The sequence below is a fragment of the Cryptomeria japonica genome, chromosome 4, assembly GCF_030272615.1.
Source record: "Cryptomeria japonica chromosome 4, Sugi_1.0, whole genome shotgun sequence".
In the NCBI taxonomy this organism is placed as follows: domain Eukaryota; kingdom Viridiplantae; phylum Streptophyta; class Pinopsida; order Cupressales; family Cupressaceae; genus Cryptomeria; species Cryptomeria japonica.
Window position 1 is genome coordinate 246,040,819 of NC_081408.1, and position 72,089 is coordinate 246,112,907.

At 35.1% G+C, this 72,089-nt stretch overlaps 1 protein-coding gene across 1 annotated transcript; it reads right to left on the reverse strand.

The window, feature by feature from the left end:
- Positions 1 to 35,100: 35,100 nt before the first annotated feature.
- LOC131875060 (LRR receptor-like serine/threonine-protein kinase FLS2) lies at positions 35,101 to 37,257 on the reverse strand. The gene has a single exon (XM_059219073.1). It carries the CDS (start codon positions 37,255 to 37,257, stop codon positions 35,101 to 35,103), a length of 2,157 nt encoding a protein of 718 aa, XP_059075056.1.
- Between the last annotated feature and the right edge of the window lie 34,832 nt (positions 37,258 to 72,089).

Genomic DNA, 72,089 nt, shown 5'->3' on the forward strand with positions numbered 1-72,089 from the left:
TCTGTGGCACTTGCGAATGATCTATTTGAACCTACAGAGCCATAAGAGGGGTCCCTACAAAATCCTATCTCAGTTTTTCAAGTTGCCCTACGGTTTTATTAGGGCAGCAATTTTTCGGTTGGTGAAAAAATCGTCAGTCTCACTCAATGGAATGTTGTCGCATGGCCGATTTCTCGTTCTGCTCATCGCGATGATGAACCTTTGACTCTGACATGTCTAGTTAGGCATTATTACCCTACGCATGCTCCTATTTTTCCCCCCCACTCGATCCAATGCTCAGGGTCATACCCTACCGGCATCGTCCCTTGAGCGCCCTAAGTGCTCAAAATTGTCAAACTTTGATGGGCCCTAACTTGGAATCCGTGGCACCTATGAACATTCCGTTTGAACCTACGAGGCCATGAGAGAGGTCCCTACAAAATCCTATCTCAATTTTTCAAGTTTCCCTACAGTTTTATTACAGTAGCAATTTTTTTATTGGTAAAAAAATCGTCAGTCTCACTCAATCGAATGTTGTCGCATGGTCGATTTCTCATTCTACTTGTCGCGATGATGAACCATCAGCTCCAACATGTCTGGTTAGGCATTATTACCCTAGGCATGCTCCTATTCCCCCCCCCACTCAATCCAATGCTCGGGGTCATACCCTACTGGCGTCATCCCTTGAGCGCCCTAAGTGCTCAAAATTGTCAAACTTTGACGGGCCCTAACTCAGAATTCGTGGCACCTGCGAACATTCCATTTGAACCTATGAGGCCACAAGAGGGGTCCCTACAAAATCCTATCTTGGTTTTTCAAGTTGCCCTATGATTTTATTAGGGTAGCAATTTTTTGTTTGGCAAAAAAATCATCAGTCTCACTCAATGGAATGTTGTCACGTGGCTGATTTCTCATTCTGCTCATTGCAATGATGAACCCTCAACTCTGACATGTCCATTTAGGTATTATTACCCTATGCATGCTCCTATTTTTCCCCCCCACTCAATCCAACACTCGGGGTCATACCCTACCGGCATTGTCCCTTGAGCACCCTAAGTACTCAAAATTGTCAAACTTTGATGGGCCCTAACTCAGAATCTGTGGCACCTGTAAACATTCTGTTTGAACCTACAGGGCAATGAGAGGGGTCCCTACAAAAGCCTATCTCAGTTTTTCAAGTTTCCCTACGGTTTTATTAGGGCAGCAATTTTTCTGTTGGCAAAAAAATCCTCCGTCTCACTCAATGGAATGTTGTCGCGTGACCAATTTCTCGTTCTGCTCGTCGCGATGACAAACCGTCGGCTCCGACATGTCTAGTTAGGCATTATTACCCTACACATTCTCCTATTTCCCCCCCCCCCCACACGATCCAATGCTTGGGATCATACCCTACCAGCATCGTCCCTTGAGCACTAAAATTATATATAAACAAGCATTACACTATAGACACATAATGATCATGAATATTTCCATGTATTGTATACACATAATTACCATTACACTTGCATGTGACATCCATGAAGGGATATGCAAACATGATTTTTTTTTTCATTATCAATACAACTACACCAATGTACTCATGTACAGATACATGGACATCATCATCAATATAACTAAACCAATTTGCTCATGGACATTGTATATCATCATAACAATGTTACATCAATTCACATCCATATACAAATACAACATCCCACTTCATCTGCATCAGACATACTCATGTCCTAAGAGAAAAGCTTGCGTACAACAATGTCTGCATATAAATGAAGACCAAAATAAGTAACCTTTTTATGTGGAATGAATGTGCTACAAGAAACAAATTATAACACTTAATACAAATCAGTTTGGCAAATTATAAATAGATCATTTCAAACATTTTTAAGACGCACAAGATTGTATAATTATGAAACTTACCAGTTTCTCTGCAAAGTATACAAGCATAACTTTGAAGAAAGACGCATGTTGATTAAAGCCCTTCTCACTACATTTCTCTGCATGGTTGAAGATATGGTCATTTCTAAATAGCAATACATTCACTTGACTTAATGTTTATGCATAAAATTTTATCTCATTAATGCACAAAAGAATATGTACCATCACCAAGAGAGGGTCTTGTCAATGGGGAATGATCTAGCATGAACCTGTATATCATCAAAAATCATAATGTGATGTACTATTGTATATCATCAATAAAGACCTGCATGAGCATAAAGGTTTTGCGATAGTTATATCATCAAAAATTGTCAAATAGTGTTCTCTAATAACAAAAATTGTAAAGCTCATCAAATGCACGATAATAAGTCATGTTACAAAAATACGTCCCTTCCGATTATATCGTGTACCCACTATGTGCATGCAAAAATCGTGTTGCCAAAAAAAAACGTTCATCAATAGACCTGCATTTTCAACACATCCTTAATATACACATAACAAACTTGATCATTAAGGTTTAATGATCATTGTTCGAAATGAAATGCATGATAAAAAAAATAAGGCACCATTAAAGACCTACAACTCAAGTGTTCCTAAAGGGTCATCTCTTTGTTTAAGAGTATCCAGTATTGCTTCATGATCAACACTAGTCACTGTCGATAGCTCTTTGGTCTTCGGTTTTGCTTGATGCTTCCACAACTTGACATTTGTAGCTATAATAAGGTGTGAATACATTATAATGGTTTTGTGTCCCTCATAGTCTTAAAATGCAGGTATGCCATTCTTTCTAATCATGTATGTTCACAACCAAGTTCCCACAACAACAACTTAACCTATAGGATATGTGAACCCGCCATCATTTGTCACTGGTTGTGTTAGCTTTTGTTTTCCCTGTACACATCGTGCCAACCAATATTTTGATCTCTCTTCATTCCCTTGCAGTGCAACAACTGCAAAAACATGTCCTGGTTGTACAAGATCTGAAAGCCAATCATACTCAAGTGAACTTTCCATGTCATCGTTTGACAAGGATATTGTTTGAGATAAAGGAGTTAGATAGTGGGGAACCCATGTATCAACCCACTCACTTGACTCGCACTGATCCCAAACACACCGAACATAACTCTTACAAAAACAAGCCAACACTCGTGTCCAAATGGTCCATGTACTTGCATCGGAGCTGAGAAATGAATGCATCTTTGAAGAATCTTTAATTGTTTGGCAATCCAATCTATCTCCCATTGTTCCCTCCTCAACCAACCAAAAGAATCTGCTCACTGTTGAATGAAGAGTACCTCCATGTGACAATGCTGAACTACACCAATCAACAATAGAATGTGCATCAGAGAAATTTTCACCTGAAATCCTCAATTGCTCCTTAACTAGAGCTCTCTTCAAACATACACCTTCTCCATCATGTTCTCCCTTCCCATGCCTTGCCTCAAAAAAACACCAAATATGAGGTATACGCCTCTCCACATGCATTCTACTCAACCAATAAAACATACGGACATTCTTGAATTGACCCATACAGTTATCTGACCATATTATATGTCGGTCAATTGCAATATCTTCTCATGCAAGAACTCAAAAAAATTCTTGAAAGAATGTTGCACATACTCGGAGGAGTGTGATCTATCATCACTCATATAAAAATGATACTCCCTAATTATCTTCCTGTCCTCTTCTGTACTATCAGGAGCATGTCTATATGTAATGTGAATAAAAATAGCAATCTAGACTGAATTGTAGTACTGAGATTGTACCTCATTCTGTTGTTTCAATGTATAGTTCTATGTAAAATCAACCACCGATACAATAGTTCCAATCGGGAAAGAGTTCTTACAAATCTTGAACTGTTGATCCAACCACTGAGACCTATGGGTGTGCCTTGCATACTTGCAGAAAAGATTTTCCTTAAAATCCAAAATAAAATCAGCAATACTCACTTCTCTTAAGACTAATTCGCATCTAGAACCTTCACCTCCACTCTTCAAAGTATATTTCACTATCTCGTATCTTTTTTTCTCAATATAATTATTTTTAAAATCGTGTTCGCTGCCCTCATGAAAACATGAAACAAACTTTGACAACCCACCACATTCTGAGCACTTCTCATTCAAACAATCATTTCTATAGAAATAGCAGCCATCATCTCTAGGGCATAAAAATAGATCTTGCAAGTCTCTTGATGATCTCAGAAATAGCATTGCACCACACTCCTGCAACATCTCATTAGTATGCATCGTAGAACGAATATGACACAAAAGTTCATGGTACATTGAAAACTCCACATGGTACTTGCAACAATAGGTATTGCAAATCTTAAGAGGAACACAATAAAATGGTTTCAAAGATTCAAAGGCCCTTTGTGATATTTGCAAAGTTGGATGTAATTCACAAAAAAAATTGTACAACATTGTTTGGCTTGATTCCAAGAAATGTTTGGGATGCGATGCGTGGTCTCGGTTGTCGATTCTTAATTTCAAAACATCCTTTACATTGGGTGACACTCTAGAATTAGAGTGCCAAAATTGTTGAATCTCTTCCTTCACATTGTCAGTCAACTTTCTATTAACATGTGGAAGCCTCCCACCAAATGCCCATGTATCTTGTTGAAGTGGATCATCAAGTCTTTGTCTTCGTGCAAGTGCTCTATCCAAAGTTTTATGGTTTATGTTAAAATCAACACAAGTTTGTCTCATTTGACGAGCCTTCCTCAATTGATGGCTTACTAAGGAGGTTGTAATCACTCTTCGAGTGGCTCTCTTATCTCTTTCTTTGGTATTATTTCCAATAGAATTGAGAGCATCAAATAGATTTTTTTAATAGAATTTCTCTCCATCTTCTTGTTCATACGAATCTTCAATTTGCTTAGCAATGGTCTCATCTTTATCATCTTTAGAAATTGAACAAAGAGTTGGCATTGCTCGGTCAATGTCTTATTGCTAAAATTTTAGTTGAAAAGTTGTGTAGCCCACAACCGAACGGTTCTTGTTGACCTCTTGCCTTCAAGATTCACAATAATGTTCTCATTGATTTCAAATAACCATTTTGGGGTTCTTGAAGGTCTTGGATTTGGAATTTGGCTTTCATCCATGAGAGGGTCTTCATTTCTAAAGTAATTAGGTGTTACATATGGTTCACTTGGTTGAGAAATTCCACCTTCAATGTTAAAGTTTTCCACATTTTCACCTCCTATGTCAAAATTTTCCACATGTTGAGCATTTTCATTATCACTTTCAACATTTTCAAAATTTTCAATATTTTCACTTTCAAAATCTACATTTTCAATTTCAATAACTTGTGGCACATTTTAAAATTCAATTTCCTCTTCAGTTGAAGTAACATTAGCAATATTTAACATACCTTGTCTTCTCCTCCTATGACATTCTCTATCTCTTTCTCTATACACTTCAATTTGGTCATTTCAAAGTTTTCTTTTGCGTTTAGACTTCCGACGACTACTACTCCCCATTTCCCTCCACACATATGCTCCTTGGTGATTGACAATGTAAGTTTTCACTTTAAGAATCTCCCAAAAGCACAAATTTGTCTCTAGCTGTCTGAAAACCCGTGATCCTTGACAAAAAATAAAATATACAAATTGTGGGCCATTGAAATCTACAAAATGGCCAACAAACCTTTTTTTCTTGGTTTTTTGTACTAAAATCGGACATCCAATTTTATTACAAAAATTTGTGGTCCCCAAAAATTTTCCTGTTGCCGCCATTTATTGAGTAAATTGCCACATGGCAGAAATCCGATATCCGATTAAATCGGATATCGGATTTTATTAGTCATATTTTAGACAGAAAGAAGGAGAGGGAGAGATGGAGAGAGAGAGAGAGGAGGAGGAGGAGGAGGAGGAGAGAGAGAGAGAGAGAGAGAGAGAGAGAGAGAGAGAGAGAGAGCCATATGACCCCTAATGACACAATTTGGTGTCTTAAGGGGTCCTATGGTGTCGTTAGGGGTCATATGGTGTCTTGGGATACCATAGGACCCCTTAAGACACCAAATCATGTCATTAGGGGTCATATGGTGTCCCATGAACCCTTAGGACATAATATGACCCCTTAGGACACAATATGACCCAAAGCAACCCAATATGGTGTCATTAGGGGTCATATGGTGTCCTAAGAAGTCATAAGGGTTCATGATGTCTTAATCTCTCTCTCTCTCCCCTAATCTCATAAGGTTTCATGATGTCTTAATGTCATAAGGGTTCATGATATCCTATGATGTCTTAATCTCTCTCTCTCCACCTCTCCCCTAATCTCTCTCTCTCTCTCTCCCCTAATCTCTCTCTCCCTCACCTTCTCTCTCTCTCCCTTCCCCCTCCTCATCTCTCTCCCTCTGTCTCTCTGTCTCTGTCTCTGTCTTTGTCTCTCCCCTAATCTCTCCACTAATCTCTCTCTTTTTATCTCTCTCTCTCTCCCTCTCTACTAATCTCTTTATCTCTCTCTACCTTCCCTCCCCTCCCTCCCTCTCTCTCCATCTCTCTCTCCCTTCCCCCTCCCCACCTCTCTCTCTCTCTCTCTCTCTCTCTCTCTCTCTATCCCTCTCCCTCTCTCTCTCTCTCTCTCTCTCTCTCTCTCTCTCTCTCTCTCTCTCTCTCTCTCTCTCTCTCTCTCTCTCTCCTACCCATCTCTAAGGGGTCATATTGTGTCTTTCGACTTCTTAGGACAACATATGACCCATAACAACACAATTTGTGTCTCTCTCCCTCTCTCTCTCTCTCTCTCTCTCTCTCTCTAAAATATGACTAACAAAATCTGATATTAGATTTCTGCCATCACCATTAATGTGGCAGTTCAGTAAATAAAAGGCGGCAACGAGAAAATTTTTGGGGACCACAAATTTATATATTAAAATCAGATATCCGATTTGTGTAGTCAAATTTTCAAATTTCAAATTTCGGCTCAAGAATGCTTTGTTATTTGGCTTGAAAGTGACAAGCCTGGAAAGTCAACTGAAAAAACGTGTTTTTCAGTATTCCTTGATTTTCTAGACTTTACACTAGTGGCTGACGACTTTTTTTGTAGCCAAAATTGATAAAACAAAAAGGGTTTTTTAAGGATGTTCCCAACTTTCCAACAATATAAGGCTTGTCTTATTTTCACTTTAATAAATAATTATTATTTATTTTCTAATTGAATTCTAATAATAGTCCTAATTGATATACTGATTGAAAAACACTCATAACTTTCAAACGGTATAACATTTTTTGAATCTGAAACATGAGTCACATCCTATGCTTCGTCTACTATAGGGAAAAATTTTAAAAAATAAAATTTCATAAGGTTTTGACCAAGTTAAGGTGGTCAGACGTAGGAGTTTCTAAATTTCTGAAAAGTTGTAGTAAAAAATTCATAAATAATTATTTAATTTATAAAAAATTAAAAAAAAATGTGTCACATCCGGACATGAGTCTAATACTTATATTATAAATATTGTAAAAAAATATTATGATTTGATTGTGATTAGGGTGGTCAGACATACGTCTACTTTTTTTTTTCCTGAAATTTTAGTACCACTGCATTGAAATTTAAAATTTTCATCAAATAGGAATTTTTTTTTCCAAAAAACAACTAGTAGCTTAGAAACTGCATTCAATTTTCTATATATTCTCTTCTTACATATTTTTAAAATAATGTTCACAACTTATTCAAATTTTCATGTCAAGTTGCATAACTCCTATTTTCTGAAATTTCATTGCCACTTAAGGGCCTATTTTGGCACACCATGATCCTGCACATACCCATACAAATCAATTTCATACAAGATATGAGAAAAATAGCCTTATAGCTACATAATGCTTCTCAATACCTTTCCAACAACTATTCATTTTTGAAAAACAAAGTTGTGAGGTAAAAGATATGACCTGTTCAAGGAAAAATATGCAACCTGCAATATCTAATGAGAAAAGGTAGATTTTTTCAATGAAACCTACATGTATGGAAACTTTTTGTTTCCAGCTTTCTGTCAAGTACTCATTTGCAAAACTCTGACACCTGAGGCAAAAGTTATTTAACTTTTAAGAGAGGTTGCTAAATCTTCCAGCTAGAAAAATGGCTAATGCCTTGTTTGAACTTGATTTCTACAAAAATCATTAATTTTTTGGGAACAACACCCAAAACCCAAAAGTTTTTCAATATTGGGAAGAAAACCTAGAAATATTTTTTTCTGCAAATAAGAAGAAGCTGGAACTCTAAAGCCAAAATGAAAATAGCTCTAGTAAATAATAATTCACTCTAGTTTTTTTTACTATGTCCTCAAAACTCTAATTTTGGTGAACTAAAAGTCACTTTGACTTTCTAAAGCCTTCTGGATACTCTGGAAATGCTAAAGAAGATACCAAAAAATTAAAATCATCCAAATCTCACAACACATATATATAAAACCAAATCTAACTAGAAGCTTATTTTCCTTTGAATTGTTTTGATTCTCCAAGTCACACAAGAATGTAGGAGAAGAGCATACTTGGTTTTTTAGGAAAATTTTAGCTATCTAATAGTCTCAAATCTCTCAAGTAAATTAGAAAAAGAATGAGCTATACCAGACAACACAGCTCTGATACCATGTTAGATTCTACGAGAAGCAAGAACTGAGCCAGGATCTAATGTCAGTCGTAGATCACATTCAACTCCAAGCAACAAATGATCAAAGATCAAAATAGATGAATGAAGATAAATTTGATATGAGAGAAAAAATAGAGACATAAGAGAATTTTGGAGAAGACTCTCACCGAGTTATCCTAAACTGAACTAGTGAATGTGAGAGTATAGTGCTTATTATATAGAAAAATAATAGCATATACATCCAAGGGGTGCACTAACTCCTATTCCCAATAAAAAAGTGGGAGGTTTTACCTTCTTGTTAATGTCAAAATATGTGGCATAACCTCCTTACATGAAGACAGGAAAGGAGTTGAGAAAGTTGGCACATAAGGCCAAAAGAGGGTGAGAAAACCAACTACCCCATAACCCACTTAGGAAATGACAAAATAGTGGTTATGAGAGGTGGCACAACAAGCCAAAAGAGGGTATGTAACTCAACTACCCATGTGAGGTGGAGAGTTACACGTGTAGTTGAATTATTTTGCCACGTGTCCTCATATTAACCACTCTTAATAACCTAATCAAGCTTAATAATATATATGTAGGAAAAATAAATACCCCCTAACATAAGAAAAAATAAAAACCTACACTAACGATATTTAAATCAATAATTTAAATAATAATAAATTTAAACAAACAATAATGACAATAATTTGAAAATTCATAGGAACCCATTTATGAGACCTTCACCATTTCAGAAAATAGAAATTGGAGGCCATGAAACATGGTAGAGAGGAAAAGTGAATAATACTAACATTCATTATTATATTTTTTACAACATACCAAACCAATCCTTATGACACCTATTGGAAGTTGGGTCCCTTGTTGGTCTAACTTGAAAAAAAAAAAAAAAATTATATCAAAACTCTTCTTCATTTATTAATGTTTTATTATATCTCAAAATTCTTGAAAGATGTTCCAAAATCCTTTAATGGAGTTGTTTGTGACTTCATTTCTCCTAATCTGCCAAGTTTTCATGTCAAAATGCCCTCAAGCTTGAGATATTCTAAAACTTCATTTTTTTATTTAGCGATTTACAAAAAAAAAAATTGTCTATGTGGGTTGATGCAAAATCATCTAGCAAGGAAGTTTATAATATCATTATTGGTATTTTGGAAAGTTTTATGATAAAAAATTTATATGAAAGGAAGTTATGTATAGATATTTACTTACAATGCTTATGGATTTATCCAATACTTTATTAAGTCAGTTCATGAATTTAAATAATTTATCAAAATATTCATATTCTTCTTTGAGGTATTTACTTACCTTAAAAGTTGAATATTAGAAATAATGGAATGGATTGAATTACAAAATCTTTTAAAAATTCCACATTATCAAAATTGTTGGTATAAATAATTATTCATCATGGATATTATTACATCTTACTTAAGTTTACTTAGGAAATGCATTTCATAGTAGTTTGGGTATGAGACACTTGGGTGTTTGTGCCACATTGGGATAGTGTGTGTAGGAGAATTTCCACCTTTTGTGGACTTATCTTGTTGTTACATTCCACATTCAATGGGTGATCCACCTCATGTGGAATATTATATTGTTTCTCCTACCTACCCACACCTATTTTCTACCTACCCTTGTTTCTTATTGAGCCACATGTCATGTTTGTGTGCTCACATATCCATATAGCCTTGCCCATATAAGCATGATCATATCCATTGTATTAAAGATTGATGATCCAATTGATCAGTATTTTCATCTTGATAGAATACAGTTTATTCCTATCAATATTTTGTCTCTCTATTGTATTTTTCATTGAGCCCTTGATCTTGGCAAAATCTTACATGGTATCAAAGCCTATATGGCTTCATTGATCAGTCTTTTGGAGACATTTTGGAGGCTTCAATTTTCAGATTTGGGGATCTTCATTTTTGGGGGGCGTCATACAGTGATTTGGACATCACAGTTGCATCCGGGAGGCCGTTTCCATGAATTTTGGCTATAAAGTCGACCTATTTTGGTGAGAGAAAATTTTTCACCAATTATGCTATATTTGTATGAATTTTGAAATTATTGTTACAAATATTTATTTTTTCTGCAAAAAAAGGTTGTTATTTTCTGCAGAAAATTTTGAATTTTTCAAAGAAAAAAAAAACACACAAAGTGTAAGAGATTTTTGAAAAAAAAAAAAAAATTAAAAATAAAATCAAAAACATTATTATTTTTATGGGGGCTATAACCCCCCCTGTCTCCTCGTACTATATTGTGCCGAGTTGCAGGTTTTTTGGGCCTCCCACCCACTTCTCCTCCCGGAGATCTCTCGTCCGGGCCCCACCCCTACTCTGCACAACCCAACTCGCCTCCCACTGGGTCTTCAAAGTTGCACTCTTCCTCCCATCAGCAGCCTCTGCTCGGCCTTCGTGATCATTGCTGCCAGCCCCCGCTGCCCATACTCTCCACCGGTGGCCATGCCATCTCTTTCGGCCCCTCGGTAGCTGCATCGTGTACTTGCCTCACCATGACGTCACTGCCTTGCGGCACCCACCTGTGTGCTTCAGCCTCCATGCCTGACCCCCACCTATGTGCTCTTGGCATCATGCTTGACCCCCACTACCTTCGATCACCCAGTCACCTTGACACTCCAGCATACCGTACGACTTGTCAAACTGCCACGTCACACTAGTCCACCTCAACTTTTGTGTACGGTACAGACAACCATGTACAGGGAGGCGAAATGTTTTTGATGCCCAGATGGGCATCAAATTTAAGCTTGTCATTTGCTGATGTCAGCAGTATTTCAGAAATTTTTTGACCCCCTCTTCATTGAGCTTTTCAGTTTTGCAAATCAACTTTGGAAGGCCATATCTTGCTCATTTTTGCTCCTTTTTTGGTGCAAATTTTTTTGAAATGGGCTAGAATTTCGTTCTCTTCACATTGGTGGAATAATTTTCTGATTTTGATGGATAGATTTTTCATAAATCACATATCTTCATGATTGTACCTGTCTAATCCTTGATTTTGCAACCTTAGAGGCTTCGTTTGGGGTCATACGACCTCCTTTTCAAGTGCTTTTTTTTTTAAAGTGCATAACTTTTTGTCTACTTTAATAATATGCCATTTGTTTGTGGTGATTTTGAATAGAAATTGTACTTTCAATATTTAGCCATTCTTGGCACATTTGATACTTGTATTTCTCTTGGATCTAAGTTTAGATCACTAGTAGTATTTATTGAAGTTTCTTATATCTCATTTTCAGAAGTTATAAATTGAAATCATAAGCCCACTTTTCCTTGTTTTGCAAGTGGCCCATTGTATACACACTAAGTATAAAGTGCCAAATCACCATTTTTTGGGGGAGGGGGTTTCTTGATTGAGTATTTTGGGGGGGGTGTCTTGTGTGATTGTGCCTCTCTCTATCTTGTGTTTTTTCATTTTGGTGCTATGGGTTCTCCTAAATTTCCACTTTTAACTCCTCATAATTATGCATCATGGAAGATTAAGGCATGGAGTAAACTAATGGAAAAAAGACTTATTGATTATGTAAATGGAACTATTACAGCACCACCTGATCCTAAGGCTAATCCTAATGTTCAAATTGAATGGCTTACTAAGAATGCTATGGCACTTGGAACTCTTAGAAAGTATGTATCAGATGACCTCATTTTTCACATTGATAAGTGTACCACAATTAAAGAGGCTTGGGATATTTTTAAGAAATTGTATGATCAAGTTGATGAGATTAAGGGCTACAAGCTTGATAGTGAACTCACAACTTTAGATCCCAAGGATTTTGATACAATCCAGGATTATGTCACAAAAGAAAATGAGCTAAGAGCAAAGCTAAAGGATTATGGAATTGACAAAAAGGATGCTCAATTGGTTTACAACTTGTTGGACAATCTTTCTTCAGAGTATGCAACCTTTGTATCTAGCTTTCACACCCATAGGTTAGCTCAAGGTTCCTCATACACTTCTCCCTTATTTGATTCATTCACAGACATGTTTATACTTGAGCAATCTAAGTTGACCACGATGGGGATTATCAAATCTTCAAAGTCACAAGCTTTGGTGGCTAATAAAGGGAATCAAAGCAATCAAGGAAAATGAAAGAATCAAAAGCAACCTAAGTCAAAACCACAACAAGATGGAGCACAATCTTCCTCTTCACAACAAGGTGATTCACCATTCTCACCTAAGAGGAAATCATATAAGGACAATCTTTTTTGTGGATATTGCAAGAAGTCAAGACATGATGAACATCATTGTTATAAGAAGGATATTGATAAGTTGAAGAATCTTCTTGAGAAGAACAAAATCAATCTACCTTCTAGAATGTCTACATCGGCTTCTTCTTTCAAGGATAAAGGAAAGGATCACTCTTTTGGATAGATAAAGGAAAGGGACAAGCTCTTTGTGCTACTACAAGTCATGATTCAGGGAGATGGCTTCTAGATTCAGGGGCTTCTCATCATATGGCATCTTCACAGTCTATGTTTTCTACATTTGAGCCTTGCCACATGCCACAAATTTTGATGGGAAATCATACATACATGGATGTGATTGGGAAATGATCTATTGTCATTAGGGATAACTCCTTCAATGATGTGTTGTGTGTACCCCACTTGACAAACAATCTTCTTTCCATCTATCAAATCACACATGGGGAAACTAGGAAAACTATGGAGTTCACACCTGATTCAGTTATCATTAGAGACTTGGAGAGTGGATCCATCATTGCGACTCAGGTGGTTGATCATGCATCTCAGTTGTACTCTTTTTCACAGTTTGGTCCTATTGATGAGGTTGATTCTTCTTATGTTGATGATTCAGATTTTGAGGAGAACATTGGGCATTTGAACTTGGGGATTCTCACATGTGACCCCATTCTTGAGCCTTACATTTCATCTCCTTCTCTTGATATCACACCACCTATTGCACCTAATGATGCAGTTGGTGCGGTAGTTTTTCCTTCTTATGATTCAGTGCAGCAGGATATTTCATGTCTTCCAACTTCAGTTGATTGGGATGCCTACTTGACAGACATTGCAAGTTTGTTTGTGGAGTCCTACATTGCAGATTTGGGAGACATCATTGATGACATTCATCTTCTCTTTGATGAAGATTATCCTTCTTCGATTGTTGCAAGGGATCACTTTGACCCTCTTGTGCATTCTCTACATGATCAATCTTTAGAGGTTGACATGATTGTGGATACTTTTGTCCAGCAATTGGAGGAGGTCTCTTTATTTTTTGAGGAGACATATGAGTCTTTGGATATTGTTCTACATTCTTCTCCACTAGAGCTTGGAGTGCCTTTTTCAGTAGTGTGGCACAGTTTACCACCTTTGGAGGGGGTAACTTTCAGCATCAACATGGGGACACGAGCAATTTTCAGAGATTCCTTTCATCATGAGTATTTTTCCTACATCTTCCCTTCATGGTTGGGGAGACTTCATGGATACACCTTTGGTTTTGTTTCTTCCTAAGGGGAGGAACGTGGTTTGACGTTCATGGAGCAGTTTCTTCATTCATCATCGAGCTTCTATCATTGGTGTACATTCCACATTGAGGGGGGCTTCTTAGTCTCTCTTCTTCTTATCTCATATGAGGGGGACTTATTCCTCACATGGGGTTTTGTCCTTCACATACTTCTATGAGAGTTCTTTGTATCTAGTTTTCATCTCTCTTTTGGGAGAGGGTTTTTTTCCCATTGGGTTTTTCTCTCTTTCCTCATTTATGGGAGATTTCATTTGCATTTGCACATGGGTACCTAACATGGCCTCATAGTCGGGACCCATCTTGCATTTCTTAGTTTCATTGTAGACTTTAGTGCATTCCCCTATGTTGCACTTAAGGGGGGGGTGTTGGTGTAAATAATTATTCATCATTGATATTATTACACCTTACTTAAGTTTACTTAGGAAATTTATTTCATAGTAGTTTGGGTATTAGACACTCAGGTGTTTGTGCCACATTGGGATAGTGTGTGTAGGAGAATTTCCACCTTTTATGGACTTATCTTGTTGTTACATTCCACATTCAGTGGGTGATCTACCTCATGTGGAATATTATATTGTTTCTCCTACCTACCCACACTTATTTCCTACCTACCCACACCTATTTCCTACCTACCCTTGTTTCTTATTGAGCCAAATGTCATGTTTGTGTGCTCACGTATCCATATAGCCTTGCCTATATAAGCAGGCTCATATTCATTGTATGTAACAATTGATGATCCAGTTGATCAGTATTTTGATCTTGATAGAATACGGTTTATTCCTATCAATATTTTGTCTTTGTATTGTATTTTTCATTGAGCCCTTGATCTTGGCAAAATCTCACAAAAATACCTTATGATAATACCCTTTGTCGATATTTTAAAGACAAACAAATTTATTAAAATTCTAAAACTCTATTAAAATATTTAATTTTCTTCATAATTCCTAAACCCTCCTTTATGCCTCATTCCTAACCCATCTATTAATCTTGACCATTTCGAATTACCTTCAAACCCCTAACACCACTTTAAAAGGGGTGTTTTTAATTACTTATCGACACTTTGGAGTGGAAAGAGAACTTGTTAAAGGTTCCTATAGTATGAGGAAGCTCCCCAAGCTCTGATATTTAAAGTGGACATATAGTAAAAGTACCCTAATTTACTAGCATCTTCCCAATTTGTGCCCTAACAACGCTCTATAATAGCATATGAACATCAATTCGAGGTTAAAAGAATGATTTTGGGATTTCACTGTTATAGTCACCTTGGTATAGTGTATGCAAAATGCAAAAGCATGGACATGGCTATAAATATACATCTATTCAGGGATAAAAGAAACTCGAACTAGCCAAGGTTATATCAATTGTTTATTTAACGTAAAATAAATGAAACATGCAATCAAATCCATTTCCAAGAGCATTGTTTGAAAGAAGCCCTCCATTGTTTTCTTACAACACGCAAACCTATAGAGTCCTCGACATATTGTGATGAAAATCGTGATGGACATGTATGCAAAATGAGGAAGAGTAGAGAAGGCGCGTAAACTTTTCAACAAAAAAGTCCTTAATGAAATGTGATCTCATGGGCAACAATTATTGGTGGATATGCACACAATAGGCTTGTCAAGAAAACCTTTGACACTTATATGAAAATGCATCTAGCAGGCGTAAAACCAAATGTAATCTTTGACAGTATCCTTCTACACTAAAATGGAGTGCTAGAAGGTGCTGTGGATATCCATCAAAGCCTTATAGGAAGGGGATTTTTGTCAGATGTTGTAGTTACAACTATCATGATAAAAAAGTTTTCAAAATGATGAAAGTAGAAGAGGTTTTGATTGAAATGACTGAATCCAGATGAATTTGTTTATAATATTCTAATAGAAGGGCATAGTGAAATTGACAATGTCAAGGAAGTTATTGGTTTATATTAGAAAATAGGAACTAGAGTACTTATATTTTGAAAAATTTAAGTGAAGTATGTCAAGAGATATCAAATTTGAAAATATTTAACACTTATAATAATAGTAAAGAACTGATTGTAATAAAATTGATGTGAAATGGTTCAAAAAATCACTTAGACTACTTGAAGGAAAATTCAAAATATACACATTTAACATTTGATTTATAATGATATACTTATATATAAATATTAGATTTAATATATGTGATATTTATTGAACCCTATCCCTAATCATATTTGTAATTCTAAGTTTAACCCTAACCTTAACCCTTATCTAATATTAAATCTAACCCTAATGGAATCTAGAGACTAACCCTATTTAAACCCTAATGTAACATTAATCCTAATGCTAATTCATCTGTAACTCTAATACTATCTTTAATTCTAGCCTTAAACCTAATCTAACGCTCATTGACACCTAATGTTAAACCTATTTAAACCCTAATCTAACATTAACCCTAACCATGATTAATCTTTAACCTTAACCCTATTTAAGCATTAACCATAATTTAACCCCTGCTCAAATATTTTTCTTATAACCATAATTTTACCCTACCCCTAATTGATCCCTAGCATTAAGTCTAATTGAACCCTACCCTAACATTAACCCTACCCTTAACCTTTGACGCAGCCACAACACAAGGGTCCTCAAAGAGAATTGTTTGGACCATGCAACATGTTTAACACATTGGAAACAACAACACATAATAGAGAGAATGTCAAATCAAGCTTCAATTAGATTATGAATTCAAATACATCTGGTTGGCAACATCCGGGCTACAAGCAGGCTAACAAGATTGATTATAGAATACACATTCAATCTGAAACCAAAGAGAGGGTCAAAATCAAACTATATCTATCTGATCATCATCCACTGTCCACTAACTACTCAACTAGGATCTAATACATCAATTTATATCATCCAGAACACATCCGAGTTGGCCAAGAAATATTACAATCCCCAAGGCAGGAAATTGTAATGTGCAAATAGGTTGGCCCTAAGCATAAATAAAATCCTCTAGAAAAGAACCGAAATGAGGTGCAAACCAAAAGGAAAGTTGACCAAACATATGGAAACATTGCATGAAGTACCAATTAGCTCCGCAATCCAAGGAAATGCTTCGCAAGATAAGGAAACACTATCTAACCATTAAGGTTCTGTAGCATCCTAAAATTGCACCCTCTGTAATTTTGATCGCATTTTGGGCCCTCACCTTATCGGTCTCTTGATTAGGACATGTTTATGTCTCTTTTATGCAACCAAACTTCATTTTACACATTTCACCTTGCATAGCCACCTTGAGCATGGTGCCCTTGGATCCCCTAAAAGAGACCTATCTTGGCCCCTCTCTCTTGGACCTATCTCAAATGTGAGCAGGAAATGAATCCCCTATGTCAGCCTTTGTCGAAAAATTAAGATATTTGACAATAGGTAAGTATATAAGGACATTTTCTCTCTTGTTTCTCATCCATCATCATCATAAGGCGAGAACGCGATAGTGATCATAAGGCAAGGAGACTTCATCAAGCATTCTTCATTCCTTAAGGCTACATACTTTTCATTTATTCATTGGAGCAACATTGCATCATTTATTTCCAAGCATGTGTGTGTGTTAGAATTTTGTCATGTTCATGTCATTTCATACAACATATGTGATTACATTCAAGAAGAAAAGCATCATCACCATCTATTGAAAATCTAAAGGTTTACCGAGATACATCATTTATTTCAAGCATTTGCAGTATTTCATTCAAGGTTGATTCCAAACTAGGGTTTGACTTAGGAAAACCCCCATTCCCAACCCCTTTCTTCTTCTTTATGTGTGTAGGAAACAGGTGCATAGTTGTACTTTTGAAATTAAGATTTATTCATAGAGACAGAAAAACCCTTTTTGACGTGCAGAAAGTTCAAAGGACCGATAGGAATACGCCCCTGTCCAGACATAGTTCTTGCAACTTTTGCTGGATTTCGCAGAGCAGCTCTGAATCATCTCAAATTTCTCAAATCCAGGTGCATGGCTAAATCTTGAATCTGTAGCTCGCTGTTTTTGCATACTTTGTCTTCATGTTCAACATTTTATCTTAATTCAATCAATCAACTTACAAAAGAGGGTTAATTTGACTCCAATCTACTTAGTATTCAATCCTTGAATCCTTTGGGATTGGATCTAGTAGATTCATCCCCCTCTTTTGAATGTAAAGTCTCCCCAAGTGAAAATTGATCTTAGTGAATCTCCCCTTCCAAGTGGCGAATTTTTATTTTTGTTTTCAAATCTGAGTGTATGCAAATTAAAATTAGAATTTCTATTTACAAATTTGATTTCCTTTCAAATAAATTAAAAATTTAGAGGTAAATTTCATTAAAACCCTAATTTTTAAATTCAAAATTGAACTTGTGATTTGCATAATTTGGATTCATTATTTCATATTTGAGCATTCATTTAATTTGTGAATTCAAATTTTCATCTACAAGTCAAATTTTACAATTAATTTTTAAATTAAGTGGTTAATATCAAAAACCCTAATTTTAAAATTTTAAAATTGAGCTTGTGGGTTATTTAAATTTTGAATTTTCCTCTTCAAATTTGGGTGCTAATTTAAAATTCAAATTCAAAATTGCAACCTTGGATCAAATTTCAATTTTAAATTTAAATTTTAAAATTAAGTGGTAAACTAAAACAAACCCTAATTTCTAAATTTAATTTAATCTTGTGCTTTTTCCAATTTTTCAATTTCCAAATAATTAAGTGGTTATTTTTACAAGACCCTAATTTTACATTTAATTCTCTTGTGGACAATTTCAAATTTAAATTTAAAACAAATTAAGAGCTTAATTAAAAGAACCCTAATTTTTAATTAAATTAATTCTTTCAATTCTCAAATTTAAACATTACAAATTTCAAATTTTAAAATTAAGAGGCTATTTAGAAAAGGCCTAATTTTAAAATTAAATTGCATAAATTCAAATCCTCTAGTGGGTACTTTTAAATTTAAACTAAGAGGTTATTTTCAAGGCCCTAATTATAAATTTAAATTTCCTAAGAGGTTGCATAATTTTTCAAAAATTGAATAATCATTTTTCTAAAATTTTGAAAATCTTCAATTTCCAAATCTCAACTTTCAAATTCTCATTTTCAAATTTTCATATCACATTTTTCAAAATTAAAAAATAAAAAATATTAAATTTGAATTTCATTAATTTAAATAAATTAAGTGGTTTTTATTTAAAAATCCTAATTTACTTTCAAATAATTTGCTTGAACTTAAATTTCATGGAAAATAATGGACTTGACCTATTTGTTATTTCACATATGATTACATTACTTTTTGCATACATTTATTATAATCATGTGTTGGATAATGGCTTCTTTCACTTCATGTTACTTATTTTCATTCATACCACTTGGACATGTATTGCATTTTTTGAATGTCCAAGTTGATTCCTTTTCATAGAATAGATAAGCTTTCATTTTTCATATATGTTGTGTTATGGTGATGTTTTTGCACAAATACATTTCATACATGGATCACCTAAAAGATTTTTTAGATCGTAATCCTAGACATGACAATGAGAAACCTATTAATTGTACCACCCCTAGGGTATCTAGTGTGAATGAAGAAAGAACTAATACTCCTTTTAATCATCTCTCTAATGGGGAGAAAGCATTGAAAAGAAACATGGACCCCATATTCTTCTTATATACATATCCTCGTGCATGGGGGGCAAGGTCAAAATATTGGTGTTTCTATCTCTATAGATCCTCCTTATCATCCTAGAGTCTATCTTAAACATCAAAGAATTTTTAAAGAAGATGATGTCATTCATGATCTCTCTCCCCATATAACATTAAGAAAAGATGAGGCATTAGATGACAAGGATCTTCCTTCCCAATCTACCAAAGAGGATATGCATGATAAAAGAAAGGAAAACCCTCCTTTACAAAATATTCCCTCTTATACTAATCCTTTCATTCCTTCTAAATATCCTTACACTAGAAACTTCAAATAAATTTATTATAATGTTCCCCCGCCTTCCCAATTAAAAGACTCTTATAGGAGTGGATTTAGTATATTATCAAAACAAGGTTTTAGAGGACAAGGACTTGGAAAATTTGAACAAGGAATTTGAATCCCTATAAACCCTCTCGCATAAATAACCACAAAAGTCCTTGGAAATGATAATAAATCTCCTATGGATGAACTCCGTAGGATTCAAGACTTCAAAAATCATATTGCAAAACAACAAGCCATTAGTGCTCATAAAAGACCTTCTTCTTGAAAAGCTTCTTTTTGTTCATTCCATCAAACTCATAATCACCATGTAGATGATTGTCCCGATTTTCAAAATTTAATAAAATAACTTATTGATAGTGGTAAAGTTAAAATCATGGATGACAATCCTTCCTCTTCTAATAACAACTATTGTCCTCAATCTCCAAAGGATGAAGCTACATCTATTAATGATCAAGAAAGCTTAGCAACTAAAATCTTTTGGAAATTAAAGTATGATAAGAATGTTGTCTTTCCTTTAGTGAAGTTTAGCAATAAACATAAAGAAGGAAATGGATATTGTGTTTTTCATCATGGGGGTTCTCATTCTCTTAGAAAGTGTAAAGCATTTGAGGAATTTATTAAAGAACAATATGATCGTGCTCATATATGTCTTTCAACAGATCTTTCTCTCTTTCTAGGTGAAAAGGTGGTGCCTTAGCATTCCTTTCCCCTCACGTTTCTCCTCACCTTATGACATAAGTAGTGAACTTAATTGGGGGCTCTTTTTCGTTAGAGGTGGTGTTTTTTCAAAATTAAATATCTTGGGGTAGCAATATGATTTCCCCTACTTCTCTCCTCTCTTTAAGGTTTCACTATTTCCTTTGTGATTGCATTATTCATAAATTGATTTCCAGGTTCTTGCATGGAATTATCCTTCATGCAACCACATGTTTGTTCCTTGATCGGAACCTATTTATTGCTTGAGATGGTGCATCTTCTATTAATAATCTCTCCCTGGAGAACTTTTGCAAACCTTCCTTCTTCTTGCTCTTCTTTTCTCTTTGAAAATTATTTCTTCTTTTGTATTGTGTTATTCATCACTTGATGCCATTTCTTGCATAGAGTTATCCTTCATGCGAGCACATGTTTGTTCCTTGGTTAGGACCTATTCTTTGTTTGAAACGGTCTCTCTCTTATGAGTAAACTCTCTCTAGAAGATGCATAATTTTCCTCTTTTTCCTCTTCCTTGGAGGGTAAGGATGGCTTTTTCTATCTCCCTCTTTTCATCTAATATATCTTTATTCCGATTAGTGGTTGCATTTTTCATGTGTGTATATCCTTTCTTTCAATGGTATGTCTCTTATGATTAATCCTTCTTTAAGGGAATATGTGATCTTTATTTTTTTCTCTCTCCCTTTAAGGATTACCACTTCTTTTGAGATGTATTGTACATAAACTAATGTCTTTTCTTGCATTGGATATCCATTCATGTGAGCATATTTTGCATTTCCTTATGCTGAATCTCTCCTTCTAAGATTGTGTAATTATTCTCATTATTCTTACACTTGGGGGGCAATTATTTATTTCTCCTTCTCTCTCTCTCCTCTCTAAGGATCTACTTTTTCTTTGTGGAGTGGTGTTTGTTCATGATTTGGTGTTATTCTTTATGTGAATTTATTATTTCCTCAAGGATTCTCTCTTATACAAGAGGTTTAACTCCTTGGCTACAACCTCTTCTTCACTTGGCAATGTGCATCTATCATAAACTTACCCCTCACATTGGGTCAACATTGTGTCATCCTTCATAAAGAATCCCTTTGACCTAGCAATAGGAGGAAGGTATGAATTCTTTTTCTCCTTCCTTTATTTTGGTAGAAGATGTTAAGATAGCTCCTCCTTGAGGTAGATGTCTTTTGAGAAAATATCTCTTCTCCTCCAAGGATCCCCTTTACACTTATTACAAGATATCTCTTTTTCAACTATCTTATCCTTGCTTGAAGAGTATTCCCTCTCTAGCTTGTATTTATGACATTGTTGCTTAATGGATATCTCCTTGGTGTTGAAGGTAAGGTATCCTTGTCTCTATCTTCCTTATGAAATTAACATAAAACTATGTTGACATCTTAAGGGAGGGGCACCCACATTGTACCATATTGTACTATGCTTGTGCATATCATTTTTGCATTTCTTAAATGGGGTTTTCATTCTCAAACATAGAGTAAAAACTCTTTGAGAAAGATGCTTCACACTTGAAACCCTACGCAACATTTGATATGTCTTAGACGGTTTTAAAACATCACTGAAAACAACAAAGTCTTAAACGGGATGGCCTCGAAACCAAACATGTATCTTCGCAACTTGGCATTTACACATTTGCACAAACAATCGCCCCTTGGAATTTGCATTGCCATTACATGTCTTAAACAGGTTGAAGTACACTCAAAAAAAGAGAAAAGTCTCTTACATGGGGTTCTACACATTTGAAACCATACATTTCCTGCACACATGCATGCGGATGGGTGGAACTGGCTAAAAATAGCTAGACTGTTCTTACTCTCCTCCCCACATGGATCACCTAGATAAAAACATCTAGGGGCAAGTAGTCCATGTCCTCCTCCTCAAATGGATCTCCTAGATAAAAATTTCTAGGGGTGAGTATTCCATCCTATCTCTCATTATTCTTCTCATTGATCACCCGGATAAACACATCTAGCATTTTTTCATGCTCTCTCTTCTTCCTCTAATGAACTCATAGTTTTTCTATTGATAGTTCATGGATGATGCTTTCTTTTATCTTTTATTTGATCATTTGTTTTTGTGAAATGGCATTTTCAAGAATGATATTAGTTGATGAGATATTTTGATATCGAGGGACTCTCTTCGGCTAGTTGACTTGAGGTCTTGTTTTTGGTCTTTAGCTTTTGGGTCTTATGTGCCTTTGTGTCTTTTCTCTTTGTTTGAGTTTTTGTCTTTGTTTGTTTTTGTCTTATTTGTGTGCCCTTGCATATATTTGAGTGACTTAAGATCCTAAGATTGGGGGCTTAGTTCCTCAAAAATAGTGATCGTATACTCTTTGTGATTTTGCGCCACCTTCCTCATCTTCATCTCCCTTTCTTCTACTTTATCAAAATTATTTGTGTAAGATCATACTCCTACTAAAGTGGGGGCTAAATGTAGCATCCTAAAATTGCACCCTTTGCAATTTTGACCACATTTTGGGCACTCGCCTTATCGGTCTCATTCCCATGCTTGATCAAGACCTGTTTATGACTCTTTTATGCAAAAAAAACTTCATTTTTCACCTTGCTCCTTGCATGGCCACCTTGATCCTATCCCAAAATAAGGCAGGACCAAGGTGTGGCACCTTGAGATCCCCTAAAGGGGACCTATCTTTCCCTCTCTCCCTTGGACCTATCTCAAATGTGAGTGGGAAATTAATCCCCTATGTCGACCTTTGTCGAAAAATTAAGATATTTGATAATAGGCAAGTATATAAGGATATTTTCCTCTCATTTCCCATCCATCATCATCATAAGGTGAGAAAACAATAGCAATTATATTCAAGGAGACTACATCAATCATTTTTCAGTCCTTAAGGTTGCATACTCTTCATTCATTCATTGGAGCAACATTATATCATTCATTTGCAAGAATGTGTGTGTGTTAGGATTTTTTTATGTTCATTCCATTTCATGCAACATATGTGATTACATTCAAGAACCAAAGCATCATCATCATCTATTGCAGATCTCAAGGTATACCTCTCCATCATTTATTTCAAGCATTTGTAGCATTTCATTCAAGGTTGATTCCAAACCGAGGTTTGACTTAGGCAAACCCCTAATCCCAACCCCTTTCTTCTTCTTTCTATGTGCAGGAAATAGGTGTGCAGTTGTACTTATGGAATTAATCTTTATTCACAGAGACGAAAAAACCATTTTTGATGCATGTAAAGTTCGGAGGACCGATAGGAGGGCGCCCCTGTCTGGACACACAATCCCTGCAACTTCTGCCGAATTTTGCAAAGTAGCTCTAAATCATCTCAAACTCCTCAGATCCAGGTGCACAGCTAAATCCCAAATCTGTAGCTAACTTTTTTTGCATACTTTGTCTTCATATTCAGCATTTTGTCTTAATTCAATTAATCAACTTACAAAAGAGGGTTGATTCCACTCCAATATACTTAGTATTCAATCCTTGCATCCTTTGGGATCAGATCTAGTAGATTCATCCCCCTCTGAATGTAAACTCTCCCCAAGTAAAAATTGAGCTTAGTAAATATCCCCTTCCAAGTGGCGAATTTGTTAAGCTCCCAATTTTCCACTTTACAGGTTCAAACTGGTCCGGAAATTGAGAACTGTCAGACAATCTGGAAGCTAAATCCTATTGAAAAAGATTCAAATGAGATGCAGACCTAGGAAAGGGTACAAGAACATGTCTACAATATAAATCTAGCTTCACATGGAAAATGAGCAACTTAGAGGGCTCCGCAATGAAACACAAAACTGAACAAACTAAAAGCAAATATGTTTTTGGTTGATGCAAGATTGCTAATGAACCAAGGATTCTCTTGCATAAGACATCCAGGGTTATTTGAAAATTGAGTCTCTCACTTTGATGAGGGTAGAGGAAAACCAAGACGACCTACCTCTACCTAAGAAATCCAAGAAGAATCTTCAACTGGTCTATCCTTCCACTTCACAAGATATTCTCTATACTTCCTTCTTCACATGCACTTACCAACTCTACTATCCAAAATCTCCTCAATCTCATCCGGTTTCTTCTTAGCAAACAGCCTCTCTAAATCTGGTCCATTGTCATCACTGAATTTTTCCTCATGATACTGATAGAGATCTACAATGTTGAATATAAGTGATATACCCAAGGTATCTGGTAACTCAACTTTATATGCATTACTTGAATCAAACTTCTTCAAGATCCTACAAGCTCCAAATTTTCTCATCTTCAACTTATTGTACGTTCCAACTAGAAATCTTCCCTTTCTTAGATACACCATTACCTCATCTCCAGCTTCAAATTCCTTATGTCTTCTCTTTTCATTCGCCTTCTCCTTATACTTTTGGTTCATAACTTCTAAATGTTTTTTCACCTGATTATGCAATGATTTCATGTGGTCTGCAAACTCCTCTACTTCAACACTTCTTTTATCCTCATGAATAATGTCTCTCGACTCTGATATACCTTTAAGATTTAGGGTCAGTGCAAGAAGATGAGTCCACTTTTTGGCCAAAAAGTGGAAGTGTTTTCCTTGATTTTCAGATTTTGTCTCATTTGAGCTTAAATTTTGAAATACTTAGAGATTGAATCTTGGAAAAAATCAATAATATAAAAGATAGCCCTCTAAGTGTACTTTCCAAATATGTAATTTATTTTAATACCCACATAATAAAAAATAACTTTTTGAATGGAGTTCTGAAAAACTATGTTTTAAAAATGCCCGTTTCAAGACCATACCATGCATGTGTACGACCCACACTTTTTGACACAATTAAAATTATTTTCTCAAACCATTTTTGGAAATGGTTTGTAACACACTGAAGATTGATGAGCATATTTTTCTGTATTTTTTTTTAATTAATTTTTTAATGGTCATAATTATCTTTTTAAAAATTTGACGTGTACGACCCACATAATTTGGTGTAAACTTAACATTTTTTGATTTTTTTTTTTAAATACAAAATAATTTTGTGTAGATTGATGACATATAATTTTTTTTCTAAAATTCATTAAAATAAAAAAGTTATTAAATTAACAAAATTAGTTAATATTTCAAATTTATGGACCCGATTTAGTATAAATTAAATCAAAAATAGTTAAAATAATCAATTTTTAAATAAATTTACATATTTAGAATCTAGACAGTATAATCTGAAATGGGTTTTAATTTCGTATTAAAATTCTGTGATTAGACGCACGTAACTATTTCAGAAGTTCATATTTGTGCTTTCATTCATGGAGATTTGAATTTGCAGGTCCATGTCTCAGGTGTGACCATCCCAGGGCTATCCCGAGCCTAATCCCGAGCCAAGTGGCAGGTTGTGGAATCAACTTCCACAGAACGGGCCCCCGTTTTCAAACAAGGGCGGCTTGTGGAAAAAAAAGGAAAAATACGAATTAGAAACGAGAGCCCGTTTTTTTAAAACGGGCCCCCATTTTTTAGAAACAGGCCCCTATTTCTAAAAAATGGGCCCCCATTTTGTTTAAAACCAAACCAGTTTATTTTTGCTTCGAGCCCCCGTTACCTTTCGGCTCGGAAGCCCGAAGCATAAACGGGCCCCCGTTTATAAGAGCACATTTTCCATTGTGTAGACTTCCATGAACTTGTGACTCATTACCTTGCACTTGCCCTTTATTTCGATAACAATCTCAAATGGTGTTTTTCTAGTACTCTGGTTCACTGAATTGTTGTATGCAAATACTTCTTGTGCAAGAATCAGGTCCCATCCTCTAGGTTTATCTCCAACCAAACATCTCAACAAATTTCCTAAACTCGTGTTCACTACCTCTATCTATCTATCTATCTCTGTAGGTGAAATGTAGAGTTGAACTTCAATTCAGTCTTTATTTTCCTCCAAAAGTAACCAACAAACTTGGTATCCCGGTCTAAAATTGTAGCATCCTAAAATTGCACCCCTTGCAATTTTGATCGCATTTTGGGCCCCCGCCTTACTAATGTCATCCCCATGCTTGATCGGGATCTATTTATGCTTCTCCTATGCAACCAAATCTCATTTTTTTCATCTTACACCTTGCATAGCCCTTGTTCCTACCCTAAATTAGGGTAGGACTAGGGTGCCATGCCCTAGTCCCCACCAAGACCAGGGCATCATGCCTTGGTCCTCCCTAATGAGGACCCATTTTGGCCCCTAGGCCCTATCTCAAATTTGAGCAAGAAATAAATTCCCCATGTCGGCCTATGTTGGAAAATTAAATAATTGACGACAAGAAAGTATATAAGGAGATCTTCCCTTCTTATTTGGAATAACATACAATCATAAGGTGGTAGCATGACAAGGTGCAGAAGGCAAGGAGACAATATTCAAGAATCAAGCATTCATCATCTAGCATTCCTCAAGATTTCATACTCTCCATTGAAGAAACATTACGTCATTCATTTGCAAGCATGTGTGTGTGTGTTAGGGATTTTTTCATGTTCATGCCATTTCATACAACATATGTAATTACATCTAAGAAGCAAAGCATCATCATCATCATCATCTATTGTAGATTTGAAGGTATACCTTTCATCATTTATTTCAAGCATTTGTAGTATTTCTTTCAAGGTTGATTCCAAACCAAGGTTTGACTTAGGCAAACCCCTATTCCCAACCCATTTCTTCTTCTTTCTGTGTGTAGGAAGCGGGTGCATAGCACGAGGGCTTCACTAAGTGAACCTAGATTATAGCATATGCATTCATGGCATACCAAAGAATCCCCCTATTTTCAAAAAATATTACCCTAAACTCCTTTTTTGTCACCCCCTCCTAATACACAACCTAAATTAAAAGCCCCCCTATTTTCAATAGATATTGTATTTTTCATAGCCCAAATTAAAAAAGCCCCCTATTTTAACTGATAGGAAATATATTGTACCCTTATTTTTTTGATATTAAATCCCCCAATATGAATGCATGTGATGTAATATTTCCTAGCCAATTAAGCCCCTGTGGTGCGCAATTGTTCTTCCGAAATTAAGCTTTATTTGCTGAGACGGAAAAACCCTTTTTGACAAGCGAAAAGTTTAGAGGACCAATAGGAGGGCGACCTGGTCCAAACACCTCCCTGCAAATTTTGGCAAATTTTGCAAAGTAGCTCTGAATGATCTCAAACTTCTCATATCTAGGTGCACGACTGAATCTTGAATTTGTAGCTCATTGTTTCTGCCTATTTTGTCTTCAATTCCAACACTTTACCTATTCAACTTACAAAAGAGGATCAAACACATTCCAAACACAATCAATCTACTTAGTATTCAGTCTTTGCATCATTTACGATTGGATCTAGTGGATTCATCCCCCTCTTTTGAATATAAAGTTCTCTAAGTGAAAATCAACTTAGTGATTTCCCCTTTCCAAGTGGTGAATTTACAAAGTGCTGAATTTTCCACTTTACATTTTGGTGAACCCAACTCCTTACACCATTAATTATGATTTTTTTTTTTAGATCTGAGTGTATGCAATTTAAAATTCAAATTTTGAATTACAAATTTGATTTCCTTGCAAATTTAAAAATTTAGAGGTTAATTTCACTAAAACCCTTATTTTTAAATTCAAATTTGAGCTTGTGATTTGTATAATTTAGCTTATCTATTTCAGATCTGAGCATTCAATCAATTTACAAATTCAAATTTCTATCTACAAGTCAAATTTCATAAATAAATTTTTAAAAATTAAGTGGTTAACTTCAAAAACATTAATTTTTATTTTTTTTAAATTGAGCTTGTGGGTTGTTTAAATTTTGAATTTCCCTCTTCAATTTTGGTTGCTAATTTAAAATTCAAATTCAAAATTACAACCTTGGATCAAATTTTAATCTCAAATTTGAATTTTAAAATTAAGTGGTCAATAAACAAACCCTAATTTCTAAATTTAAATTAATCTTGTGCATTTTCCAAATTTTCCAAATTCCAAATTCCAATCTTAAATCTATTTTCAAACTTAAATTTTAAAGTAAGTGGTTCTTTCTACAAGCCCTAATTTTAAATTCAATTCTCCTGTGGACAATTTCAAATTTAAATTTTAAAAAACTTAAGAGGTTAATTAAAAGAGTCCTAATTTTTAAAATTAAATTAATTCTTTCAATTCTCAAATTTTAAAATTAAGAGTTTATTTAACAAAGCCCTAATTTTAAAATTAAATTTTTATTGGATAAATTAAAATATTCTAGTGGGTAATTTTAAATTTAAATTAAGAGGTTATTTTCAAGGCCCTGAGTATAAATTTAAATTTCATAGGAGGTTGCATAATTGAATAATCATTTTTTTAAAATTTTGAATTATTGAAATTCCAATTCCCGAATATCAACTCTCAAATTTTCATTTAAGATTTTTCAAAGTTTAAAAAAAAAAATTAAATTTGAATCTCATCACTTAAGTGGTTTTATTTATAACATCCCAATTTATTTTCAAATAATTTGCTTTGACTTAAATTTCAATATTAATCATGGCAATTAAATGACTTGACCTATTTTCTATTTCACATATGATTACATTTCATTTTACATACATTTATTATAATCATTTGTTGGATAACAGCTTCTTTCACTTCATGTTACTTCTTTTCATTCATAGCACTTGGACATATTGCATTTTTCAGATTTCCAAGTTGATTCATTTTCATAGATTAGATCTCAAAGATTTCATTTTTTAAATATTTTGTGCTATGGTGATATTTTTGGACAAATGTAATTCATACATAGATCACCTAAAAGATTTTGTAGATCCTAATCCTAGAGATGACAATGAGAAACCTAATACTTGTACCTCCCCTAGGGCATCTAATGTGAATGAAGAAAGAGCTAATACTCCTATCAATTATCTCTCTAATGGAGACCAAAAATTGAAGAGAAACATGGCCCCATCTTCTTCTCATACATGTACCCTTGCGCAAGGGGGGAAAAGTCAAAATACTAGTGTTCCTATCTCTCTAGATCCTCCTTATTCTCCTAGAGCCTATCTTAAACATCAAAACATTTGTAGAGAAAATGATGCCATGCATTTCATTCATGATCTCTCTCCCCATATAACATTAAGCAAATATGAGGCCTTACATGATAAGGATCTTCCTTCCCAATCTACCAAAGAGGATATGCATGATGAAAGAATGAAAAATCCTCCTCTACAAGATATTCCTTCTTCATCTACTAATCCTTTCATTTGTTCTAAACATCCTTGCACTACAAAATTCAAATACATTTATTTTAATGTTCCCTCACCTTCTCAATTAAAGGATTCTTATAGGAGTGGCTTTAACATAATATTAAAACAAGGTTTTAGAGGAAAGGGACTTGAAAAATTTTAACAAAGAATTCAAGTCCCTATAAACCCTCCCACACAAATCACCACTAAAGGCCTAGGAAATGATAATAAATCTCCTATGGATGGAATCCTTAGGATTCAAGACTTCAAAAATAATATTTCAAGACAAAAAACCATTAGTGCTCGCAAAAGAGCTTCTTCTTCAAAAACTCTTTTTTCATTTCATCAAACCTATGATCACCATGTCAATGATTGTCCTGATTTTCAAAACTCAATAAAAGAACTTATCGATAGTGGTAAAGTTAAAATCATGGATGAAAATTCTTCCTCTTCTAATAACAACTCTTGTCCTTAATATCAAAAGAATAAACCTACATCTATTAATGATCAAGAAAGGTTAGCAACTAGAATCTTTTGGAGATTGAAGTGTGATAAGAATATTTATTTTCCTTTCATTAGACCTAATTACAATTATAAGAATGAGAAAGGTTATTTACATTTTCTTTTTCATAATTGTTATTCTCATTCTCTTGGTAAGTGTAAAGCATTTAAGTAATTTGTTCAAGAGCAATATGATCGTGCTCATATATGTCTTTCAATGGATCTTGCTCTCTTTCTAGGTGAAAAGGTAGTGCCTTAACACTCCTTTCATCCTCATGTTGCTCCTCACCCTATGACATAAGAAGTTAACTTAATTGGGGGCTCTTTGTCATTAGAGGTGGTTCTTCTTCAATTTTAAATATCTTGGGATAGCAACATGATTTCCCCTCTTTCTCTCCTCCTTCTAGGGTCTCACTATTTTCTTTGTGATTGCAATATTCATAATTTCATGTCCCTTCTTGCATGGAATTATCCTTCATGCGAGCACATGCTTGTTCCTTGGATGGAACCTAATCTTTTCTTGAAATGGTGTATCTATTAAGAATAATCTCTCCTTAGAGAACTTGTGTGAACCTTCTTCTCCCTCTTTCTTTCTCTTTGAAAATTTACCTCGTCTTTTATGTTGTGTTATTCATCACTTGATGTCCTTTCTTTCATACAGTTATCTTTTGTGTGAGCACATGTTTGTTCCTTGGTTAGGACCTATTCTTTGTTTGAAACGGTTTGTCTTGTATGAATAACTTCTCTCTAGAAGATGTTCATCTTTATGTACAAGATTTAAAGGAAAACATCCATACCACATTAAAATAGAAAGTTGCCTAATATTACACAGATGGGTACCAATTTTAATCATAGAGAGTTTTTATTGACTGATATTCTTCAATCCATTATGTGAGTATAATACTCCTCTTGGCATAATTAAATATAATATCTTTATGCATGTCCTAATTAAATTAGATAATATAATTTTTTAAGTTCATTTTTTTATTTTTTTTAAAATCTATTTTTAAAGAAATATATATTAATTGAATAGTATAATGAATAACTACCTAATGTGTACTCAATGATTTTTTATTTTATTTTAAAGAAAAATTAATTTCCTTTATAGAAGTTATTAAAGAAAACTATGAAACATAAAATTTAAACTTACATTAAAGATTTTTTTTTTTAAATATGTAAGATTAAATATAATATCTCTATGCATGTTCCAATTAAATTAGATAGCATAATTTTAAAGTTTAGCAAAATTATTTTTGAAGGCAATTTCCATTAATTTAATTTCATTGACACTCACAAGGAGGTCAAAATAAATGTCTTTAGTTTTTATTAACACATGTTTTAGCATCCATATGTGAGTGTAATACACCTCTTGATGTAATAAGGGGCATTTAACCTAATTTTGTAAATTATAATAAAGAGGTTTTACACAAAAAAAATGATTAAAGAGGTTTTAAATCTTCTAAAAAATAAATATGCAAAGTGTTTTTTCTTCTTGATACAAGTCACATATAATATTGATGAGTATGCCAAAGTTGGTGATATATTTAGAAAGGCTTAAACCTCCTTGAAAAGAGGCAAGTGAAAAGCCTTGCACCTATTATTGTGACATATGTTGCATCAATAAATGGATTGTGTAAAGAAGACAAGGTGGATAGAATTATAGGCATATTAGTAGTTCATATCCCAAGACCACGAATAGTTTTTTACAAAAACCGGACAATGTTGTGCCACTAGATAAGGGTGTGCTAGGAAAGATGAATCCCATTTTGCTTGGCAATTTTAAGAATGTATATGGTCAATATGAAGCTATCAAGGCAAGTATTAGTGGTAGTAATATTGATCCATGGTCTCCTACGAATATGCCTTGAATTTTCTAATATGAAATTATTCATAGCTCTCATATAGAAACAATCTAAGATGAGAAACTTGCCACTAACTCTCAGGAATATGTTTAACATATTAAAATGTATTCTTCCAGAGGTGGTGGAGATAATGATATAGATGAAACCTCATATGAACTTTGTAGGTAAGAATGAAATCATTGAGGCTATTCTATAAGCAATAAAACTAAAGAGAATTTGGTGCCTTCATTTTCCCACGAGAAATCTTAAGTAATTTGTAGGTAGACAAAAATAAATTTTGCATCCAACTTTACGAAGGAACCAAAGTCAAGAGGAACCTTAATTAGTTTATGGGCAGTTGAAGAAAGGTTTCATATGCCAAATCTCACTTTTATAGCAAAAAAAAATTTGACAGACATGCTAAACCAAAGCCTCAAGGCCTAATATAAGATCTATTCATAGCAATACATGATATCAAGTAGAAACGTCAATTTATGGTCATTTTAAAGGGATCCAAGTTAGATGAAAGTATTTATCTAAACTCAAATTTATATCAGTGAAGATGCTACATCGATGACGGTAGTATCAATGGCTTAAAATATCATTTGTACATGATGATGGTCATATGGTAATTAGGGAATGTACTAGAATTGAAGGGATAAACCTTGGCTATGAGAAATTGATTGCTAATGAAGTTTTTGTTGCAAGGTGTGTGTCCTTGGTCTCCTTATGTTGTGCAGCGCAGCGCTCAGGTTTGTGGCATGGCTTAACTGCCTCCTATGGATTCTATAAGTCTAGTGGTTATATCAGGAATTAGCAAGTTGATCTTTTGGTGCCATGGCAACCACACTTATAACAAGTGGTATCAGAGCTTGGTCACAGGTTCAAACCCCTTTCTTGCACCGGGGAGGGGGGATTGTTTCAAGGTGTGTGCCCTTGGTCTCCTTGTGATGTGCAGCGCAACGCTCAACTTTGTGACATGGCTTAACCATCTCCTATGGATTCTATTAGTCTAGTGGTTATATTAGGCATTAACAGGTCAATCTTTTGGTGCAATAGTAGACACACTTCTAATAATTGTTTGGTCCCTTCGCATTCCTTGTAGTCTATAGGATGTAAATTTGATGGTCCAACTAACAAAGGTACTTTGAGCATATAATAAGTTTGTGAACTTGATGGTGAATGGAATGAAGCTTATCAGGGGCTTTAATATATCTAGGTAGGAAATGAAATCTTGTTCTAGTAGAAACAAATGTTCAGCCAATGACAAGATTTTAAGGAATCAATCACTTGGATTAGAAAGTTAAAACTATATCTTTAATAATTGTAATTTATAAAAAGTAATGAAATGATCAAGATTAAATTATTAACCACATGTTATCTCAAAAAAAATCTTTACTTAAAATTTCAAAGGAACAATGCATTTCTAAATGATTTTTATGAATAATTGTGAGAAAAATAATGTAACTTCAACAACTTTTCATCGTTCAAAAATTTATGTAAAATAAAAAGGTTTAAATATTATTTATAACTCCAAAGATATAAATATAATTGTACAAAACTTTCATATTTCATAATAATAAAAAATATATTTTGTTTGTGAAATTTTCCTTTCTATTAAGATATATATGTAACCATATATCCAAATGATTGGTATGGCCTAAAATACATCACATCCACATCTCCTTTCCACTCACAATTTCAAATGTAGGCCATAAATAATGTCACAATGTACTATACCTTATAGGTAGCACAATTTGAATATTATTTCATCTACTCACAATATACTATGCTATCTAAAATAATATATATTAGGACAACATTATAATTTGGATTGACCAAGAAATAAAACAAAAACAATTCTTTAGGCTTAGGATGTAGATGTAGACCAACTTCCTCTATTTCCCGATCTAGTCGTATGTATATCTTTTTCATTATTAATAAAAGGTGAGATATCTATTGGTAATTGAAGAGCTTCAGGGGTACCAAGAAATGCACCTCTGGTTGTATTTATTCTATCAACTATCTCATTCATATTTGGGCGTTCTTGAGGTGACTCCCTTGTGCAAAACAACCCAATTTGTATAAATTGAGTAAGGCATTCCATTGTTGTTGATGTCTCTAGTTCATGAGCATCTATAAGCAAGTAATTATCCACCACCTCTGATATTCTATCTGGAAAATGCATTTGTATCCATTTTTGTAGATTGATTCCTTCTGTGAACATGTCATCTATTGGTCTCTTCCTTGTCAACAACTCTAAAATTAAAATTCCATAACTATATACATCTCCTTTTGTAGATAGCTTTCCACCTATTCTATACTCTATAATAACAAATAAACAAGGATTAATGACTCCTAAGTCATTAGAAGCACTCAATGGTTTAAAGATAAGCAAAGAAACCAAGGAAATGCATAATGAAATAATGAGAAAAGTGTACCTGGTACAATGTAGTCAATGGATCCTTTAAGTGCATCTGTAGAAGTCAAAGGATCCATGGAATTTCCAAAAATAAGATTGGAAAGGCCAAAATCTGCAATGTATGATGTCATCTCCTAATAACACATTGTTGGGCTTGAGGTCACAGTGAATCACTTGAACAAAGCAATAATGGTGAAGATATGCCATTCCTTGTGCTATCTCCATTGCTATCCTTATTCGATCACTCAAATTCAATTTGCATCCACCCCCTTCATGAGGATACAACCATCTCTCTAGGCTTCCATTTGACATGAATGGTAGAATTAAGGCTTTAAAATCAAGGTTGGAGCATGCTGAAATTATTTTAATTACATTGCGGTGTTGAAGTCTCTTTAATGCATTGCATTCTCTGATAGAAGTTTGGTGAGCATGTTCATCTTGCAACTTGAGAACTTTAACAGCAATATTTCTACCATTTTTTAGAATCCCTTTATAAACCGACCCAAAACTACCAGTTCCTAAAAGATTTTCATCAGTAACTCACCAGTTGCATCTACAAGTTCTTCATATGAAATTTTTGGAGGCCATACTTCGAGAGCAGGGGTACTGGAACGTTTGCATCTATATGAAAATGCTACCAATATAAGAGACACAAACAAAACTGTAATGGCAACAACAACCAGGATTATTACCTTTTTGGAGACAAATGGATGTTTGTGTTTGGAATGAGAGCATGGTGGCAAGTTTATCCATCCACCACAAAGGCCAAGATTTCCCATAATTTCTGAGGCATCAAGTGTTGCGAAAGCTCCACCCTCTGGGACCTCTCCACTTAACCTGTTTGAAGAGAGATTGAGATGCTGGAGCATTTTCATCTTTTTGAAAGCCACCGGTATTGTACCTGACAAATTATTACAAGAAAGATCCATGTACTCAAGATTTTTTAGATCTGCCAGTGATGCTGCGATTGGCCCCTCAAATGCATTCCCAGCAAGGTTTAGATATTCCAACCCCTTGCAGCTTGATAGTGCACTAGGAATGCCACCAGAGAAATTGTTTTGAGAAACATCTATAGCTAAAACCATAACCATTTTGCTCAGTTCCAAAATAGAACCTTGTAGTGAATTCCTAGAAACGTTGAAATAGAACTGTAGATTTTGAAGACCTGCAACTTCAGAAGGTATATTTCCTGTTACTTTGTTGTGCGCCATGTCCACCGTCTCCAAAGTCTTGCATCTTCCTAAACTGGCAGGTATTTTCCCTGATAGTTGATTGTGACTAAGGTTAAGCTCTCTTAACTGTGGAAGGTCACCAAGACCTTCTGGAATTTGTCCTGAAAGCATGATCTGGCTGAGAGACAACAATCCAAGCCTTTTTAATTGACCAAAACAATCTGGAATTCTTCCGTGCAAATTGTTTGTGCCCAGATACAATCTTTCCAGATTTAGAAATCTGCAGGGTACAGATGGAATGGTCCCATTGAATCGGTTTTCTTTTAGGCTTAGTAATGACAAATTTGTAAGGTTACCGATCGCATCTGGAATGTTTCCCCCAATTTCGTTTGAACCTAACATTAAAATTGATAATGAACTTGAAAGGTGGCCAATTGAATTGGGCAAGACGCCAGTGAGATGATTAAGTCCCAACTCAAGATCTTCCAAGTTGGAGCAATTTGTTAACGCTATTAGAATAGACAACTCACTGCTTCCACTCACAAAATGATTTACCGACAAAAGAAGTCTTCTCAGCTGCTGCATTTTCCCAAATACTGGTGGCAATCTGCCGCTGAGTTGGTTTCTACTCAAATCCAGCACTTGCAACTGAGTCCAATTACCCACTGAGCTGGGTATTTCTCCACTGAGTTGGTTTCCCCACGAATTCAATTGTTGCAACTCTGACAGCCTTCCAAACTCCCATGGAATTAGGCCGCTTAAGTGGTTCTGGTATAGCACCAACAATTGGAGATAAGGGCAATTGGAAAGGGTGACAGGGATCGATCCTGTGAAGCTATTGGCACGAAGGTTAAGCGAGTTTAGCTGACTAAGCATACCCAACTCAGCAGGAATACCACCTTGTAGACTATTTTCACCCAAATCAATGGCAATTAAAAAGGAGAGGTTTCCTAAGAAAGGTGGGATAGTACCTGTAAAATTGTTTACTCCTAAGACCATGGTTTCTAAATTTGAAAGAAGACTCAGTTCAGAGGGTATGCTTCCACTCAAATAGTTATACGACAGTATGAGAAATTGTAAAGAACGGCAGCCTCCTAGAGAGGATGGAATCGGACCCTCCAAATTGTTTTGAGACAGCCGAAGGATTCTCAAGCGAAACAGCTTTCCAAGCTGATATGGAATATGGCCCTCGAAGCTATTATTTCTGAAAGCAAGGACTCTTAGGAAGGAAAGATTTCCCAGCAATGGAGAGATTGGACCAGCTAATCCCATATCTGTGAGATTCAAGGAAACCACACGCTGTCGATGAGAAGAGCAGATAACACCGGTCCAATTGCAGAAGGTGTGATTGGGAGACCAATCGAGGAGGGAATTTAATGGATCGAGAAAGATTGCAGCTTTGAAAGCCAAGAGAGCTTGCTGATCGGAATAATTAGAAGGCTTTGCCATATGAGGGGGTAGCGCAGAGAAACAGAAAAAGATTAGCAGAGGAAGCATCATCATCGTCTTCATTCTTAGCTTATCCCACGCAAACACCCGAAAAATTATGTAATGGCATAATGGACGAGAAGACTAACGCGAATTGGGGTTGATATTTTATTCTTTTTTCGTTTATTTTTATCAGCTAAATTTAGACAAAGTTAAGAGAGACGACTTGGCATTACAATTAAATATCGTATTTTTATCGTTTGTATTTTATCGTTCTGTGAAGGAAGAATAAAAGTGCAGTGAAGTAGTCTATTCTGATCGCACTCAACTTATTTTAATCGAGCTGCTTATCCTTCGTCAACACGCCCAACATTAAAAAAATTCGCTAATTTTTTAATCTTCTTTCTTCTTTCGCGTGATTACCAATCTACTTAGACATTTCGCGACAAGAAGAGACAAAGACGGAATCGATTTGTTTTTTTTCTTTATTGACTTGGTATTACAATTAAGTCTAACATTCATATTAATATAAAATAAACCCATCTCATGATCGTGATATTCCTCCTAATCACACACATAATCCTATCCTTCACAAGATCCCATCTTCCCTATCCAAACCATCCATGAATCCCATACCTATCAACTTGGCTCTTCTACCTTCATCCACTCTGGTTTCTTCCAAGAGCTTACCAATCCCTTCCACATCCCATCCTTCTCAAAATGGACTCACATCTTGTCCAAAATAATAAGTATCTTATTGGAAAAAGAATTTGTGAAAAAATTAATTATCAAGGCAAAGAGTTAGGCCTCCATGAACAAGGCATATTGGAACCCCTTGAAGTAAAAGAAAATACAAATTCATATGGCCTTGGCTACAAAGCTCACGCTCAAGATGTTGGTATACCTTCCATCTCTTTTGAATCTAAAATCCCTCCATCTAAATCCAAACATTTCCTTCACCCATCTTCCAAACCCCTTTTGGGTCCTTATGTCCTAAAGTCCATTCCTTCCTCATCAATGCTAAACCCTTCATCCCTTCCATCCATCTTGGGTCCTTACATCCGTCCACCCACCACTCCATCACCTCAAATGATCCCTAAGCAAGATCAACAAAGGCACACATCTTTGAATTCCTTCCAACATTCTCCCTTCATCATCCCATCCATAAAATCTCTAAGTCATCCATCCTCATGCACCCGCACCATTGCTATTAGAAGCAATTTGGATGCCAAATCTAAAATGCATAAAGCCAAAATCCACAAAATTCCAAGGATCAACATGTCCCCTCAAAAAGACATGCTCAAGTAATGAAAAATATGATCCAAAAGAAAGAAAAATCCAAAAGGCCACAAAGGCCCAAAAATAAAAAATAAAAAACTATGTAGATTCCCAAAGTACTCTTAAAAGAAATGCATCTCAAAGAGAAATACAAATTGGCATCCAAACTTGCTAATCCAACAATTCCCTTCACTCATAAGTCCTCCAGTCTTCCATCTAAAAATCCTCCATATTCAAAATCCACCATCCCAAGTCCATCATCCCCTTTATCTATTTTGGGTTGTAATGTCCCAAAATCCACACTTTATCCTCCATCTAATTCAAAAACCTCTCTTCCACAATTTCACCACCCTTCAAGGTGTGTGCCAATGTTGATCTTCCCACTATCCCCATCCATTTATCCACAAGTCATTCACAACCCCATCCATTATCCAACATCCATTTTCCATAATCACATCCCTTTAATTCAAGATTTTGCATAAAATCCTTATCCATATCCATCTTCCATCCATTCCATATCCCCATCCATTTCTACCAACATCTATGAGCATACCTCCAGTTATCTTGGTTCAATATAACACATCTTTAAAGGATACTATCCATAGAACTAGATGCTTGAGTCCTCCCTCCATCTCTCCTTAATGAATCCATTATCTTCCACATCCACTTATCCTCAACCCTATCCATCCAAACTATTTCCAAAAAAAAAAAATTGTCAAAAAATTGACAAAAAAAAAAGAGAAAAAAATACATCCAATGGTGAAAACCACTTCTTGTGGTGCCTTGGGTAAGTACCATGATAAAAACTTGGTAAACAAGTGTCATGCATAATCTCCTTATCCTCTTGCACTCTACACTTTGAGGCAAGATTCATCTATGCCATCCTGCTATTTACATCATCCATATCCCTTATCCTCTATCCACATCCTATATCCTTCCCTATCTTTGACCTTGACTATCCTATCCATATCCTCCATCTCATCCTATCCAAATGCATCCTCCATTCTTACCTTTGGTCTTGATCATGCTATAGGAAAAATAATGTATATGCATGCTTTGGAAAATGCAAGCCTTAATTCCTCCTCCATCCACATCCCTTGAACTTTATCCTTCCATCTCATACGTCTTTATCAACTATCCTTCCATCCTTAACTGCACTACCTTTAGTGGGGCATTTTCCTCCTTTGCAACATAGTTCTTGGATCCCCATTCCGCCTATCTTTCATGTTTTACTCCTCCATATCCTATCACCATCCATCTACTTAATCCCTCCATCTCCTATCCAAGCAGTCTCTTCATGCACCCATCCTTTTACCAAGCCTTGGATCTCCCTTTTCATTGGTCCCCATCCATTTATCCTATATCCACAATCCAATCATATCATATTCAGTCATATTCCCCATCTCCTACAATTAAATCCAATCAATTATCCTCCTCATCCAATCCAATCCAATCATTAATTCCCCTCACATCTTACATAATCATTTATTCTCCTCCCATCTTATCCAATCCATTTGTGATCCCCATCACACTAAGATTTTCCCATATATATGAGCTTATATTGACTTGCACAAATCCAAACACCCATCTATGATGTGTTATACAAATCCAAGCAGCAATCCTCCCATTTGTAGACCTCACACAACTAGTTGGTTTTTTTTCATCCATCAATCTATCCAATACCCCTACCCATTGGGATGCATCCTTCCTATGTTTGGCAGTTTATCCAAATCCATACCCCTGCCCATTGGGATGCATCATTCCCATGTCTAGGAATTTATCCAAATACACATCCTACTCTTGGCAAGAGATATCAGTTGGCCATGTGCATGTTCTTTGCATGATTGATATTTTTGCTTTGTTTTTTATCTTGAGTCCAAGGAATATACCTATTTAGGGTTGCCTTGATCATCCTATATCTTGGTATGCCTTGGTTGGTGTATAATGGGGCATAGTTTTTGTGGTATGACATGTTTGATGGTTTCTCTTGTACGATCCTACAGTCTCACATCTACACCATCATCGGTGTTTGCGAACTTGTGTGCATTGAGATACCTATTGTTTGAAATTCTAGTCCACGCATCAGATATTCACAACATCTTGACTACTCTAGTTAGTGGTGTAGATAGTTCATTGCAAAATCAAAAGTAGGTTTGCTCTCCACATCTACACAACAAGAAATCCAATCCACTTAATTCATTTCATTCATCCATTTATCTTGGTGACTCCAATTCATTCATACCCCCTTCATCATCTTATCCTCTTTGCATCCTTTCATCCTAAATCCTCTAGTCCTCTAATCCATTTTGAGAGCACACCTATGTTCTTAAAACCCACATGTCCTCTTGAGGGAGCAAACCACTACCTCCTCGTCATACTTCCTCATCTCGCCTATGACTGGGGCATCATGCTACTAGTCCTTGTCCTTTCATGATGCTATATCAAAGAGGGGCAAAATGTAGACACCTAAAATTAATTAAATTAATATTTAATTAATTTAAACTTGTCCACATAATTAATTAATTTATTTGTGTTGGTCACTTTCTTCTTAAAATTAATTAAATCAAATTTAATTAATTTTATCACTATAGTCCGATAATTAACTTGCCAATAAATTAATTATTTCCCATTCTTCTAAAGTCGTCTAAATCATTAATTCTTCTAAATTCCTTTTAGTTAATTAATTCTAATTAATTAACTTAAGTCATGTGATTCTTACAAATAATTTCTTCTAATCTTCACTTAACTTAATTACTTCTTCTAGAAGTATCATTATTCCTCAATTTTAAATTCCTTCGCTCATTCTCCCTCCTCATGTCACATCCTCCTAACTTACCCACTTGCACTCTAATTCACTCATTAAGCCACCTATCCAATCCCCTTAATCATTTTCACATCCCTAATCACCTTGATTAGGGATGGGTCAACTTTGATCCTTTCAAGGAAATTCAAATTCTTTGAATCTCCCCATTCATCCTCTTCCCAAGGAATTTTTAATTACTTTTCTCATTTATTCTTCCCACACATCTCTTATTTTGGAATTTTTAATTCCTCCTCCCTTCCCTCAAGGAATTTTATATTCTTTTTTCTCTTCCCCATGTACCTTGAGGAGTGTGGAGACAAGAAATGCCTTTATAGCATATCTCTTGAATCACACACCTTGTCCTCTCAATCCTCTCCCACTATTTCTTTCAATCCTAACCCTTCATCTCAAATCAATATTGGCCCTTCATTTTGGCCTCCTCAAATATATAAATTGGAGTCTCCTCTCCTCACAAATCATCCACTTTACATCTAATCTTATGTTGTCCATTTGAGATCTAAAATTATCCATCATGCCATCATAATGCCAAAATATTCCTTCATCTAAGACAAATCCCTCTTATCTATCATCATCATTCAAGTCCAATCCAAAACCAATCTTGTTGTGTAGTGGAGATAAATCCGCAATCCACCATCAAAGGAGCAAATCAAGTAGAGCAACAAGGGCACCTCTACTTTGTCAACATCAATCAGAGGAAGAGTAGAAGCTAAGGTATAATGGTCTATTTGTGTATTTGAATGCATTATTTTGTGTTTTATTTGGTTTATACACTAACCATTAGGATTTAGATCATTCCTCTTTAGCCTTTCATTGGTATATTCATCTGTCGGTTGACTCCATCCACAATTGGCAAGAAATGAAGGATATTTTCTTAGAGAAATTCAGAGCACCAATTTCACCAACAAATTTGTATAGACAATTTGTGGAAGTAATGACACAACCGCATGAACCGATCAGCATGTTCAACAATAGATTCCACAAGGCCTAAACAAGGTTATGAGATCCTTACAACTTGGATAATGATGCAGCACTGAAAGTATATTACGCGGCCTTAGACCATCTTACCGCTACATTTATCAAATCAAAGAATACAGTCCCAACAAATTTAAAGGAAGCATATGCTGCAGCAGTTACAATTAGCAAGATTTGGGAGTAGGTACTACTTTAGGACCACTAAATTATTTGGGAATTCCTGCAGCCCAAAACCAAATTCAAGATATCAATTGACTATTGGCTCAACATACTCCTGCAATGATTCTGGTTCCTACTCCAAATAATCAATTAGTTATTCACCCAGGAGGACCTATTTCTCAAGTGTCACCCCCACAACTAGTATACCTTCAAAATGCAATGACCTCAGTTCGAACTCAAGAAGAGAAGAATGAAATGAAAGAATTGATTGACCAAGTCAAGAAATTGTCAACTGAGGTCACATATTTAAGGAATCATAACAATCAAATACAAAATATGCAAAAGAATTATCAGTCAACTCAAGGGAATTATCAAGGTCAAAGTTCTTCTGGATACCAAAGAGATAATCAAAATTACCAAAGAGACAATCAGCATTATCAAGGGAATAATCAAGGATTTCAGAATAACAATCAAGGATTCCAAAAGAAAACATGGAATACTGGACCCAACAACGGTACTATACCATCTCCCTTAGATAATCAACCTGTCATTGATAATCATCCCATAGACAAAGTATTCCTGGATGAAGCAGCATTATCAGGATGGTACATATTACATAACACTAATCGGCATTCTGAACTGAATTGTCATGAGTTCCAGGTAGTAGTGAAAATCTTTAAGAATGAGAAAATAAATACAAAAGATCCTCCCATGACAGGACATGAGTCAATCCCCACACAAAGATATGACCAAGCCCTTGTTTTTGAGAATGTCAAAGAATATGCACCAACATCCATTCCTTTGAATAATTTCCAAAGCCCACCAAATCCAAATGCTAGTAATGTGCCTTATCCTCCAAGAGATTCACCTGAATATTGTCAGCAAAATGTCCAATCAAATGGAATGAGACAATCTATGGCACCACCAGTTGAACAAAGACAACAAACAACCCCTCAGGCTAGACAATCACAAGCTCAGACACGAGATTGTCCTCGAGAAGAGTTGAAGAGACTAGGTACATATGTACTAGAAGAATTTAAGAAAATGAATGTCAGCTTACCTTTGCTCGAGCTAATAAAATTTCAGATATTCAAGAGACGCTCCTAAACAATCTGACTAAAGTTGTTGCTCCAAGGAGCACTTCACAAAATATGCCAAAGAGAAATGTACCTAATGCTCTAGCAAATACAAATTTTATCCATGATATACAAGAGATGTTGATTGATGCTCCACAACAACAACTTCCTAATTTTGTAGGAATGGTCCAAACATCATCAAGAAGCTCAAACAAGAAGATATCACACTGGAGGAAGTTCTTGGGGACACGGATATATTCCAAAAATAAATTTTGACAAATGAGCTACTGTTGGCTTCACAGAAGAAAGGAAATAATCAAGATGTCACTAATCAAGTAAACTATTCAGTGGTCCTTTACCAAGGAAAAGATGAGCCTCCTTCATTTTTATTGTCAGTCAGAATATTTGGAAAGCTTGTACATAATTGTTTGGTAGACTTTGGTGCTTCCAACAATGTGATTCCTCTTGTTATGTGCAAGAAATTAGGAGTAATACCTACACGGACCAAGAAAAAGGACACTCAGTTGAACAAAACTAAAGTTCCTATGGTTGGAGAATTGAATAATATTCACATGCAACTAGCAATAGATCCTAGAGTACAAAGTTGTAGATTGGTTGAGAAAATTGAATGGATATATTTCTACTGACTTTTCTCATATGTGGTTGTCATGGAAAGGAGTTCCAAATTAGATACAGATTGATAGTACACCAAAGCTCAAATTAATGATCGTTGAATATGGGGAAAACAATGAAATATTGTTTCTCGAGACAAACTTAGGTTCTTATAAACCTAAGCTAGAAGAAATCTTGACATTACATGCATCATCCAGGAAGAAGAAAGCTAAAAAGGGATCAAAACCGGCACCAATAGTCGTACCTGATGATCAAAACAAACATGAAAGATTATTTGAAAACTTTAAGGACTTCATTTGGACAAGTGTAAGACAAAAATTAGAATTGAAGAATAGGATTCACAAGCTATTGTTGACCAATTGGTGTCGCATCCATGACATGTCCCATTTGGAATTCACCTGCAAAATGTGCCAAAATGTTATAAAAGAAGCTCGTCAAAAGCTTCAAAAATTTGAAGATCCTGAAGAAAGTCAAGAAGAAAGTAAAATTGACAATAAAGAAGATCCTCAAAAACAGGATTCTCAGCAAGAGTGCAATGAACCAGAGGTCGAAGGTAATGAAATAGATCAACTACAAGATCGTCATAATCGCTCTTTTGAAATACAAGCTTCAACATCCTATCAAATAATAGAATAGGAAGTTGAATATGTTAAAGTAAACCAATTACAAAGTGGATATGAATACAACACTATTGATGCACTAGCTCAATCACCCCCTCAATCAACAAGACAAACTTGGACCCTAAGGTTCGATGGATCCAGATCAAAGAAAGGAGTTGGAGCTGGTTTTGAATTGATCAATCCACAGGGAGTAATATACCTTGAGACTCATAGGCTGGAGATTCCATGCACAAATATGTTACAGAATATGAATCATTCGTTCATGGATTAATCTTAGCCTTGAAAAAAGGAGCCAAAATTTTACGATCTTTTGGAGTTTCAAAAGTAGTTATAAAGCAAGTGAGAAAACAATACATTCGCCATGATTCTTTAGCAGAGGCAACGAGTTCTTTGGAGCCACTTGCCATGAGTGGCATAAGCCAATTATCAGTAGAGTTATCACCGATACCATCAATTATTGACAATGTTATGAATTTCCAAGTGTTCAATGATGATGGCCATATCCATGAGTTTTTAACAAGCTCATATGTCTTCATGACACAGATCATTGACGGAGATGAAGGAACGAAAGAGGTTGAATTTGATGATGATGATGGTGTTTTGAATTTAAAAACAAATATCCTTCCCAGGGGAATGATACAGTTGGAAAGAATATTTAATCAAGATCAAATCAATGGAGAAAAGAGACAAAAGATTGAAGGGGACCAATATGAAAAGATAAATTTGGGAACCAAAGAGGAAGTTAAGAGTGTATGCATAGGAAAAGCTTGTACACTAGAAGAATGAACTAGTATAATCAAGACCATGAGATAGTTTGACGGTGTCATAGCTTGAAGTTATTAATATTTGAAGACCTATGACACTTCCATCATTACCCATACAATTCCTCTCAACAGAGAGTTTTTTAGTGGCGAATCTTCGCAAATTGGCGAATTCTGCTCTTTTTTTTTTTTAGGAAATGGTGAATAGTTTGGGGCAACATAGTGGTAAAATCGCCCAAAATTTTAGGGTTAATGGTCCACTGTATTTTGGCTTCGCCATTGACAACACACCGTTTGACATGCATGCTCGTAATATTCGCCTGGAATCACTCAGACGTGGGTATTAGATCACCTTCGTTATTCACTAGAAATAGTAAAATGACCATGTACCCAGGACCTAATTTGCAAATGGTAAATTAAATGTTCATTGCACACGTCAGCCAAATTTGCCAATATCAATTAAAATATTATAAGCATTCAAGGACCCATTTCAGCCCGCTTAAATCAAGATGCATTTTGAAACGCCCGCGCAATTTGCCAAAAATGCAATCATGGATTGATATAAATACAATTGAAAGTTTGAAAAAATATTTCTTACAGTTTGTTTGTGTCTGATTAGTAAATTTGGGAGCTCTCAATTCCAATTCCACAATTTGAGTTGGAACATCGAAGTTCATTGTAGGGTGGAGGGCCAGAGTTACAATCCTGCAACACAGGCCCAGGCATTCCTGATTCCTGATTCAAAGAATTGAGAAGGCATAAAGGTGAGTAATCATTTCTTCATACTTGATAATATTAGTTTTAACTTTAAATTCGTAGTGAGAGGTCAAGACTCAAGATGTCACAGTCAAACATGGGTGAGACTCCTCAAGGTGGTGAAGGGATTGAGATGTCAGAGAAGGGTGAGACTGAGACTCCTTAGGGTGGTGAAGGGTTTGGGATGTCAGACAAGGGTAAGACTCCTCAGGGCGGTGAAACTGAAGGGATTGGGAGGCCATCAAAATGCCCAAAACTTAAAGATAATACCATAAAGTCTTACTTTGGAATTGGCAAAGTTTCTAGCTCATCAACTTTTGCAGTTGCAGAAGACATTCACAGTAGCTCACCACCACCACAAGGTGGGATTGTCATTGAGTTAAATGCATCAAATGAGGATGACAATACCAATACAGCAGAAGATGTTCTAAGGGATACACACAATGAGATAATTCACTCAGATGCAAATGCTAGTACTTAAGATGATGTTGGTAGGAAGAAAAGAAAAAGGAAAGTAAAATTGGGGCAGGGGTGGGAGATGACAAGGAGTTTTAAGATTGATTGGGTAGAAAAGTACCCATTCATTGAACTAGTCCCAAACAATGATGAACAACCAACAGAATGTAGGTGTAAGATTTGTAGCTAGAAAACTAAAAGAGAGAAGAAGATGCAGCTAAAGCTTGACACCATAGAAAAGCATATTGGTAAGGTTTATGAAAAACAAATCATAGACGGAAAGGAAACACCAGTTGTAAGATGGAAATCAAAGGAAAAATGTCTTCATGTTAAGTATGTCGTGGAATATGAAGAGCATAACCACAAAATGACACTGATTGGTAATAGTGGATTTGGAAATACAATCAAGGTTGGGCTTGAACATGCAAACTTGGCAAAGACTATTCAGATGAGTGTTATTTTTCATATTCTGTCAAGAGGGCGTCCTATGAAAGATTTCCCAGAATATAGTAATTTATTATCTTTTTTGAATGTTCCTCACTATCCTATGTCACATTGGTCAATAAATGTTGGATGGGAAACGACAAACTGTCTCACTGAGGTGGAAAAGAAAAATTTACAAGAGACTGTAAAAGAGTAAAAATTCATTTCATTATCCATAGATGAATTTATTGTAGTAGGTAACACTGCTTGGGTCTGTATGCATGTGTATACCATAAAAGGACACGTCCGTCGAGCTCATCTACTCTATGTTCGTAAAATGAGGGGAAATTCAACAGCAGAAAATTTATATTTGGAAGTTCAGAAAGATTTGAATGAAATTGTTGGTATGGATGACTTGACAATTGCCAAGAAGTTGGTGTGTGTTGGAGCTGATGGAGCTACAGTAATGCAAGGTCAAAGGACCAATCTTTGCACAAGATTACAAACTAGTATTGCACCATACATGGTTGGCATTCCCTGCATGGCCCATCGAATGAATTTAGCATATAGAATTGTAAGAAATTTCCCTACAGTGTCAAAATTTGAAGATCTGGTCCACGAGCTCCACTCATACTTCTGCCGAAGTCCCAAACGTTTTGCAGAATTTTAGATTTTTGCTGAGGGAGTAATAGTAGGAAACAAGATTCTCAAGGATGTTGAGACCAGATGGATCTCCTTGCATGGACCAGTTGAACGAGTTCTAACATAATATAAATCCTTGATCAGACTAATGTATGAGCAATGCCTCATAGTAGACAAAGCTCCTGATCTCTTACGTAAGCTAAGTGATATAGAGACTCTGTTAACTTTAGCTAGTCTTCTCCCCATGCTGGATTCAATGAGAAAACTTGTTAAGAAAGCCCAAGATAGAACTATGTATATCAATGAGTATAGCACTCTACATAAAATGACATGCTTGGGTCTGGATGGTCTATATTCAGATCTAACAGGGCGAAGCCCAAAAATTTTTAGGTGGTAGATAATTATAGATTTGAATCATGCTGAATTTTTTTTACATTTCAATACAAAAAATGAGTTATGTGTCTTTGTAAAAGGATTTCAAATACCAATGCACCAATCTAAGATGGGCAAGTGAGGCAAAGCACTACCAGTTAAAAAGCAAGATTTTCACAGGATTGTTAAATCTATTAGTGATAATTTGAAGTCTATTGCATATGAACTTTCAACTGAGATTCGTGAAAGATTCCCTCGAGAAGAAATACTTGAAGCCATGGTTTGTGTGTATCCTCAATTTTGGCATTCAATTGGAGATAATCCAAATGACGCAAAGGTGTTTCATAAAACTAGAGGAATTGATATTGACATTTTCAAAAGATGCATATTGCAATGGACAGTTGATAGAAGGAATTTTAAATTCAGATCATCTTAAAAAACAATGTAAATGCTTTGCATTGTGTAATTAACAGTGGTTGGTTGACTTGGAGAATCCATTTGAACCTGGATGAATCACAAGGCTTTGGAAAAGGATAGATCAAAGTGAAGTATTGTGTATTGGAATACCAGAATATTTAAAACTTGATGATTTATGTCAAACAATGATATTGGGGTCGGTGGAAGATGAGATAGTTTTCAGTGCATTAGGGCTTTTGAAATCAAAGATCATAAACAAATTAGACAAAAATTTGGAAACTTGCTTGAGTTTGTTTGTAACTCAGTATAATGTTAGAGATTTTCCATATGATAGGGCACTAGCAATCTAGAATTCCATGCATGAAAGACGAGGGTTGTGCAACACTTTAAAAGTTGGTGGTGCTACTGCTAGTGCTGAGACAAATGATGGATCGCAGAATCAGAGTCAGCATGAAGATGAAGAAATTTTTGAATACCCGACTCAAAATGAAGATGAACCTTTTAGTACTAGTCAGTTTCCAGATCTTGAGTCCATTTGGGATATAGAAGCCTCGGAATGAGTCACTGAAGTGAATTAGCAGTCAGTTTATAGGTATTTATACTATAGTTCTTGAGTCATATTACAATTTGCAATACTATAGTTGTCATTGATGATTTTTTATATTGTATTCCTTGAATTTGTCAATTAGAACGGATACTTATTTCATATTTTAAATTGTGAATTTGAATTATTAGTAAATTGGTTCCACATTATGTTGAACATGAAATGCAACAATTTGTGTCACAAGATTCATAGAATTATTCATATTGCATAACTATTATAACCTTTCTACTGTTCTACATTAAATGCTTAACATGATGTTCATGGTGATTAGGGGTTTTGTGTTTGTTTTTTGTCTTAGTTGGCTAGTAAACCGAAGTTGTTGTGTGTTGAAAATATGAGTTGTCCTCTCTTTATTTTTCCATGTCAACTTCAAGTGTGGTCAAACGGTTGGTTAGACAATGAGACATGTTTAATGTTTCATCTCTAACTCACAGATAAATTTCATGTTTAACAATTTAAGTGGTGAGTTAGCAAGTGTTGTTTTGGGTTTAAATCATGAGGTCTCTAGTTTATTGGGTGTTAGCATTTTATGTTAGCGAGCTGGAGATTGTTAATGAAATTGCTTTGGTCGCAAAGTCTTGAATTGGTCTGAGGCCATGCATTATAGCCGCGAGAGTTAGCGAGTAAGTCATTAATGGTCTGTGTGCCACTACTCATGCCTGTTTAGGAAGGTAATTAACATAAAACATCGATTTTTGTTGGTACTCGATGGATCGCTATGGTCAAGAGATAAATAGTTTGATATTTTATGGTTATCATTGGCTCGCAGGTCCTTTATCATCAAGTCAGTTTAAGTCGTGATCTTGCGAGTACTGGGAGATTTTCATTGCTGCTACCTCACAAGATGTTTTGCACTTGACCATTTTATGTTGCGAGGTTGCAACTAGGTGTGATTTTATGTTATCGCAAGGTTGCGAGGTGTTCGCGATTAATTCATTTTAATTTGCGATCATGCAATGTGGTTGGTATCGCAGCTTAGTTGGTTTCATCGCTTGCTCTCAAGTTTTGAAGTTGTTTAGCATTTTATGTTGCGATCTAGCGACAAGTAAGTTTTGGTCTGATTTTGTGGTCATCGCATGCTCGCAGGTCTGTAAGTCTTAAGTCAAAAAGTGTTGCGAGCATGCGATGGCGGTTAAGTGTCTTGTTGTCGCGGGCTCGCAAGGGTTTAAGTCAAGTTAAGTTTTGAGTTGCGAGCTTGTGATAAAATAAGTTGTTTTGTTAGATTTGCAGTGGTCACCAGCTCGCAGGTAAAGAAAGAATATTACAAATATTGTTGCGAGCTTGCAACTGAAGGGCTTGATGAAGATCAACAGTTGTCGCGCACTTGCGAGATTCTTTGAGGATTCATAAAAGGGGTTGTGAGCTTGTGATTAAGAGGATTTGGTAGCATTGTCACTAACTTGTCGGTTACTATCCAAATTGTTATAACCGGTTGCGAGTCTGCGATTAAAGATGGGGATTGACACATGGACTTGTTTGTCGGGTTCTGTAAAAGTTTTGAATGGAAATCGCCAATCAAATAGAAGGGCATGAATTCAAATTTTGCTTCAGTACTTCAGCTTTGAATTAATGCCATAGTAGCTAGTTCATGCAAGTGTGCCAATTAATGAGAGAAGTGACGATGCCCAAATACCATAAATTGCATGATCGACACAAGATTTTGTATAATTGCATTAATGCATTCTATCTTCGAGATAATCTAGTGAATTGAGCTTTGCAGCAATGTTGGAGAATTCGGATTGTTGGGTGTGGGAAAATTTCAGAAAATTGGTTAATTTTTTCTCTTGCAGCTAAAATGAGCAAGGCGACGAGTGGAACTGAAGGTTCCAAGCCGAAGGCCACGACAAGTGGAGGTTCCAAGCCCAAGGCCACTGAGGAAAAGAAGGATAAGAAATACAAAGAAGAAATTGTAGATTTGTTGCCAGGGGACTTTCGTTGCTTTGAATACAAATGATTTGGCATGGAAAGATTTATGGAGCCAATGCAGAAACCTGACCACACTTCATATGACTGGTACTACTCTGTTTTATTATTTCTGGAATAATAGGGTTAAGGGTGTCCATATGTCAAACCCTTGGGATTTAAATATGGCAAAGTTAATTGAGCCAGATGTGTATGTTGATGTGGATTTGATCAAAGAGTTGGCCAAATGCTATTGCCCAATATCTAGGGTAATCAGAAGAAAGAACCAGTCTACCCTAGTTTCAATTAACATAGCTAGCTTCATTGAAGCTTTCCATATTACTGGTGCTACATGTACAGATATATATTTGGAGTGGATTGCAGAGGGTTATGACAAATACAAAGGTGATATCAAGAATCATGCAATTCCCAGATACATTCCTAGAGTGAATAGGAAACTGGTTATAATTCCAGATAGTATCGAACCACCATTTGACATCACACCTTTGCACCATTATATGCATTGTACAATCTATGGATTATGCAGAGTGTTGGGTTTTGATGGAGATTCAATAGTGTCAACTGAATTACTAATGATGGCTATGGACATTCAACACCCAGATGTTAACAAAGATTATGATTATGTGGGCTATGTGGTTGAACACATTCATAATGCTCTAATTGAAATTTAGAGTGGTGCACCCAACCCTACATTTAAGCATTATTCATTGCTAATGCATTTAGTCTTGTTCTATAATGTTGAGTTCATGGATAAAGAATTGGAGCTTTTCAAAGAAGAATTGGGTGTCTTAATGCCAATACAAAGATGGACCCAGGTTTGGGGCAGTAGTTCTCCCCATTCTTCTTTCCTTTTCTTTGAAAATTGGATTGTTTTGCCAATTATGGAAATGCTAGGAATAAATAGGGAAAGATTGTTTTATCTATTTCACATAATTGGGGGGCTTTTTATTTTTTGATAACTTTACTATGATCAGAGTCTATGGGTGTCCTCAGCCTCCCCATATTTTACCAAAATTTGTTCCAATTAGGATTGCTTTTATGGAGTTTATTTAACAATTAACCCTAGTTGAAAAAGAATACCTTGAAAGACACAAGAAGGGTTATTTTCTTCCTAGGCTTTGGGTTGCATCTGATTTTACCATTGGTAGGAATTCCTTTGATGAAGTAAACAATTTCCTTAAACAGTATAGGTTGGTTAATGTTGTGTCTAGATTCTGTGATCCTGAACAATTTATTAAACATGCATTGCCAAAAATGACAGCTTGGGCCACAATAAAGGACCATGAACCATTGGATGATGAAGATGTGGTTAGAAATTTGCTAAGAAAAGAGGAAGTACAAGAAAGGAGAAGAAAATGGAAAAATTTGATGAGAGTTGAAGCAGAATTGAAGGTTGTTGACCCTAGTTTCTCAGGTTTTTGCCTTGCTAACCCATACCTGGAGAGGATTAACAAAATGTTGAGTTTGTATGAAACTCTGATGGAACAAATGCCTAAAATTTTAGAAGTGGTTGCTCAGTAGAAAGACCCCCAAGATGGACAATCTTCACATGGAAAGAGGCCACTTATTGTGTCTGCTGATGATGTAGAGAGTGTGGATGAAGTTCAATCTACCTGATTGCCACCTACAAAGAAATAAAAAACCAAAGAGGTCAGTGCAATTGTGAGGAGAGACCCTGCTAGAGCAATTGTTATAGAACAAGGACACTACTTTCATCAAATAAGGACACATCTTAGAGAAGCAGGGTAGAATGAAGAATAGTGAGAAACAAATGAAGCCCTTTCTCAAGGCTTTGATGAGCGTGTGATATTGTCAAATGAGTTCATGAAAGATGATCACTTTATTAAGTCAGATGAATTTAAAAGTTTTTTGACAAGGTTGAAACAAAATGAATTAAGACAAAATCTGATCATAGAGGAAGGAAATGTAGAAAAGAAAGAGGAGATCATCAAGGCACTACAAGAATATGATCTTAACAGGGAGCAAATATCTGTGGAATAGGAAAGACAGTTGATTAGGAGTACTGGTATGATTATGATGCCTGACTGGGATATCCAGTCTATTTTTATTATTGATCAGATTAGGAAGCAAGAGGACCCAATGTTTAAAACTGAATTTGAAATTGGAGATGCAATAAGAGGATCAGGATTTAATCCTAAGTCAAAGACACTTGTTGCTTGGTCTTTGGCCCCTTCCACTCAAAAGCCCCACCTTCTAAATATCCAAGTAGAAAATATAGCTGATAGAATGATCTAGAATTTGTAGAACACAAGTGACACGGAGATTGCCCCATTTTTTACTCAAGTTTCTTTCATGAATTTATCAAAAATAGAGGATTTGTCAAGATGTACACAGAAACATATAACCAATTGATTGCATTATCTAAAAAATATGAAGAGACACTGATGAAGAAGGGTGCTCTAGAGGAAGAGTTAGTGGAGTTGAAAGAAAAAATTGCAAATGAGCCCCCTCCAATACAGATTATAGAACAAGTACAAGAAATACCAACTGATGTGACAACAAAAATGGAGGAATACACAAAGAAAATTGAAAATCTTGAAAAGGAACAAAATGTCAAGGCTATCTATGTTGTGTCAAGAATTATGAAACACAGGATTAATGTATTGAAAGGAAAATTGATGGTAGTGAATGATTTGCACATTTCTTTGAAAGAGGCAAGTAAAACATCCTCTGAGGCTGTCGCTTTTCTTGGACCTTTGTTCAATGTTTGGTCAGGTTGAAGCACATTAATGGATAAGATAGATACTGCAATGTTGTATAGTGATGAGTTCCCTCCCAAGATCAATGACACTAAAGACATGGTGGAGGTAATGAATGCAACTTATGCATTTTTCACAGGGAAGGATGTGCTTATAAATGAAAAATTGCAGATATTTGGGGAAGGTTATAGTAAATTGGTGCCTTCAATTTATGGTAGTAACGGAGAATTGAAATCAGTTTCTGATTGGACTAGCGAATTTGATTTGATTCTGGAGGAAGAAGAAATAATCAAGCATATAGATGATCAGGTTGATGTTGATTTCTTTCACGGTATGCTTGATTCACTGTTCAAGGTTAAGGTTGACCATGCAAAGTTTATTGTTGAGGCCAAGGCAGTTACAAATGCCAGATGGACAGATTCAGTTGCAAAGTTGGAAGAGGTAAAGGCATTCAATTGGCCAACAGATAGGTGGCAAGCCATGCTAAAGCAAAAGAAGAAATGTCAGGTTGCTACCCAAGATTCCTCAAAGTAATTCTAAGCTTGTTGCATCCTCATCTTATAAAATGATTCCAAGATTAATTTGAGAGGGATGGGCCAGTTGGCCACTTTTATTGATGTTGAAAACTCGGATACAGTTATAATATATTAATAGTTCAACTATTCAATAATTTGATAAGTGCATAGTTGAATCACATTTTGAATTTACTTTCTAATATCATTATGAATATAATATAAATATCATTTGCAGTTTGAGATCTTCACATAATTGTCTTTGTGTTGAATTTATATTTTCACTGTGAATGGGATGGTCAAGGGTTTTTCAATTTACGTGTCTGCAAGGCAGATAATAGAATACAAATCTGATGATTAAATCATTTGTATGAATCATTTTTTAAAATACAAATCTGATGATTATATCATTTGTATGAATCTGGGTTGTGTATGTAATGGCATATTCATTCCTGTTTATCTACAAATGAATCTTATTGAAGTTTATTATCAGGTTGTCTTTGAATTGTAAGTGACTCTATGCCCTAGGATAAGGCACTGGTCTGTTGTCTTGATGTTGTCTTGGTGAAGTGACCTTCCAATTATAATAGTTGATTCATTGTGGGTGAATATGTTTTCTTGTTTGCCTTTGATTATGATGTGTCATTTGTCTATAACATCTATCATGGAATTGGATCCTCAAAAGATATTCTCTGTAATTGAGTTGCATGCATGTTTTACTAATTATGTTGTATTCCTATCTATTGTGGTGTTTGATACTTTCATTCTTAATACTCTTATGATTTTATATGTTATGGATGTTTATGTAATATATATGGAGGTGTTCTATGACTATCATGTACATGTTTTTCCTACTCCATAATTATAAAGTTGGCATTTCCTCATACCTATAATCAACATGGACCTTTGTATCCTTGCCATTATATGTGTATATATGAATATAAATTATATATATATATATATATATATATATATATATATATATATATATATATATATATATATATATATATATATATTCCACTGCGAACATTAAAGATTTCCTATATCTTATCCATCGGTATGTTCAGCAAGTTTTTTGGGACCTCAAAACCCTCTTCCCTTAAGTAATCCACCCACCAATTACAATGAGGCAATTCAGGTGAATCCTTAATATGATTCCAAACTAACAGAAATTTTGCATTCCCAGGCATATTAGGAAGCATTAAATGAAAAATTGCATACACCATAACAATGCAACAAATGAAAAAACCCATGATTATGATCATTTGAAAGAGATAGAATTATACACCAAAGAGAAATAGATTAGAATTTAATTTCTATTGAATAAAATTACTACTTCCGTCACAAAATAAATTTATATATAACTCCTTCAAGAACCTGCACAAAGCTTAACACTAAATGCTTTTCATTTGCTCTGTAAATGACTATACAACTTGCTCCCTTCAGTGCCTTCACCTAGAGTCTAGAATCACTACTAGAACTAGAAAAGGAACCTCAAAGGCACCAGAATTTTGGAACCCTCGAGAGACCCCCCCAAAAGGAACCCTTCTAATGGTCTTGATTTCCCTTTTTATAGAAGAAAAGGGAGCAACAAGCTTCAGGCCAAGAGACACATGTCAGCAGAACATTTACTCTTAGCAATTAGGCCTAAAAGGCCATATGCAAAATTATGTTACAAAAATATTCTTTATCCATGCACTGGCCGTGAATCAAAATTTTCAAAAGAAAAACTCTTTGAGCCATGCCATTATCACCCTGATGCCTTCGGATGGAATGTGAGATGTTACGTTTTGTCCAATAGATCGTTTCCCTTCTCGGAAGGGATATAGGGACCTGGCAAGAAGTAAAGTCACCCCTAAAAATTAAAATAGAGGAGGAGCTTCAGCCTTCATGCCCAGGAACAAAGAAAATGGAAAGAGGAGCTTGAGCCTTCATGCCTAGGATCGGGGAAAGTGAAAACATGAGCTTTAGGGTAAACGTAATATGTTGGGGAGGGGTCGCAACTTCCATGTCGTCACTAAGATGACTGGCTGCCACTCCCCACCCAAACAAATCCTTCTTTCATTCCTCTATGGGCTCCTTCTTCAAACCCCCTATCATCCTGTGGTAGAGTAGAAGCAGAGGATGTGCCATGCGTGGCCTTTCTTGATAAGAAAAGGCTTTCACACCCCCTCTGGCAATCCTTCTCACTTTCACAACCCCTCTAACAATAAACAAACTCACACAAGAGAAAACAAAAAAACACCCATCCAGTATTACAGAGCACACAACATCTCCATGCACGATCCTTCTCAAATGTAATCTTCCTTTCGGAGGAAAAAAACACTCTCAGAAAATGAAAAAGGTTTATTTTCTCTTCTACCAATTAAGTCACTACTCCATTGTATTTATAACTTTTTAACACTTCATCTAGTGATGCTCATTCACGTGAAAAATCATCATTTTGGTTCTTTTCAACATGACTCTAGACTCTAGAAGTCATGCCTATCAAATCCACTGCATCCTACTAAGGCTCATCTTATGTGAACGATTTTGTTCTGATTTTATTCCTCCTTGATTGTACAAATTCTGCTTCAGAATCTCTGACAACACGCAACCTCTGATTTCTCAAAGAAATCCATGATCTCCCATCTCTAACTCAGAAGTTATCCAATCCTTTTATGCCTCTAAAACCATCATCCTCACTTGTCTAATCAACGTTGACTCAGAAGAAACCTTCAAACTAGTCCCTCAGGAATGATTCGGCATCCAAGCCTTAAAAATTCCTCATACATATTAGCTTGCCACCACAGTTGTCGCTAACTCTCATGTTTGTTTAATGTTATCATTTTTAGGTCGCGAGCTAGCGACCAGATAGTTTGTGGTTAAGTTTTATGGTTATCACCAACTCGTGAGGTAAAATGTTTGAAGACGTGATCAAGCCGCGAGCTAGCGACAAGTTGGTTTGGGTTTACATTGTGAGGTCTCTAGCTTTTTGGGTGTTAGCTTTTTATGTTACCGAGTTGGAGATTGTTAATGAAATTGCTTTGGTCGCGAGGTCTCGAGTTGGTCTGATGTCATACATTATAGCCGCGAGAGTTAGCAAGTAATTCATTTCATACAGTTGTCGCTAGCTCTCATGTTTGTTTAATGTTATTATGTTTAGGTCGCGAGATAGCGACTAGATAGTTTGTGGTTAAGTTTTATGGTTATCACCAGCTCAGGAAGTTAAATGTCTGAAGACCTGATCAAGCCGCGAGCTTGCAAGAGAAGTGCTAGTGGTTAAGAGATAAACAGTTTTATGTTGGCGAGTACGCGACAATGGTTAAAGTTACCACTATCTCTAAGTCATTACGGTGACGAGGAATTAACATTTTGTGGTCAAGAATTGGCGAGTGGCGGTTCAATTTCCCTCAGTCGCTAGATCTTGAGGTTATGAAGGCTTAGCATTTTCAGCTTGTGAGTTGGAGATAGAGTCATAAGGGCTTTTCGCTGGGTCACGAGATTTTCTAATGGGAAGTCTTTCAGACAAAGAGTTGACAACTGTGTGCCACGTGTTTTAATGACTTGATGGGGACTGCTGAGGTGCCAATATATTTTTTTTACGTTTTGGAAAAAGGTTAAAATCGCCAATATATTTTTTTTATGGTTTAAAAATATCTTGAAATCGCCAATATATTTTTTTAATGGTTTGAAAATAGGTTGAAATCGCCAATATATTTTTTTAATGGTTTGAAAATAGGTTGAAATTGCCAATATATTTTTTTAATGGTTTGAAAATAGGTTGAAATTGCCAATATTTTTTTTTATGGTTTGAAAATAGGTTGAAATCGCCAATGCAAATATTTTTTCTAGTTTTAAAATCATTACAATTCGCCCATGCAAATATTTTTTGGGTTTTAAAAACATTACAATTCGCCTGGATTTTTCACAAACTTTGAGAAATCACGAATGATTCGCCAATGGAGATTATTATTTTTTCTCTGTAAACTGCAAAATTTCGCCAGTAAAATTAAAATTTTCCTCTGCAATTATACACCTTTCATCGAGTTTTTACACCTTGTCCGACGGGGGGGGTTTCTTAAAGTTTTCCCTGCCTCTCAAACTAGGAAGTAAATCATTCAAACAATGTTGGAGGCCAGTTAATCTAATACTGGAACCCCTTATCCAACAAGAAATAAAAAAATTATTATCTCAACGTGGGTCACCAACCTTGTCCCTATCAGAAAGCAAAATGGGGAAATCAGATTATGTGTTGATTTCTGAAATTTGAACCGAGCCTCGGATAAGGATAACTATCCTTTACCATCACTTGCTGAGGTCTTTCAAATCATTAATGGATCCTAGATGATGTCCTTTTTGGATGGGTATTCCAAGTACAACCAAGTGTTGGTGGAGTATGAAGACAGGATAAAAATGACATTTACAACAAAATGGGGCACCTTTGCCTATAAAAGAATTCTCTTTGGGTTGATCAATGCAGGGGCCACATTTCAAAGAGCCATGGACATCGCTTTCAGAGACTTAATTGGAAAATGCATAATTATCTACATGGATGATTTAAGAGTGTTTTCAAAGAAAAGAGAAGATCATATAGAAGACCTGAGAAAGGTATTTCAAAGGTGCCAAAGGTATGGGATTTCCTTAAATTTAGTGTATATTTGGGGTCACCAAAGGCAAGTTGTTGGGACACCTGATCACAGAGAGAGGAATCTTGATTGGTTTTGAGCGTGTAGAAGTTATATCAAGAATTAGTTTGCCAGCCAGTCAAAAAGAGTTGAGATATTTCTTCAGGAAGATCAATTTTGTCAGAAAGTTTATCACACGCTTCACCAAGATAGTAAAACCATTGAATGAGATGTTGAAGAAAAATGCTAAGACAGAATGGACACCACCATCAAGGAAAGCCTTTGAACAAATCAAGCAAGCTATAGTTGATGCTCCTATGTCGGAAAGTGAAGATTATTTTTAAAATTTTCATCTCGGTGTCAAAGTTGGCAAAAAAGTGGGAACCATTATTGTGAGTTCACCCAAGGGTAGAAAACATGAATTTGAAAAGAATATTGATGAGAAAAAGAGATATGAGAAAGTCAAATATACTTTGAAGAGTGGAAGTGAAGGTTTTACATGCAAGTTGGTTTCCAGAGAAGTTAGTGTTGTTGATTTTATTTTAGATTTTAAGAAAAATATTTTCTACAAGTATGCATGGCATACTCATAGGTCTCAGTGGTTGGATCAGCAATTCAGGATGTGTAAGAACTATTCTTGATTGACACTATTATTTCAGTGGTCAATTTTGCATAAAACTATAAATTACAACCACAAAATGTGGTACAGGCTCAATATACAATTCGATTCAGATTCCTATTTTTGTTCACATAACATATAGGCATGCCCCTGATATTACAAAAGAGGACATGAAGATAATCAAGGAGTATCATTTTTATATGAGTGATGATAGATCTCACTCATTTGAGTATGTACAACATTGCTTCAATATTTGTTTTGAGTTCTTGTAGAAGAAAGGTATTGCAATAGACCAACATCTCATATGGTCAAATAACTGTGTGTGGGTCAATTCAAGAATGCTCGTATATTTTATTGGTTAAGTAGAATTCATGTAGAGAAGGGTGTACCTCAAATTTGGATTTTTTATGAAGTTGGGCATGGGAAGGGGGAGTATGATGGAGCATGATGGATCATTTGTAAGTGCCACGGATTCTGAGAAATTGTCTGTCAAAGTTTGACAATTTTTCACACTTAGGACGCTCAAGGGACGATGTCACTACGATATGACCCTGAGCATTTGACCAAGTTGGGATGGAAAATAGGAGTGTGGCTAGGGTAAAAATGCCTAAGAAAACATGTTGGAACCAACAGTTCACACCCACAACAAATAGAACAAGAATTTGGCCCCGTTGCAACTTTTCATTGAATGCATTGATGATTTTTGCATCAAGTGAAAAATCGTTGCCCTAGGAAAACCACTCCGAATCTTGAAAATTTGAGACAAGTTATTTTAGAGGGCCCTCATGTGACCATTTAGGTTCAAATGGATCATTTTCAAGTGTCACAAATTCCAAGATGCAGCCTATTAAAGTGATAATTTTTCACACTTAGAGCACTCAAGGGATGACACCAGTACAGTATGGTCTTGAGCGTTCAACAAAGTAGGGAGGCAAAACAAGAGTATGCCTAGGGTAAAAATGCCTAATCGGATGCATTGGAACTGACGGTTCACACCCACAACAAACAAAATGAGAATTTGGCCTCGTTGCAACTTTTCATTGAATGCATCTGACGATTTTTGCATCAACTAAAAAATTGTTGCCCTAGGAAAACCACTCTGAATCTTAAAAATTTGAGACAGGATATTGTAGAGGGCCCTCACGTGACCATGTAGGTTCAAACGGATCATTCACAAGTGCCATGGATTCCAATATATAGCTTGTTAAAGTTTGACATTTTTTTGCACTTAGGGCACTCAAGGGACGACACCATTATGGTATGGTATTGAGCATTTGACTGAGTAGGGAGGAAAAATAGGAGCATGGCTAGGGTAAAAATGTCTAACTGGATGCATTGGAACTGACAATTCGCACCCACGATGAACAGAACGAGAATTTAGCCCCACTGCAACTTTTCATTGAATGCATCTGACAATTTTTGCGTCAATTGGAAAATCGTTCCCCTAGGAAACCTGCTCCAAATCTTGAAAAGCTGAGATGGGCTATTGTAGAGGGTCCTCATGTGATCTTGTAGGTTCAAATTGATCATTTGTAAGTGTCATGAATTCTAAGATACAACCTTTCAAAGTTTGACAATTTTTCACACTTAGGGTGGTCAAGGGATAACACATGGGGGCTTCACTTAGTTAACCTAGGCTATAGCACATGCATTCATGGCATACTAAAGAATCCCCCTATTTTCAAAAAATATTGCCCTAAACTCCTTTTTTTTCACCCCCTCCCAATACACATCCCGAATTAAAAGCCCCCCTATTTTCACCAAATATTACAGTATTTTCTCATAGTCAGAATTAAAAACCCCCCTATTTTCACAGATAGGCAATATATTGCACCCTCATTTTTGGGATATTAAACCCCCCAATATGAATGCACATGATATAATATCCCCTAACCAATGAAGCCCCCATGGGATAACACCGCTACGATATGGCCTTGAGCGTTTGACCAAGTTGGAAGATAAAGCAGGAGCATGGCTAGGGTAAAAATGCCTAACTGAGCACATTGGAACCAATGGTTCATGCCCACAATAAATTTTGAAATTACTTATATAACTAACATATGAAGTTGACATTTAAATTTCATTTTTAATAGAGAGGGGGTATAACAAAAAAGTGAAATGTTTTGTAGGAAAATCATCCAAGAACCCTGCACATTGTTTCTCCTATCAAAAGAACATGGAAATGGAGTCTACTTCTTTCAAATTGGATAAATCATTTCATAGAATGGTTATGAAATCATATAATATTAGCGAACCATAAAATCTAGTGAGATCAAATTCTCTGCCTTCTCTAGTTATATACATTTTCAAAGTTAAAATTAGCAATAGAAATTTTAAAAAGAGACCCTTAACGAGAAAATAAGTTGTCTTCATTTTTCTCATAATTTTGTTAATATTATACTCATACGAGGATTTGCATGTGTGTGAATTGTAAAGTCTAAAAAGAATGTCTCATGGCCTCTTGCCACAAAAGAATGGCATTGTGCTTAGTGGTGATAGTCTCTACATTGGCTATTATAGCATTTAATGCAGTTAACATGTCAGATCGATGAGGGATTCAACTATAAACATTTGCAATGCCCCTTAATTGGTTCAAATTTTGATGAATTAAGTCTTGAATTGAGGGGGGGGTTTGGTAATGGAGAGTTTGGTGGTTGTGGCGATTGTGGATTGTCATTGTTATTGCCCATTTTACCTGATTGAAGTTGAAAATTTGAGTTTAGTTAACAAATTTCAAACAACAGTATATGTGAAATAAATAAATTATACCAAAAAAATTGAAAAACAAATCAAAAAATGCGAATAAATAATAAAAAGACAAGGAAATTGAAAAAAAATCATACTTGATTGCAAGTTTTGATTAAAAAAATGCTCCAAGAATCGAATATCAGATAGCCTCAAATCGCAAAGCTCGTGGGTAAAAATGATCCATAGGTTGTCACAGTGGGTATATAAAATGCCCATAAGGATTAGATATCTAATACCTGTCCCTTTTTTCAATTGAAATATGATGTAGATTATATATTATTATAATATATAATATATAATATATTAAATATATTATATAATATATAACATATTATATATTATATTATTTAAATAAATAAGATATGTTATATATTATATAATATATTTAATATATTATATATTATATATTATAAATTATATTATTTAAATAAATAAGATATTATATATTATAAATAATATATTATATAATATATATAGTATATATTATACAAATTATAATATAGAATTTTAATAATATCAGATATCTGATATGCTTAGGATTATGCCATGTCTAAATGTACTAATATCCAAGCCAAGAAAAAAGTCAACACAGATTTCTTGCATTTTTGGGTGAGTGGAGAAGGCAATTTTTTTCATACTGCCACTTTTTGGCCCCTTGTGATCATGCACATACCTTGTTCTCGATCATCATCTTTGAAAATCCGGAAGGCCTAGTGGTATACAAAGGACCTTGGAACTTCTTCATGTTAATTTGCCCGAGATTGGGGTTTCCTACATTGCTCCAAATTGATGTAATCTTGGATTCGAACACCTCTCCCTTTGAGTCTTCCTTGATGAGGGCTTCTCGTGCATTTGTTTTGGTCTTCAAGGCTACCATGCTCTTCCTATGAGAGTTGTCTAAGTTAGTTTTATAATATGATATCAATGCTTACAAGCTGAAATTAATCACCTAAATTAGCAATTTCTACTCTAAAACTGATAATTCACTAAAATCTTCAATATTGCTAAAACCTTAGATATTGATGTTAAAACCCTACCTTGTAAAATCTGATCCTACTTGAATATAATCATCTAATTCTCATGAATTTTACATTAAAACTTGTCAAATGATCAATTCAAGAGCCTTATAGCATAATATGAAATAATCCTAATTCTTGAAACTTCATCATAAACCCTAGCCGTGGAGCTAGATTAATGCATTAAGGTCTGTTTTTCACAGAAAATGATCACACGTATCTTGGCTCGGACCTGAAAACTATGTTGCTAGAAACAAGAAACCAGAAACGAAACGGAAACGAAAACGTGACGAGAAACGTAATATTTTAAGGTTGCGTATAAGAAACCTATATATATATATATAAGTAAAATACAAAACATAATCAAAATAAGGATCAAGAATATTATAGATCACTTCTACATAATTTAAAATGAATTTTAGTTAGAAAACAAAAATACATATATAATAATTCAAATATCAAAATATATCATTAAAAGTTTGAAATTGAACAAGTGTTTTTGGTTGTTTAAAAAAAATAGTAAATCTAAAAATTACTTTCTAATCTGATTTAGAAAAAACAAAAAAAATATAGTAAATTCCTAAACTAAAATAATGCCTTGAAGCTCAATTTCTAAATTGAGCTTCAAATTTGCCCTTAATTAGATGCGCTTTCAATGTGATAATGCCTTGAAGCTCAAATTGCCCTATTAGTATTGTTGATCGCTTCACTTCCAATGGTGAATTCATTTTTTTAAAGGTAGATCAGTTCGTTGTTTTTGAGCTCTAGCAATGTTCAATCATCCATAATCAATGAAGACTTCTCCTTATGCTTGAAGAGAATCGTTGTGGTTATCAATGGTGACCAACTTTCTTTGTTTGCTAGCCTTAGATGCAAATTCGCTGAATGTTGATAAGCTTGCCTTAGTGCTTTGAATAGAATCATTGTCATTGTCCAGTCTGATGAAAAATCATAGCACACAAAAACCTAATTCGCTTTGGCAATGTATGTTGATCAAATGCAATGATCAACATTGCCTTTATAATCAATTGAGGAGGTGTGCTTCTTGATGTCAAGGTCGGCTTTGTCTTTCATTTAAGGCTTTACGATTTTGATTATCAAGGATGAAGGCTCACTTGCTTTCATCAATTCAAATTTGAATTAAAATGTCTCTTGCCTCATGGGCCCCTTCTCATAAGGTGGCACGAAAACTTATGCCTCTCCCCTTTAGTCGTGGGTGATGAGCATCAAAGGAAAGGGCCGCAGTTTTTCTTAGGCAAAGGAAGTGGTTTGTGAAAGATCGTGCGTTAGCATAGGTATTGGAAGTTCGCGTTTTGACAAGGGTATTGGAAGTTTGAGCATTTGTGTGAGCATTGGAAGTTTGTGGTGAAAGATCGTGCCTTGAGGAGGTCAAAGGAAATGCTAAGGTAAAGTTCGCGCTTTGAGGTAAGCATTGGAAGTTCATGTTTTGAGGGAGACGAAGGAAGTGTCAAGGTAAAGTTCACTCCTTTTGGAGTATCAAAGGAAGTTTGTGCCTTTGGGACTCCAAAGGAAAATGTTAAAGTTGATGTTTTAGGGGAGCAAAGATGGTGATTCATCACTTGTTGATTGATTTACAGTATTCCATTCGCTCCCTTCACTTGTCTTGGATCAAGCTTTTGATAGTTTTTTAGTAGTGTTCAAGCAAGGTTGTGATGATCTTCAAGCAAAGGAAATGTGAGGTGAAATTTCGCTAATTTGAGAGACCAAAGGAAATTCCCTAATTTTGGTGGGCAAAGAAAATTCGCTGATTTTGGGGGGGAAAGAAAATTCACTGATTTGCGACCCCAAAGGAAGTTCGTTGATTTCGAGAGGCAAAGGAAGTGACTCCAAGTGCTCTTTCCTTGTTTTCTCAAGTTCCTCATCTTCCCAAATCACTAAAAGAACTTCAAACACTCCACCTTAGTCAAAATTAGAGGTCTCCAAGCTAGATCGCAACTTCGAGGGGGTCAAAGGAAATGACCTTAAGATGTCAATTTTACTTATTTCAATCATTTCACCTTAAGCCTCTTCATGATAATTTGGACCTTAGCCTACCTACCTTCCAAGCATTTACTCTCTCTAAAACAATTTGTCTTAACTGAATGTAAGCACTTCATTTCTGATTCAATAGGTAAATGATGATGACCAAATGGAATGATCTTCAAGAATCATTCACTCCAAAACGTTGAGAACAAAAATCAACACAACCTTATTCCATCTAGAGGATCACTACTGTCAATCTAATTTAAAACCTACAAATTAAAAGCAAAAAGAAAGGGTCCTCATTTGTGATGGGGCGATGTGTGAAATGGTACAACACATCCATTGTGGCCTTGTAGAGCACCTAACCTCCCTTTTTCTTCACATCCTCTAGGATGGATGTATCCACCCCCACTCGGAGGATACATATTAGAAGTACATTCCATCCCCTACCATGCCCATGGAATGAAGTGTGAGTGAGATTTCCTAATAAACCAAATGAAACTTAAATAGTGTATATATGAACCTTGGAGTTGGTGAAAGCCCTTGAATTTGCGGTTGCTAATGAGCTATATTTGAGAGGCATTATTAGAAAATTCAAAACACAATAGTCCTAACAAGCCAAAAGACCTTGTTGATAATATAACATTTAAAAGATACATTCTTAAAATCCAATAGTTATTTCCAATACATGTTATTTAAAATCCAACCATATTGATAAAGGATTCACTAATATCCACCATTATATACAACTACATATAAATAGTTTATATATTTTTCACCATAAACACCTCCTATATCACTAAATATACCGGAGTAGTTATCCATTGCCTTTAAATATTCCAAGAAGACTCAATTCCTATCCATATCAACATGAATGATAACTCTTCCTTCTCTAGATAAAGACTCGATTCCTATCCATATCAACATGAATGGTAATTTTATTACTTAGTTGGAATAAAAGCCACTTGTGTGGCATGCTTTGTAGAACTGATAAATGCTCATAGTAATACTAATAGGAACACTGAACAAACAGAAGTTTGACCATAAGGCATTCATCGAAATACTTAAAAGCATGAATTCATCAACAATAGTCCCTTCCGTATGTAGGCCAGCATTAGTGGCAATTCGATTCGAGAAATCTTCGTGTCCATATCATATCATGTTGTCCTCCAATGCCAATTGCTGCGATTGTTGACTTGTCTTTTCAGGTCCTTATCGACCTTCAGTTTTTCCTTAAGCACTATAGACAGATTTGCAATCTGGTGTGACATGTTATCATAAAACATTTAAGTTTCAATGGTTAAACTAAATATAGCATTTGAGAAAGGTTGTTTGTAAGTATTGTTGAAAACATTGTGAAGAGGAAATAAGTCTAGAAGAGCATAGTTCTAAGACCATTAATGAGGGAAGAGGTGTAAAGACGTCAATCTAGGATCTAACCTTAAACTACGCTTTATTCTTAAATAAACTTATGATTTCAATCTCTAAGCATATTTTATAGTAAATATAAGCAAACATCGAATATATCATAATAATGCACATGAATAATACAATATCCAATACAAAGAAGTTCTCATTTCCTACTTAGGCTTCCAAATAGCCCTAAGAATATAGAAGAAGATACATCTGTCGATCTTTAGTCTGAGTCGCTTCCTTTTGTCTTTCGAACGCAGACGAGAACAAGAATCAGGCGCTTTTTCTGCCCAACCTTGAAGCTTACGCTTCCCTGGAATTCTTGGTCAATCAAGAATACCCGACCCTGCACGAATTGGTTTAACCAAAGAATTCGAAAGAAAGAGGGAATCTGGTGCATGCCTAGATGATATATGCATTTTCATTTTTCCTACTTCATTCTAAGAAACAAGCATTCGCTATCATACTAGGATGTGGTAGAGAGTATAAATAAGGAATTTCCATCTTTTTCTATGGATAATTCAAATAATAACTCAGCCAAGTATATGCCATGCACAGCAAAATAATAGTTGGAAAAAGCAACTATTCTCCCTAAAGCATCCACATTCGGCACCCGTCCCGAAAGGTAAATTTTTCCATCTCCAGCTTAACCCTAGCTTGATTCCCTCAAACACAAATTCTTTTGAGAATACAGTCTTTCTTTTAAAATAAAAATAGAGATATCATTTTTGTTGCTTACTAATCATTACTTGTCTAATATATCTTTCGAAGACAATCTTTCAAAAAAATGAAAAACTTTTATAAGCAATAATCTTAAAATCAATATTTCGTCTAAAATAAAGTACATACAATAGAAGGTGTTAAACATGTATGAGATTAATCTCATATGTAATCAAAAGTACGTAAACACATTCTAAAAATAGAATTAAAACTAAATATTTTTGTGCAAAGTACGATATTAACAACCTCTTTTCTCTAAATTCTTTTATTTTATTCCACAATGGTTTATAAAGCATTTCAAATATGATATTAATAATCGATACCCATTTGGACGTACATATCTATTATCTAAACTTCCTTTTCTACACATTTTATACCAAATTTAATGAATAAAATAAAACATAAACAAAAGATTCTAACCTCTTGGAAACTTAGAGTGGATTGTGAGCTTTTGACCTTGTCATTCTTCGTCAAATGATTCGACTCCTTGATCGCAAGTCTCTCTTTCTCTCCAACTATTCTTATCTCTATCCAACTATCTCTCTATCACTCAATCTCCATGATAATATCCAACTACTCTTCCTCTACATCCAACTATCCTTCCTCTCTATCGAACTATTCTTCCTCTCTATCACACTATTCTTCTTCTCTATCAAACTAATCTTCTTATCTATCAAACTAATCTTCCTCTATCTCAAACTATTCTAACTCTCCCTTCAAGAAATTCGTTCTTCTAATTTCGTGTCAAAAAAGAATGACCAAATGAGTGTGTGCATACATCTATTTATTCAAATTTGTGGCTATGTTTGCTACTATCCGCTGGGTTTTATTTATTGTTCCACTATGTTGTTGCAACTATATTCTCCACACAGTAGTTGGTTTTAACTGCAATCTCCATGCATGAAATCTGTCGACTACCGTAGTGATGTTGCATGCCAAGTCGTGGGAGTGTTTTACATGTTGTTTACGCAGTAAATGGGAGTAGTGGTGGTAGTATCTCCTATGCCTACCTTAACATCTTTGCCTCCCACGTTTTGACCTACGTTAATGCTCTATTAGCAGCCACCGTGGATGGAGGGAGTGTTTTGCACGTTGCTTAAGAGGTGGTCTCTTCCTTAAGCTACGCCTACATTAAATAACTCAGCCTCCCACCACTTGATCTGTGTTAAAGGCTTTTAACAGCAGCTACCTTGGTGGAGGAAGACTACCATGTGTGGAGGAAGACTACCGTGCAAGGCGGCTACCATGGGTGGAGGGAGTTCGTTTATACACCGACCAAGGTGACTCTTTCATTTGCTTTAAACGGTCGACCTCCTTTTTCAACCTGCCACCCTACATTAGTATTATGTTTAATAAAAGGATATATTAACTATATTTGTAATATGGTTTGTTTTAATAAAGGGATATATAATATGGTATGTTTTATAATTTATAATTGACTTTTCTTTATTATAAAACATTAGACTTTGTTTTTAATATATTCTTGGATTAACCTTTTCTTTGATAATAAATAAATATATATATATATATATCGGATTTTTATTTACTTAGTTTAATTTCATAAATACAATACATTATTCAATATTTACAAATAGATGAAATTATTATTATTAGACAAATTTCGTATGAATAGACAAAACAATTTGATGAAGTCAAATTTCACGATAATTGGTTATTGATATATGTATATAATTGAATAAATTTCTCATATGTATATATTGGACTATTATTCAATTTACAAAATTTAAACTCGTAAGTACTCTTTTCATATATTTACCTACCTGAACAAGAAGGACATAAAAACCTAGGGTCGATATTCATTTTCGAATCATTTACACATTTATCTCTTTTAACCATAAAACATACTATTTCACAATTACTCAGACAACTTATATTTATTTCAAACACTACTCACATCATGCAATTAATGCACATATATAAACATTTAAATCAATCTACTACTCATTCCAATTTCATCATTTCAGTTTGAACAAACACTCAAATAAGATCATTTAAATCATCCACACTTTCAAGATGCAAATTATAAATCCTAATGTGGAGTGTGAAAGATTCCCTTTTCTATCGAAGTCATTCAGTTAAAAGCAATTCTACCTGATTCGTGTTCTCGCCTTCGACCTCCTTCACCTCATCCTGCATTACTTGCACTCAAAATTTTATCAGCATTGACAAACCCAAAAGAATATCGAATTTCATATCATTTGCAAGAGTAAAAAGCATATTATATTTCCTCATACTAGATTATGAATGATCTAATCTATTTTGAATTTCAAAATCACATTACATCTTTAAATTGCACAATATTAAATAAAACGATTCGTGACAAGAGGATAGTGAAAACATGACGAATAACCAAAGTTTGTAGGTATGTGGGCAAATTTAGGAGCTTAATCAAAAAGGATAAGTGGGAGGAAAGAAATGAATTTGAGGTGGATATTAATAAGTAATTTGATGTGCAGGACTTTCTACATGATGAGTTGGGACTGTTGGTATTTATTGGTTCTGGATTCTTAAATTTAAAGATTAAGTTTATTTCATATTGTTTATTTGAATTTTGACGTTCATGTAGTGTTTGAGACAAAGCAAGAAAGAGTTGGAAGGAAGGAGAGAGAAAAACTAGATGTTGCAAGTATTAAGTCAACTTTCATCTTTTAAAAAGTTGGAGTGAGAAAAACCAGACAAGATAGAAAGGTTAGATGGGATGAGTTTTTGAAAGTGTATCATCATATAATTTCACGTTCATTTGGGTCTCACTTTGATGTTTTTCCTTCTTTATCTTGATTATGTCTTATTCTGCTAAAACCAATGCTAGATATGAGGTCTCTGCTTTCTCCTCTTGCTTCTTGACCTTGTCCTAGTCCAGTCTAGTCTATCTAGAAAAGGGACCCAAATTTGAACCCTCTAACGGTCAGAAAAAGTTGAGCAAGAAAAGATATCTAATGTTGTTCTTATTTGTAATTTTCAATATGTTTTATTAGGTTATATATAAAAGCAAGTCTTATCCCTTTATTTGAAACTTGTCTCTCATCTAGAAATTCAATTCATATCAAGCAATTCAATTGAACAAGCAATCAAACATCATCAAGACAATAAAAAAGACCACTATAACCACTATTTACTCACAAAATTAACCTATCAAACAACTGAACCCTCTTCCTAGTTTAGAATTATTATATCTCATCAAACCATCAATTCAACAAAGAAAGTAGGTTCATAGTTTCTAAGATCTCCAATGCTCATTAAATGTACGATAGAAAGTCTTGCATAAAAATTTGGAAACAATTGTCTCACCCCTGTAAATAAAAAGTTCTAATAACTTTCTTCATATTATGGTTCTTCTAAAGCCAATGGCAAATGACCAAAAAGAAAAAATCATTTGATTACCCAATAGAGGAACATGAAAATGCTCTCCTGATTAAATTATGGGACCCAGTTTAATGAACCTTAGACTATTTAAACATTTTTAAATACAACTACAAGAAAATCAGTTCTCACAAATGTTGATAGATATAAGTCATGCTTTCCTGATTAAATTATGGGACCCAGTTTAATGAACCTTGGACTATTTAAACATTTTTAAATACAGCTACAAGAAAATCAGTTCTCACAAATGTTGATAGATATAAGTCATGCTCTCCTGATTAAATTATGGGACCCAGTTTAATGAACCTTGGACTATTTAAACATTTTTAAATACAGATACAAGAAAATCAGTTCTCACAAATGTTGATAGATATAAGTCATGCTCTCCTGATTAAATTATGGGACCCAGTTTAATGAACCTTGGACTATTTAAACATTTTTAAATACAGCTACAAGAAAATCAGTTCTCACAAATGTTGATAGATATAAGTCATGCTCTCCTGATTAAATTATGGGACCCAGTTTAATGAACCTTGGACTATTTAAACATTTTTAAATACAGCTACAAGAAAATCAGTTCTCACAAATGTTGATAGATATAAGTCAGCACTAAACTCATTCATTGTACCAGTACGGTTCAGAGACTTCTATCCCAGTTACAAAGATAGTTGCTTACCCTAGAAATAACTCCAACTTTCTTCAAAAATTGTTTAGTAGATTTTTGAATTTGATTATGTGAAGCTTTTTTTTAATGGAATTATAAAATATATTAAATGAATATTATTGGAAATTGTAGAAATTTTGTCTTTAATTATAAATATTTGACAATCTAAATTATTAGGATCTTACAAATTCTATAAATCACTTTCAGAATATAAGATGAAATTGTTTAAAGTATAGTACATTTTCAAAGTGTAAAAGATGCATTTATAACTAACACATACCCAAATCTAGACCACTACAGATTGAGATGAAAAGAATACTAGATCCTTCAATCCTTTCTGGCACTCTTTTATGTTGATCACTGAATTGGCACTCATACTATAGCTAAAATTCAATAAAAGCTTTGAAATCAAATCTAAAACTTATCTCAACACCACATATATATATGTACATATGCTTATGAATGTTATTATTGATTAATCAATCAGCCCTTTCCTCTAAAAACAACTCTAAGTAAAAATCATGTAAGTTGGTATATGAATGTTATTATTGATTAATCAATCAGCCCTTTCCTCTGAAAACAACTCTAAGTAAAAATCATGTAAG

Bases quoted from the DNA above. Each gene is read 5' to 3' on its own strand.
- LOC131875060 (XM_059219073.1), bottom strand. From the start codon at position 37,257: ATGATGATGCTTCCTCTGCTAATCTTTTTCTGTTTCTCTGCGCTACCC.